Source organism: Cavia porcellus, unplaced genomic scaffold, assembly GCF_034190915.1.
Source record: "Cavia porcellus strain 051 isolate PalLab524CR breed Dunkin Hartley unplaced genomic scaffold, mCavPor4.1 scaffold_6, whole genome shotgun sequence".
In the NCBI taxonomy this organism is placed as follows: Eukaryota; Metazoa; Chordata; class Mammalia; order Rodentia; family Caviidae; genus Cavia; species Cavia porcellus.
This window is the reverse complement of record NW_026947489.1, coordinates 40,579,672-40,651,117: the sequence shown is the minus strand read 5'-3', so window position 1 is coordinate 40,651,117 and position 71,446 is coordinate 40,579,672. Positions and strand designations below refer to the sequence as shown.

At 44.7% G+C, this 71,446-nt stretch overlaps 2 protein-coding genes and 1 non-coding gene across 3 annotated transcripts; 1 reads left to right on the top strand and 2 right to left on the bottom strand.

Annotated features, from left to right (window-relative positions):
• Positions 1–9,401: 9,401 nt before the first annotated feature.
• Ube2q1 (ubiquitin conjugating enzyme E2 Q1) lies at positions 9,402–17,876 on the bottom strand. The gene is made up of 13 exons (XM_003475581.5): positions 17,435–17,876; positions 14,901–15,005; positions 14,468–14,572; positions 13,796–13,846; positions 12,330–12,470; positions 12,033–12,117; positions 11,697–11,757; positions 11,396–11,486; positions 11,229–11,287; positions 11,079–11,127; positions 10,740–10,835; positions 10,308–10,374; positions 9,402–9,888 (listed from the first exon to the last, which is right to left on the bottom strand). Exons 1-13 carry the CDS (start codon positions 17,759–17,761, stop codon positions 9,857–9,859), a joined length of 1,269 nt encoding a protein of 422 aa, XP_003475629.1. The 5' UTR covers positions 17,762–17,876; the 3' UTR covers positions 9,402–9,856.
• Positions 17,877–27,677: 9,801 nt separating this feature from the next.
• On the top strand, positions 27,678–37,444 carry LOC100730761 (neuronal acetylcholine receptor subunit beta-2). The gene is given in 6 exon segments (XM_013158973.3): positions 27,678–28,008; positions 29,487–29,632; positions 29,779–29,823; positions 30,218–30,245; positions 30,248–30,350; positions 31,021–37,444. Coding segments are annotated over 6 exon segments (1,437 nt in total). The 5' UTR covers positions 27,678–27,944; the 3' UTR covers positions 32,072–37,444.
• Positions 37,445–52,182: 14,738 nt separating this feature from the next.
• On the bottom strand, positions 52,183–52,289 carry LOC111758525 (U6 spliceosomal RNA). The gene has a single exon (XR_002792703.1). It is a non-coding gene; the product is annotated as a U6 spliceosomal RNA (small nuclear RNA).
• Between the last annotated feature and the right edge of the window lie 19,157 nt (positions 52,290–71,446).

Genomic DNA, 71,446 nt, shown 5'->3' with positions numbered 1-71,446 from the left:
TGTTTCTTTTTCCCCTCAGGCTTACTTGAACATTTTTTAGAAGTTGGTTTAATTTATCTTTTAGTGCTTTAAAGTGTATCTCTTTCTTTCTTTGGTTTTTGAGACAAGATTTTATTATGTAGTTCAGGCTGGCCTTGAACTCACTGTGTAGCCCAGGCTGGTCTTGAACTCTGGGAGATACTCTGCCTCCGCCTCCGAAGTGCAGAGACTACAGGTGCGTGCTGCCACGCCTGATTTAGAGCGTATCTCTTTTTATACCTTTTTCACTGGTTGCTGTTAGATGTTATAAATTCATAGTCTTGTTGGTTTTATCAGTCAGAAGTATGGAGGACCTTACTTCCCTTTCTAGCCCTTCACCCTTTTCTATTTTTAATATAATTGCAATTAAAACTAAGTGTTTACCTTATGTATGTTTAGAATCACATCGGGAAGTGTTAAGATTTTGGCTTCAACTGTCAGACTAAGAGAAGGAAAGCCTATTGTATTGCCCCTTTTTTCTTCTGTCTCGGGTTCCAAGCATACCAGTTCCGGTTTAGAGAGATTCTTTGACCCTTCTCTGCTGGGGACAGTCTGTTTCCTCCACTGGAGAATATCTTGCTTCCCCTTCACTGCTGTCTCCTTTCAGCCTCTGGGACCTCGAACAGCCGTGTGGCCCACTGGGCTTCTCAGAAGCCTCCACTGCGGTCCAAATTGTTTTCCTGCTGAGGAGAAAGGTGCTACTTCCCTCGGCTTCCCGAGTGCTGGGATTACAGGTGTGCATCACCATGCCTGGCAGGACTTTTTATTTTGATTTGTTTTTCAGTTTTAAATTTTTTGTTTTTACAAGATACGTATATGTGTATATGTGAAGTGTATGTGTATGTATATGAAAATAGTTAACATAGTTCTACTATGGATGTCTTTGGGTTCACTGAAGAGAAAGATTTGTGCTGTCTGGACAATGGAACACAAATGTCTTGTGCTCTGGGTGAATGATTTGGGGATGACAGTGTGCAATGGATGTACCATTGTTGCACCCTGATTGACATATTTTGAAAAGAACTTTTTCTGTTTTTAAAATTCTTTTTCTTGCTGGGCCTGGTGGTGCATGCCTGTAATCCCAGCACTTGGGAGGCTAAGGCAGGAGGCTCACTGTGAATATGAGGCCAGCCTGGGGTACACAGTGAATTCAAGTTCAGCCTGAACTATACAGCCAGAGCCTGTCTCAATAAAATAAAATTTAAAAATAAAATAAAAACCTCCTCTGTGTCTCCCTCTCTCTGGCTAAGACTTTAACTTCACTGAGAGTTAATTTTTCATTTAAGGGTGTTTGTAACTGCCTGTTGAGGTGTTTTATCATGGTTGCCATAAAAAGAATTAAGATGTGTTATACATATATATCAGCTCCTCATAATGAATGTAATCATTGTGTACTTCAAGCATATAGTCACAACATTTCTTAAAACTTTGGTTGTATGTATGATATCTGGGTCTTTTTTTTTTTTTTTTTTTGGCCCTGGCATCAAACTCAGGACCTCGTCTTGCCACGTCACCAAATTGTCCAGGTTGAGCTTGAACTAGCGACCCTCTTGCCTCAGACTCCAGACTGCTGGGATCAGACGCGTGTACCACTCCCTGGCTTCCTGGTTCTTGGTGTGAAGAATGAGTTTTAATAGGAACCTGGACATGTTCTGTGTTAGGAAACTCAGGACTTTGATCTTCGTTTAAGTCTCCTACCCCGGCTGGCTTTCTCTGACACTGCTTCAGAAGTGGGCACTTCCCTGTTATTGCCAGGTGACTGTAGACATCCAAGACCCTTGAGTTCTCTAGGTGGTAGGGGATCCTTGTTAGTGCCAGCTCTGGCTTGTGGCAATTACAGAAATATTTTAGTACTGCATGGGGGATAAAGCTTCAGAAAGATAATCCACTTTGAAGGGTAAAGAATTGGGTGGAATTACTGACTTCTTCAAGAATATAATGTTCAAAATGGGCATGGTGGTGCACACCTGTAATCCCAGCACTCTGGGAGGCTGAGCCAGGAAGATCAAAAGTTCGAGGTCAGGTAGGAAAATTCAATGATGTAGTTGGACCTCATCTCAGAAAAAAAGGGCTGGGGACATAGCTCAGTGCAAAGGCCCTAGGTTCAATCCCTAGTGCTAAATAAATACATAGCCGAGCAAGGTGGTACACAGCTGTAATCCCAGCACTTGGGAGGTGAAGACAGGAGGATCACGTTGAGTTCGAGGCCGACCTGGGCTACAGAGTGACTTTAAGCCCAGCCTGAACTACATAGCAAGACTGTGTCTCAAAAAAATACCCCAAAACAAAAAACAAAAATATTTTCACCTCAATCGAGTCAATGAAGAATTGACGTGTCCAGAAGAATTGAGTCTCAGAAAATGTATGCACTGTGTGTTTGTTCTCAGGAATCTAGGAAGGAATGTGTTCTGATGAAATGAAGCCATATGAGAGGAGATGGTAACCCAGCCATGGAGGGAGGGGCTCCCCAAATTAACTGCAGGAAGTACTTCAGCACTCAGGGCGAAGCCTGACCCTGTGAGACTCCAGGCGGGCTGGCGGCAGGAGGAGCCATGGAATATGGAGAGAGACGTGTTAGGAAAAGCCCTTACAGATTATGGGAAACAGCCGACAGTGCAGAGAAACCCAGGTGAATGGAAGGGGGAAAATCATTAATTCCTAAAGAAAAGGTTATATAGTAGTCAAGGTAACACATGACTGTCTCACCTGGTGAGAACACTGAGGAGTCTGAGCAGCGCAACCCGGTTTAACCAACACACTTTTTGAGATCACCTTTATTGAAGTAGTAAGTGTACTTGTTGAAGTGTGTTTACTGGAACTGATTTTAAACACCCAGTTAGATGAATTTGGACAAACATGTGCAGCAGTTACACTACTACAGATAGAAACACTTCGGCTGGATGGGAACTCTTTCTGATTTTGTCCATCTCTGATGGGCCTGGAACCCCAGCACTCTGGCAGGTAGGTTAGACTGAGTTAGAGCCCAGCCTGGGAAATCTAGCAGTGTAGCGAGACCCTGTCTCAAAATAAAAAGTAAAAAAGGGCTGGGGATGTGCCCCGGTGAAAAGCCGTGGGCTCCCCGGGGTGTCCCGCATCACTTCCTTCAGGTGTCTGTCCAGCTGCCCCTTCCTCAGGACCCTCCTGAGATACTGGTCACCAGACCCACCATCCTTCTTCCCACCCATGTGTCTTCATCACTCATCACCACTCAGGGTCATTCCTCTGTGTCCTCAGGGCCTGCAGTCCCCACAGCCTGAGCTTCAGGAATGCAGAATTTCGTTTGTGGAGTGACTAGGTGGGCGCTCCCTGAGAACAACACCTGTGCTGTTCATCTTTGTCATGTGGGGTACATGGGGAGAAGGCAGGGTTGTTACTTGGCTGCTCAAAGCACAAGAGGAAAGTAGGGAAGTTTCAAATGGTGAACGTGACATTCCCCAGTGGAGGTAGTCGTGAACAGATAGGAACTGTGTGTCTCCACTGAGTGTCATACAAGATCTTCCAGGTGGGAGCTGGGGACCTGATGGTCACCAACTTCTGGTGCCCTGGCATTCTGGCCCAGGGTTCAGGGACCTCATGGTTCTGGGGCAGGAGGAGCTCTGAGAATGCTTGACCAGCTGGTAGAAGTATCATAGAACAAACTGCAGGAATGATTAACATCTGGTGATTGATCTGGATACAAGGATTACTGTGTTGTCACCAACAACAGAATTTAAAATCAGTTTGACAGTGACTGGGAGACTGCCTCGATCTCCGATATACACATGGGGCTGCTCTTGTGTTGCAGACCATTCTGAGACTGAGGCTTGTGGCGTGTTATGGTTTGTGTCTGGATGACCCCTCAAACCTCATGTGGTCATGGAGGCAGCTTCTAGAGTTTGTGATTGATTCACGATCAACTGTTGGGATTATAGCTTGAGTGTTACACCCACTTAGGGTGGGCAGGCTACACAGTGTAAGGGACAGAAGGAGTCTTTGCTCAAGCTCCTCCCTTTTGCTCTTGTTGCTTTTGCTTCTCCCATTGCTGTGAATGGTTGCTCTTCTGCCCTGCCACCCTGCCTTGGAGCCAGAACTATGAGCTAAACCTTTCCTTCCTTAATTTTAGGTGTCAGGTATTTTGTCTCAGTGAGAGAAAAGTAACCAAGACATGGGATGAGCTGCCTGCTGTAGGATGCAGGCCTTCCCCTAAAACTTATTTAATAGTCAAGCTGGACTTGCTCTACCTATTTCTTAAATCATTAGAGAGTAATAATTAGGTCAAAATGGCTTAAAATGTGTTTCTATGTTAATAACTATTCTTGGTTTGAAACTGCAGCTGACTTTAGTCCTTGGTCAGTATTTAGAGTTATATTTTAGGGGAGTCTAACTAAAAAAGTGCCTTGTGTGCTTGGTGGGAGGGAGACAAGGTATTGCAGCAGCTGTGACCAGTTGCAGGGAAGCGGGGCCACAGAGGGGGCACATGGCAGGCTTCTGGCATCTCTGTGAGTACTGGCTTAACTGTGTCACTCTGCAGTCTCATTCCGGAGTGTGTGCCACTGGCCTGCCATTCTGCAGATGTGAACATGAAGCCACTCACCTAAAGCTGAGTAGCTGTTCAGTTCTGGAACCCAGATTAAAGACAGGCACATGCCAGCACCCACACCTTTAAATCCTCCACCATGCTTCTCCTTCCCACTCCCTCTCCTCTTTGTCTTCCTCTTCTTCACCTTCTTTTTCTTCTTTTCTTGCAGTGTTAGGGATTAAGCCCAGTGATTTTGCACTGAGCTACATCTCCAACCTATTTTATTTTATCTTGAGACGGTGTCTCACTAAGCACTAAACTGGGTTTGAACTTGTGATCCTCCTGCCTCAGCCTCCCAGAGGCTGGGATTATAGGTGTGCACCTCTGCCCAGTTTCCTATGTTTTTAAGCGCCTTCCTCATGCCATGTCCTGAACAGATATTTACTTGCTCACCTAAATTCTCACATTAAGGCAAGTGCCACTGACGGTACAGAAGGGGAAACTGAGGTTTAGAGAGGTAAGAATTTTCCCCAGGTCATTCTTGTTTCATTTATTTCCTTTCTTTCATCCCTTCACTTTGCAGATGTTTACTGAGAACTTAATATGTCCCAGGCACTTTCTAGGCCCTAGAGTTGCCTTAGCCATCAAGGTAATTATTAGAAGACAGATGTGACTCTTTTTCTTGGAATGCTCATGTTCCTGTGGGAAGACATATAAGAAAATGCCAGATAATGAGTGTCAAGACGGAGAATGAGGCTGGGGATTTAGCTCAGCGGCATAAGCACCTGCCTTGCAAGCAGGTAGTCGTGAGTTTAATCCCTGGTACCGATAAAAACGAAAAAGACAAAAAAAAAAAAAAAAAATAAAAAAAAAAAATGATGTGCCGGGGAGCAGGGACCATGTCTGGTGGCAGTACTGGGTTTGAACCCAGAGCCTTCACACTGCGCTGTGTCCTAGCTCTACCCCCTGGAGACGTCTGTTTCATGTGCTTTGAATTTTGTTTAAGATTTTATGAGAGAATGCTTCACTTACAAGAAAATTAGAATTTGAAAACCAGAGATAGAGACTAAGCATTGGGCTCAGGACCAAGGTGTGCTCTTCCTTTACACCTGGATATTCCCTGGGCCCCAGTTTCTATATCAGGGAAATGGAGAGGTCCCTTCTGAAAAATGGGTTAAGTGGAAGGAGGAAAGGGTGCTCTGAGGAGTCAGGAGCAGTGGAGGTGAGGGCATATGTACACGCGCGTGTGCACATACACCACACACACACACTCAGGGAGTTGGAGGGGAAAGAATCCTCCCTGGGAAGCTGGCAGCTCTGTTCCCAGTGGTCACTGCACCATCCAGAGGACACTACGATCACTGCATGCGGACAGCCTGGCTGCTCAGTCTAGGGAGACAGTCCACAGCTAGGAGTGCCAGGGTGCCCAACACAGCTGTGGCCTCTGGGGACGCTCATCTCCTGAGTGGACTTGGACAGTCTTCCTCCCTTTGTGAATGAGGAAAGGAAAGCTCAGAGGAGTAAACGGTCCTTCCACTTCACAGCATGAAGAAGGCATGGCTGGGGAGAACCTAGGTCTGACTTAACCAGCCCTGTCTCGCCTACAGACAGCCCTGGATTGGGGGCTTCAGCAGGAGGGCCAGAAATGGGGAAAGCCTCTGGGAGAGAAAAGGATTGCGGCTGGCTTCCTGCCCTGCCTTGATCCAGCATAGGACATGGCTCACTTACGGTGCGAAGCCCTCTGCTTTTCACCATCTCTCCAGGCAAAACCGAGTCAGATAAAGACAATTTTCTGTCTGCAGAATTTCCCATTAGAGCCAGGCATGGTGGTGCACACTTGTAATCCAGCACTCAAGAGGCTGAGGCAGAAAGATCACCCAGAGTTCAAGACCAGCCTGGGCTATGTAGTGAGTTTAAGGCCAGTTTGAACTGTGTAGGGAAGACCTGTCTCAAAATTTTTTTTAAAAAATTCCCATTAGAGAAATATAAAATGGATTCTCTAATTATTTTAACAATAACAGCCAGCCATGGTGATACATGCCTATAATCTGAGCACTCAAGAAGCTGAGGCAGAAGGATTGCCTTGAGTTCAAGGTCAGCCAGGCTACAAAGTGAGTTCAAGGCCAACTTGAACTGTGCAGTGAAACCTTGTCTCAAAGCACACACACACACACACACACACACACACACACACACACAAATGATGCCTCCTCCCTTAATAAGTTTGTCCCTCAATCCTCATCTTCTCAGTTTTTATCCTCTCTTCTTTTTCTGCTGGCCGGGAGTTTGCAGGAACCAGCAGACTTGTCAGGGAGCTGGCCTGCACTTATTTTCCCCGTGTCCCCACCTCTTTCCTCTTCTGCCCCAGCACTGGGCACTAAGGTTTCATTGCATTTCCTGTCAGGGTATTCACTGACTTGTCGAGAGGAAAGCTGAGGTCACTGTCCTGTGCCCATCCCCCGGGGTGCTTCCGGGTCCGGGACTGTGCAGACTTACCTGGCATACAGAGGGCACGGGTGCTGCTGACCAGTGGGGTGGGGCTTCTCCCGCGGAACCACCTCTTGCTCTTCCAGCTGCATACCCTGAACTTTGAAGGCTAAAGTAATGAGGTGCACCTGGCCATTGTCTCCTGTCTATGGGCTCTGCCCTCGTCTACTCCTTTGCTCACAAGACCTTGGAAGCCAGAGACCAGAGCAGCCTTGCTTGATTTGATTTCCATTTTGCCTTTACCTCCAGCTCACCTGTCAAAAATGAGTGAAGCCTTTGTCTTCAGCACCCTGATTTGAATAGATACATTTGAAGCAAACCTAGGAAGCTTCCTTTCCTTTGGATGAAAGCCTGAGGCAGCCAGGCTGTTTTTTCTGTATCTCTTTGCACCCCAGTGCAGAGACAGATGCTGCCCTGGCTGACCTTGGGGGATGAAGGAGTCAACTGCCTATTTTACAGGTGTCCCACATAGAATCAGGAAGAGAACCTCCAAGCAGTGAGGCTGTCAGCTGGGTAGAGAATGCTGGCGTAGCTCTTGGATGTTGGGTTCTCCCTCCCATCTCTGTCCTGCCTTCCAAAACTGGGTGGGGGCCACACAAATTGCCAAGGACCCAAATGCACTTGATGTAGGAGGTGAGAATGTAAACAAGCATCTCAATTCTCCTTACCTTCCTACTGGAAAGAAACTCGTGTATGATACTTTTGTTTGTTGAGGCAGGATCTTGCTATGTAGTTCAGGCTAGACTTGAACTCAGTGATCCTCCTGCCTCAGCCTCCTGAGTGCCAAGATTATAGGCATGAACCACTACACCCAATTCTTTTAAATATCTAATAACTTTATGAAAACCTTAAGTTTAATGTCAAAAGGGGCCAAGAGTAATGGAGGGTTTCTTAATTGATATAGCACACTTCACTGCAGCTGACATTTATATCAAATGAAACATGAATCTTCATTTTTTTTTTTTTATCAGTACCAGGGATCTAACTCACGACTGCCTGCTTGCAAGGCAGGCGCTTATTGCCACTGAGCTAAATCCCCAGCCCAAATCTTCATTTCTTAAATAAATTTATTACAGCGAAACTATTTAAATAACTTTATTTGTTTCATCCTTTGGTAGATGAGAAAAATACATTACAAAATACATTATACAGAGGACAGCTCACAGTACACATTACTAAAAACAACAATCTACATTCCAGCCAGGCAGGGCTGGTGCAAGTTCAGAAGGAAGCCACAGAGGCCCTGGAGACTGGATTTCAGCTCTGCGGAATGAATACCCCTGCATCCCCTCGCGCTGCAGCATCTATTAGCACCCCAGTCAGGTGAGAGCAGGCAATGGCAGCAGCAGTGTGGCACTGCAGAGCACCCGTCCACTGAAAGCAGCAAGATGTTTCTAACATTCCTCGGGAGAGGGGACGTGGATGGCCCGGGTTGAGGTGGGGCAGTGGGAATGACCAAGACTGCCATGTTCCAGGCTCACAGAGCTCCTGGGCCTCCTACGCGTAGGAGGCAGCTGTCCCAGGCCCGAGCTTCCTGCCTGATGTCTTCCCTTATCTGTGCCGACCTCTCTCTCATTCCAGGCTTTATCACAGCTGTAGACAGAGCTGTCCTAAGAACTACCTGGCCCCAAAACAAGCTTCCTCAGTAGGAGGCAGGCAGCTCCCACATTACAGTCACAGCAGGTGCCCGCATACAGTACCACTGGTTCCATCTTAGCACCTCAGCAGTTCCCCAAGCCCAGGGTAAGGACGTGAGTGTGGCTGACCACCTCTGTGAGAGCCAAGCACTGCCAAGAGGATACACCTTACAGCACTGGCTTCAAAGAACCCAGAATTCTCCAACCAAGGAACTTAGGTCAGAACTGCACTCATTTTCTCACAGAACCAACTGAAGTAAGACGAGGAAGGCCATCAGAGCTGACCGACCAGCACCATTCAGTGCTAGTCAGAACCATTTCCAGGAGGGACAGAAGCAGGGAGCTTGGCCAGGGAAGCAGGGGCTATGGCCACACAGCATGCAGCTGCAATTAGTGGGTCACACTTGTACTTGGCTGGCTTCAGCCCCACTCAACCATGTAAAAGGAATTCTACGAAGCAGCCTCTTGAACCTCCATATTTTTTCTTAGAAATCTGAAAGCAGTCTGAGACTAGAAGTAAAAAGTGGTCCCAAGAATCAAAACCATCATTTCAGCTGACTAGTCATGCGGCAGGCCAGGTTCTGTGCTCCAAGGCAAGTGTTGGCTGCTCCGGAGGCTTTCGGGAAGAGTTCCACGTTCTCTGGCCTTCGAGGAGTACTGAGCGTAGTGGACCTGGTACCTGCCCCTATCTCCTAAGCTGTTAGGGGATGGGATGGGATGGGACATGGGAATAAAAATAAAGATGAGTCAAGACCAGCATCTTCAAATTAACAAACTGTAATTGTTTCCCCAAAGATACATTTTTTTTCATACACATCCATCATACACTGTAACCAAAAAAAGCAGTGTACATGAAATAGGAGAAAATAAATTAAAAATCCATAGCATAGGTAAGGAGGCTCTAGTCTGGAGCACAGCTGAGTTTCCAGCAATATAAGGAGGCTTGAGAGTTTCTTTATAAGAATGCCGGCTAGCAAGGGTTCCAGCAAGGTGGTTGGTTGGTCTGTAGTCAGTCTTGAGTACTTGAAACAGTTTGTGTTTTATTATTTTTTTCCTTAGCGTTTAGAATAGCCATCATTGTCCTGCAATAGGCAGAGCTATCACGTCCAGGAAAAATGAGGGAGGGAACCACAGAGGCAGCGTGAGATCCAAATACAGCATTCAAAGGTAATTGGTCCAGTGGTGCCTGGGGGAGGAGGATGGGGCGACTCCAGGGTTAGCCATCTTCCTTTGGGGGTGTGTACCAGCCTACAGAGACACAGAAGAGTAAGGTACAGGCAAGGACCACCCTCCTGTCCCGATCCCCACAGACATCTCCAGGGCCACAAGCAAGATCCTAGGAGGCTGCCTGGCAAGATGTAGAGGTGTGGGGAAGCAGACTTCCCACCTGCAGGCTGAAAGGAAAGGGAGAATGGGGAGTCCAACCTGAGGTGATGGGAGAGGTGGACAGCCTTTTCAAGGCTGGTCAGGAAGCGGGCAGCACCACCACTGGTGCTTCTCTAGAGAGGAGCTGGGGTGTCAACCCCAGGTTGACTCTGGAGGGCTGGGCAGTGTGGGGTGAATGGGCAGTAAGATTCAGAGAGCAAAGGGGCTCTCTTTATTCGGCTAGAGTGAAACCCAGGACCTGCTATGAGTTTGGCTCCTCTGGGACCCAGCTCCAGCCTCACCATTTTTTTCGTGGATCTGCACCAAGGACTTGTAGGACTGCTGTGCTCTCGTCAGACTGTACTGAGACTGGGGAGGGAAGTCACCAGATGAGGTCACAGCCAGCTGTGGCTTGACTACCTGAGACCCAGGAATCCCACCCAATTCCCAGCTTAGTGCTCTGGTGCCCCTGAGTGCTTGCTTTGCCTGGGAGGTCCCCCTGACTAATCTAAAAGCATCCCCTTTGCAGACCTGGCCACCTGCTTGTCTGAAGATGCTCCCTGGGGCATGCAATGGTCTGCTCCTTTTCCACTGTGGCTGCCCTAGACCCTTTCCTCCAATGCTGCCAGCTCAGGAACTTTATCTTCTTAGTCCCCTAAAGGCAGCCTTGGACTACTTTAGTGGCCCAGACTATACTGGGCTCCAGTTCACTCCACTGGCCCCAGGATCCTTACTTTGTTGGCTCCAAACTGCACTCGTGCTTTCCCCTTCACCAGTGTGGCACTGATCTGCATGATCACAGACTCTATGGAGTAGGCACTGCTCCAGCCCTGAGGGGCGGGAGGAACAAGGAAAGAAAGTCAGGAGAGAGCTTCCGGAGAAACCTTTTCCTTGTCCTCCAGGCTGATGAGGGGCCTCTACAGAAGGGCCCTTGCCCTTATCCCAGAACAGCCCCCAGCTGCCTGGAAGAAGGAGAGGGCCGCACTATGCCCGGAGTCCAACAAGGTGGAGCTCAGCCAGCCCCACCCCAGCCAGGCTAGGCCAGTCCAGCCAGCCGTAGGAGACAGCCTCACCTGCTTGGTAAGAAGTTCCATGCAGATGGCACCTCCACCCAGAACATACCTGCACAGAAAGGTTAGTGAGCTGTGCCTGGTAGGAGCCCTGAGTTTCTTCTTCACCCTCTGCCTCAAGAACTACCCTGTTCCCCTGGCCCAGCCACTCACCCTCCGGAGAGGACTGGAGACACAACCCTGACGAACGGTGGGTCAAAGGGAAAGTTATCCTGAGAGGGAGAGAAAACAATCAGGGAAGGAGGCAATATCCACACAGGACATCAGGCAGGCAGGCACAGCCAGGTCAGGGAGGGAGGAGCAGGAGGGGAAAGTCTTACTTTAAAAGAGAAGTTAAGTAGGATGAAGTCTGCGCCTTCCTTCTCTTTGAGGATCTGGAGATCATTGTGCAAAGCGCTGTCCTGGTCAACTCTACAAAGTTAACAAGCCTGGGATCAGACTCCTCTTCATGGCTCAGGAGCCTAAGGGTACCTGCTCCCCAAACTGGCAGCAGATGCACACACCACTGCACACACTGGCTCCTGGGACCCTGCAACCAACAGGCTGCATGGGACTGCCCTGAGGATCTATCCAGAATCATTCCACTTATACTGCTGCTTAACCCCTTGAGTTTGCACTCACTTGAGGAGTTTGACATTCCAATCATATAGACTGTCATTCACGAGTTCAACTGCATAGTTTCCTGAAATGAGGAAAGCAAAATGTTAGGACAGTCCAGGTGGCAAGTGGTGCACATGCAGAAATCCGTCTCTCAATGGAAAAGAAAATGGTCAAAGGCTTGACATGTGCTTCAGACAAACACATATCCAAGCCAAGCCCACTGGCTTGAGGAATTCCATCCTTCGCCTGAAATGTTCCTAAGCATTTTTGTGTCCCACAATCCCTTGTTCTTGTCACTACTATATCACATCCTTGATGACAAACTCCTGTCCAGGCCCCTCACTAGGGCAAACTTACCACCTTTGAAACTCTGTGATCGGTATATATCCCTGAGCTCCTTCATCAGCCGGTCAGTGGCCTGCACCGAGCCAGACACTGCACCCTGCAAGGGAGATACAACATTTTTCAGTTGTGTGGTCTGGAAACAGAAATGCTAGACCACAGAATCAGTCTAGCAGCTCCCCCAGGATTTAGAGGGGTTAGACACACCAGAGCTGAGCAGCTCTCTAGCCTGGTATCTGATGGGCCTACCACTTCCCAGCCAGTGCCCGCCAGTCAACCCCTTTGCCCAGCCTCTTGCTGCAAGGCACGTACATTTAAGTAATCTTGCCTCTGGTTCTTTTTAATTTTCTCAAGGATGGCCAAGTTTTCTTTTCCGATGCCATCATCTTCAGATTTCTTGCCCTCGGCTGGCTCTTCCTCTTTCATTTCATAGTGATCTAGGTCTTCTGTGTCCTGCAGCAAGTGTGGGGTGGAAGTGGAACAGGAGGAAAGACACAGTACAGCTTGTGGGTAACGACTGTCACTTTCTTGGTCCATCTGGCCTGGAGCCACAAGGTCAGGTACTGTCTTATCAACGTGATACCCTCCCTGTTCCTGGAAAAGTTCCCATTTGCTCCACAATCCAAACAACAAAGTAAATTTGTTCTCTTTTTAGTTCTCAAACTATGGCAGCAGAGCTACAGGAAGGAACTCAGCCTTTTCTTCCCCAAGATGACCCCACTCTGTTTCTGAAATTCTCCTCTGGAAGCAGAAACTCTTCCCTAATTCCTAGCAGAATGACTCTGGTCTGACATTGTGACTTAAAACTCATGTTTCACCAGGTAAAACTATTGTACCCAGAAGTCCTCTGGGCCCAGGTCTAAAGGAAAAGGATCATAAATCATCTCTTTATAAACACTGGGCCTGAATCAGAGGTACCCAACACCAACATAAAAATGAGAAAGGAAATTTAGAAAAGGAAATGTTAGGTTGAGAACAGAATTAGGGTGGGTTTGGTTTTTTTTTTAAATCAGACGCTGGGAGTATAGCACACAAGGCTGTCCACTGCCTAGGAGGAGTGGGTGTCATGCATTATCAGCCTTGCACAGGTCTTAAAATTCTTACAAAGCTATAGAACCTGGGACACGAATTCAAACAAAGTGATCAGAGTGATCCTCACTCTGGCAGGACACACCAACCTATTACATCAGCAGCTATTACTGACTGAATGCTTATCACATTAGGGTCTATACTAGATGCTACACACACTAGTTCATTTTGTTCTTCAAACTGCTATATCATTATTCTGTTATCTCCACTTACTGCTGAGGAAGCTAAGATCTATCGGGGTCAGTTGTCATGCCCAAAGTCAGAACTCTTAGTGGAGCTAAGACTTAAATTCTATCTGGACGTGAAGCTCAAACTCTAAACCATTATGCTGTATTTTATAGAACATGTTTTCAACGTATTAGGTAACTCATTTAACATTCATAATGTATAACAATGAAGTATTTAAGGTAAGCAGGATGCAAACTCAGGTCAGTTAAAACTTTAAAGCTGTCTGAGATTAATTTGTCAAACTTTTATTTGGTTCAAGCAGATCTGTACCTATTTTCAGAGTTGGATGTGAGTTTCCTGTCTCCTCTACCACACTGGCTGCTACTATATGCCAGTAAATTGGTCTACATTCTTCTTGCATCTTTCCCTCCCTGGTTCTAGAGCACAGCTTGTTTAGAGCGGCTGTCAATGCCACTGACACCAAGAGCTTCCTGTCAATGGCCCCTCTGGCAGAAGCCTACCTCAGGCATCTCCTCATCTTCATCTTCTGAAGACACTTCCTCCTGTGTGCACTGTAAGGAAGGGAAGATTAGAGTTCCAAAGGCTGGCTGGAAGGCAAGCCTCTGACCTACTCCCCTGAGCCGCCAGGTCTGGAGGCTGGGCACTTGCTCATGATGCTGCCATCTCCCTGCCAACCAGACCTGAGTGGATGTAAGAGCCCAGGGAATGACTTACCTACCAGCCCATTAATCTCCTCCTGCCCTGTGCCAAAGACTAAGAGGATGAAAAACGGCTGTTCCTAACATCCATCTCATAAACCCCAGTTTAACTTTCCTAAGAACCCTTTTTACTTGGTCTTTTCTACACTGACACTGCACTCTTGGTTCTAAACAAGAGATCTGGGTCCCCAGTGGCTACCCACTGCTACTACTAAGACAATGGCAAAAATCTTCCCTCTCAACCTGAGGGATATGCCTGAAAGTGGGTTTTGACAGAGATGAAGCTGCTCGTGTTCCGTTCAGCTAGGTTTCCATCTGGAGAAGAAAGAAGCTGGGACATTCACACACGTGTGTCAGGAAGCAGGTGGGGGTGGGGGGAAGCAACTGGATATCTGTTTCAATAAACAAGTATTTACTGAGTGCTCTCCATAAGACAATTCTGTACAAAGGGTCCAATGCCCCTCAGCTGCTTACCTGCTCTGCTGGCAAGGGCTGATCCAGCATCTCCACATCCGGATGCTGAGGGAGATTGTAGAGTTTACACAGGTCAGAGATGATCCTCTTCAGATGCTGTAAGAGCTGCGGTGGCAACCAGAGATATCAAATTCTCCTTCCCCACTCCAATCTGGATGGGTGCATGGAGGAGCTCTTAGCTCCATTTCTAAATTGGTACCTAGTTCTCTAAACCAAATGGACTGTGTAGCTCTGGAAATGAGTCTCCTGGTGAACCCATCCTGGGGCCACTACAGGAATCTGCCTCTGGTTTCAGTAAACACTCCCCCAAGCAGCCTGCCCCAGAGGTCCAGCTTTCAGTACCACCCTCTTTCCAGAAACCTTTCCCTTTAACGGGGTGCATGTGACATGGTCTCATAGGAATGTGTGTGCTCCTATCCCATGGTCCCCTCACCAGAGTATTCCCCTTCTTTATGTCCACCAGTCTCTCCAAGACAGCAGCCAAGTTAGGGTCATCAGACTCCACCGACCAGATCGGGGGCACAGCAGGGTATGACTCCTGAAGGGAAAGAGTGGGGAGAGCAGTCAAAATGGACAATCTTGGGAAAGGGCACATTTTGCCGGCCCTCTGCTTGTCTATCCCTAAGCCCTACACACTTGTAAAAGCCCCGCTTAGCAGGTCAGTATCTAACCAAGCAGCTTTCCAACTAATCCTAGACAGGGAGAGACCCTGTCCCTGGGAGGACCTTTTCCAGGAAACAACCTGGAACTTTTCCTTCCCTCCAGAATAAAAACCAGGGAAAGTAGTATGCCAAACTGCTAGATGGACACCTCATCTAATGCATTCGAGGTGTAAAGTTTTTCCTACATCTACCTCAGAGTCCTCCAATCCCTCTGCTTTCCAAACTCCAGAATTGGGATGAAAAGATCACACTGATGTGGGAGGGTGGCCCACAAAGACTGTACGACACCAGAAAAAGAGGTACAAAAATGAAACTGTGTCTCCAGAAATGAAAGAAGAAAGGAAAGCTCTCCCCACACTGTTCTCAATAGAGCCCCTCAAAAAATCAGTTGTCCCCATCTCTCTCTTGGGAACCTGCCACCTTCTCAGTCCAGTGTGGGCTGTAGGGTTCCACATGGCAGGCTGGAAGAAGCCTACGCTGCTGACATTCCCAGCATTCCTGAGCCAGGATGCCAAAAAACTTGACCAGACTCCCCCTGCCAAGACCAAAGGGGCCAGTTCAGACCAAGTCTCCTTTATAGGGGTCACAAGGGAATCTAGCTGAGGACCCTGTAAACTAACTTTTTGCCTTAGACAAAGACAGTAGATGCCCTTTGGCAACACAAAGGGCAGCTAGATGGGACAAATCTTACCCTGGAGGAATCAGAAATTTGACTAAAGAATAAATTAGACCCTGAGATTTCCAAACTTGCTAAGGTTAGCATTATCCACTGCTCCTGACATCTTAGCTCTGTCACAGCTCTACCCCCCCCATGCTAGAGGAAAATATAAAAAATTCTTGGGTCTTCACCTGACTAAATCATTCCTAGTCTTTCTATGGTAACTTCTCTAGGGAGGAGAGGATAAAAAAAGAGAAATGGGACACATGAGTTTTGGTGGGGCACCATTCAATTAAATCGTGATCTCGTTTAACTGAGAAAAGGATAGAAACCACCATGTCAGTTGGATGTGGTGGCACACACCTATAATCCCTGCACTGAGGCAGGAGGCTGAGGCAGGAGGATTGCTGCAACTTGGAGACCAGCCTGAGCCACAAAGTGAGCTCAAGGCCAACTTGAACTGCACAGTGAAACTTTTTCAAAAAACAAAACAAAACAAAACCCCACCATTTCAACTAAATCCAGGCCCCCAAATGCCACCAAAGTCACAAGTCAGCCTTTCCCCAGACTATTCCCATTTGCTCCCATTTTAGTTTGCCTGTTTGGACAAAGAACTGTCTACTAGCTCTCTAGCTACTGTTCCAGCAGGAAGACCATCACAGCAAATAACACCAACCGGTGTACATGCTACACCTTGCAGTACCAGACATTCCCAATTGCCCAAACCCAATCCTTCTCAAGGGGCTGGGGGTTTAGCTCAGCGGCGTTAAGCCCTGCTTGGCAAACTCGAGGTCATTGAGTTCTAATTCCCAGCACCAAAAAAAAAAAAAAAAGCCAATACTTTCTGAAGATAGAATAAATCAGGACAGGACACATGCACAGTGCCTTCTTATCTGGTATACAGTACTTAGGGTGAGATATGAATTGTTACTGCTCAGAACAAATGTGGCAGCCTGTACCCACATTTACTACCTTTACTAGTAATGGCAACAACCTGGGCAGCTGAATAATCCATAAAGGGGGAGAGTAGTGGTAGATCTACCACTAGCTGAGGAAGAGTTTGAAGTTACACCAGAATAAAAGGAAACCTAAAAGAGGTCAGTGAACTGCAAACAACCACTTGGTAAAATTCAGAGTGCAAAGAGGGTCTGCACAAGGAATGCACGGGCAGAAAACCCACAGGTGGTAACACCCTAAGTCAAAGGAACTATTGAGAATGGTCATCACCAAAATATGCAGAGTTTCACGCTAGGTCCTTCCGGTTGGGGTCAATGCAAAGGGCTCCAATCATGTAATTAGAATGTAGTGAAGGAGCACTTTTGAGTAGCAAGATAAAATTGTGGGGAAGAAGCCCGAAGGCACCAACATTGTGAACCTTAAGACGTGGGTGAGTTCCTGGAAAGGGCAGTAGACAAGCCATATGTCGAGATGTCCCTCGCTACCTGGTGTCAACAGTAGACTCTGAAGGCATGGGAGAACCTCAAACTGCAAAAGCAACTGTAACCTGGAGAACGAACTATACCCCGGGAGGGGCTTCGGCCTCCCCTCCCAAGTCTTTCGACAGCAAAAAGCTGTATGGGGTGAGCTCCCAACTCCCCGACAAACACCCTCCCTACCACCACCACAGGCGCACGCGAAGGTCCTCACCGTGATGTTGCAATGGATGCGGACGGGATCCCCAGGCACTGACCCCCGAGGGGTGAGATGCGGTCCGGGCGCGGCCCCGGCCCCTGCCCCTCCGGCCCCAGCTAGCAGGAACTCGCAGCTGAGCTCGTCCAGGCAGGCGCTGGCAATGCGGAAGCGCTCGTGGCCGCGGTGGAAGATGGACTCGAGCAGCTTCAGCTCCCGCCTCAGACAGGGCCCCGGCCCCGGGCCCCCACCCGGGCCGCCCCCGGCCCCCGGTGCCGCCCCCTGGCCCCCCAGCTGCTGCCCCGGCCCCGGCTGCTGCTGCCCCTGCGGCTGCGGCTGCTGCATCCTCCGCTCCGCTCCGCTCCGGGGCCGGCGGGCCGGGAGCCTCCGGCCTCCGCTCCGGGCTCCGCCGCCGCCGCCGCCGCGGTCCTCACTTCCTGATCCCCCCTTCGCCAAGATGGCGCCGCCGCCACCTCCGGGACGGCCCCCCCCCACTCGCTGGCACCCCCCCCGCCGGAAGCCACGCGCCCCGCCTCCTCAGTGGCCCCGCCTCCGTTCTCTCACGTGACCTGCCTGCTCTGGCCCTTTGCACGTGGCCTCTCAGTCCTTCCCGCCCCCTTGTTCTCGCCTGGCTCCCTTCACACGTGACCCAGAGCTGCGGATTCGCCTCTATGAGCGTCTGCGTGCGTACTTATGTACGTCATACGAGCATGCGCACCTCCGACCCTCCGCAGAGCTCCCCTGTCACATGACCCGGCGCCTCGTGCTCCCAGGGGCTCTCCGCGCGGGACTCTGCTTCCTGCTCTTGGTCCTTGTTTCTCCGCCTCCGGACAGCTGAGAGTCTGCGGAGCTTCTGGTGGGCCTAGAAGAAACGAGTGCAGTTACAGCTATATGGGTTTCACCCTGCGCGTGGACCACGCTGTCTCTTGCACAGGGTGTGTGGCCTCTGCCCTCCGTTGGCATGCAGTCTCCAATGAAAGAGGGGCGTGTAGTCGGAAAGGAGCTAGGAACCCTGGTACAGAGGCTTAGATTCACTTCCTGGCTCCTGCTTCGCTTGCGACCTTGGGTTAACCACTTTCCCGCTGAGCCTGAGTGTACATGATTGTAAAAGTCTTTAAGGAAGATGGTACACATATGGCTTACTCGCAAGGATTTGATGCGAGGAAATTAAAAGTTTCGAGTTTAGGTGTCTGGTTAGTTGTGCCTAAGGGCTAGTCAGTAACAGACCTTTGGCGCTTTTCAGATCCTCATCACCTATCTTGGTCTGGATGAAGTTGGAGAGGGACTGTATGGATTTCCTGTACAGAATCAAAAAACCCATTAACTTGTCAGAAGCAGACAGACTCCGGCAGATTTAATTCCCCATACCAAGCCTGAAGAGTTAACATCGCAGCTATCGGGAGTGAGTAGCAGGACTTCTAGCCTGTCGCTAGGTGGCAGTATTACAAAGGACAAATTTAGCCAAGATTCCAGAAATCCAGAGCTGGTCTTTCCTGTTTCAAGGGCAGGTGTCAGCCCATGGTTGGGCCTGTTGAGTTCTGCAAAGTTAACTTGGAACTTGAGCTACTGGCCATATCATTCTCTTTCATCTGGACTCAAATTAGTAATCCCTTGTTGGAAGATGTGTACCTTGTTTCCTCACAGAATAACTCATCAATTCCATGGCATTTGCACGTCTTCATTGGCAAAGTTTGTTATTTAAAGAGATTGCATGCTCCTAGTCCTCTTGGGGACTGTTTTATCTTGCCTGGGTTGCCGGAACAGTTAACTATGTGTCCCCTTTGAAGGTCCAAGCCAGTAGCACAAAAGGCTATGGTAAGAATTCCCGTTGAACACTTCCTGAGCCAGGATATTCCCCAAGTATTTTTAAACTTCCAACAATGTTGCAAGATATATATGTGTATCCGTGTTTTACAAGTGAGGAAAAAGTGGTTGTTAGGGTTTATATAATGTCCCCTCAAAGACCTTGTGTGTTCAGAGGTAGGGCTTTAAAAGGATGACTGGCTCATGAGGGTGCTGTGTTCATCAATGGAGTATCCCATGGATGAGTTCACGACTCAATGTACTATTGGAGGTGGAGGAGTCACTGGTAACATGACCTGGAAGGGCTTATTTCTGTCCAAGTCCCTCCTCTCTCCTTCTGTGTCTGTCTCTGCCTTCTCCTCCTGGTGGTCACGAAGTGAACAGCTTTTCTCTCTCAGACTTCAATTGTGTCTTCCTACTTTGGAACCTGCTAACTACAGACTGAATCCTCTTAACAACCAAGAGCCAGAATAAATCTCTCCTTTTAAATTTTGGGTGTCAGATGTTGTATCTCCGGGATAAGGAAGTAGATAGATATTGGTACCAGGAGTAGTTGTCATGACTGTACTTGGCCATGTGTTTTAGAAGCTTTTGAAAATGACTTTTGGAGGAGTTTGGAAAGGTTTGAAGAGGGTGGCTAGAGAAGCTCTAAAATGTTGTGAGCTGAACTTGATGGGAGATTCTAGTCAGAGTTTAGAAGACCAAAATGCTCATAGAAGTGTGAATAGAAATGCAGATGATAAAGACCACATTTAGACTTAGTCCTTGGTGACAAGGACTCCATTGGCAACTGGGCTCAAGAACATGTGTGTTATACTCTGGCAGAAAATTTGTTTATATTTTGTTCATATCCTGAAATGTTGTGGAAAAAGATTAAGGGCTGAAGACTATTATGTTGGAGGAAAGTTCAAGACAGCCCAGGGTTAGGATTGTGCCTGAGAACTGCTAGTGGATTTTACCCATATCTACTGTGAGAAGAAAGACCAAGAAGCAGAGCTCCTCCTTGAAAGAGGAATGACCAAAAATATTGCTAGTGGCCAGAAGGCAAGCATTTGTAAAGTTGGGGCCTGTAGAGTTCTGCTGAGGAGAACATGGGTACTGAAAACATTAGCAGGACAATAATAAAGATGCCTTGAGGATATTAGCAAGACTCCACCCTTCAAAGGACCAAGGGTACAAACATTAAAGACTTTGCTTTATGAAAGAGAGTCCTGGGGCACTGTGCTAGAGGAGAGCATCTGGAGAATTGGTCCCCCAGGATTCAGTTCACAGTGATTCCCAGGAAATCACTGGGTTCTGCGGCCATGATCTAAGGGGAGTCTGCCTGCTGCTGTAGCTGGTGGCAGACCCTGGTGTCATCCATGTGACACTGGTCTTATGGGGATGCAGAGTGTCAGAGTTGTGCAGCCATGGGGGCTTCCACTCAGATTTTGGAAGAAGGCCTGAGAGGCTAGGCCTGTTCCTGAGAGGGCAGCATATGAAGCTGTGAGTAGAGAGGTGGAAGAACAGGGTAGACCCCAGGACACTGGGGTAGCCAGGAACATAGAATTCAAGACATGAAAAAGCCCAAGAGAGAGACATGTGGTCTGTGACCAGCAATGCCATAGGCATGGCACTGCCCAAGCAGTGTGGAGTTTACATCTTTACTGTGGGTGCTGGACCTGGAAATACAGATTCTAAAGTTTGCCCTTTGGCAGCTCTCAAGGGTAGACTAAATGCACATCCGTGTTTTGGGGACCTGGGGCAGAATGCTATGGTTTAGACTAAGAATGTTAGCTGAAGGCCTCACGTACTCATCGGTAGGTTTTTAGTGGGTGATTAAATCAGGATAGTAAGGGGAACATGCTGTTAGGAGGTGGGGTCTGGTCAGAGGAGGTGTGCCACTGGGAGTGGGGAAGTGTATATCTCCCTCCCAGTCTCCTCCACTCTCCCTCAGCTTCCTGGCCATTGTATGATATGAGCAGCTTCCTCTTGGGCACTTCACTGTACCATTTCCATGTTTAAACCTTTGAAATGGACTGAAACTTCCTAAACTGTGAGCCGAAACAAACTTCTCTTCCTAGTTGCAGGTATCAGGTATTTTGTCCCTGCACCAAGGAAAGTGACTAAGTCAATGCTCTAAGATACACAGGTAGTAAGCAGAGCTCCTGGATCTTCGCCCAGTGCCTTTCACCCCTCTCTGCCTCCTTCTTGTTTTCTCAAGAGCTTTTCACATATTACTCGACTGTTCCCCTTACCCAGAAATCCAGCAGATCCTGGAATTTATCTCTTATGGAGCATTTAACTGGAAGACAACAAGTTGAGCTTATCTCAGGATATTGCACAGATTCTCCAAGCATTCCATGTCTTCTCTTTATGGCCCATCTGGCATCTCAGCTCTAGCTGGGAGAGTCCTTTGACACCTAGAAACCTGTGTGCATTGTATCTGAAATAACTGGACATAAGTGGGGTGTCCACCTGAAATGTAAAGGGTAGAAATGGGAAAGAAGTGGTGCATATATTCATTTAATCAATTCTCTGGTGCTAAGGAAACAATGACTAAAACCTCGACTTTCTTGGAGCTTCTATTCTATTGGGGGTGAAATTAATGTGGTAAATCTGAAGTCTACAAAACCCAGTGACTCACTAAATATGGGAGAAAAGGGACAAATTTTACTGAGCACCTAATATGTGAGGCACGGGGGATGTAGCCTGAAATGAGTGGTCTCATCCTCACATTTTCTGTGTGCTCAACCCAGGAGAAAACCAAGACATGCTGTGTATAGTTGCATACTCCATCTGGCAAGTGCAGGTGTGGTGAATGCCCCAAAGGATGCATGATTAGGGACCTGAAGAGGTGTTCCCGAACAAGTGACTCACTGAGCTCTGAAGTGTGAGCATAACTGTTGGTGGGAAGAGAAAGCAGTGACATTCTGGGCAGGGGTGGCAAACACAAGGGTTTGAGATAGGACCATGGCAAGCTGAAGGAATGTAACAAGGCCATCTACAGTAAGGCAGAGAGTGAAGTCAGGTCAGGCAGGCAGGCAAGGGCTAGGTCTTGGCAGGTGTGATGGACTAGCTAATGGTCAACTGAACTGAGTCACCGTGGTGCTGGGTGTGGAAGGCCCACCTGAGGATTGTTGCCAACACAACAGTTAGGGAAGATGTTGTGCTGTTGAATCTCCTAGAGAAACCTGTTGTGCTGGTTTTCCTGTTATGAACTTGCTAGTCTCATTGTCACTGAGGATGGCTGCAGTTCTTTTGAGGGGAGCTCTGCTCCTTACCCTGCGCATTGCTTCCTGGCATCAGTGCAGATCCCTCAGCCTGCTGGCACAGACTTTCTAGCTTCCACCACTGACCTTTGGGCGTTCCTAGCTCAGATCCTTGATACAGACTTGCATGAGACATCGTCATGGGTTCTAGACCTCTGGCTGGACTCGTGTAGGATGTTGACTTGGGATCTAGATCTTCAGATGGAATTATGCAGGACATTGCTGTGGGATATAGGCCCTCGGCTGGATTCTTTGAGTCTCCTGTGTGGACAGATCTCCTGCACTCTTTTGCATTTGACTCTTGGAATATTGTAATCTTGTTTTCTTTCTTACATTTTGTAAGGGATCAAACTCACGACCTCACAATTACAAGAGCTTATGCCATTGAGCTAAATCCCTAGCCCTTCTTTGAATACTATAAAATAAACCTATACATTATTTATACTATATTAAAACTTTTCCTTTGTAAACCCTGACTACAACAGTAGGCATTCAAAGCCATTTGTATGAATTTGCACTTATTTTACAATCAAGGAAGATTAAAAACATTACCAATTTTTGGAAGCTTTGAAGCCTGAGAAACTATAACAGGAGCCTGACAGAGAATGAGACCTGTCAAAGGAGAGCAGAGTCTGTGGGAAATAGGAGTTGGGAGGGGAAACAGCACATGAAAGCAGGGAGAGATGTGCACCATCTGGTGGGCTTTGCCTTCTGAGCTCAGAACAGAGAGCAGCCAAGGGCACTCATGAGAGCTGATGCAGCCTCTGAATGAGACCAGCAAGGGCAGCACGAGTGCTGGGGAAGAGCATGGACTGGGGAGTCAGACCAAAGTAGACTTGGATTTGAGCTTAGCTGCTTTTTTAGATGTTTACTTTCTGAAAACTTAGAATCCTTATCTGTAAATAAGACACTCTACCTTGCAACGTGGTCATTGTGCCAGCTAAGATGAGATGAGATACATAAAGGAGTAACAGAGTGCTTGGTGCCCAGCCCATGGCACAGCAAGTGCTAAACCTACTATTAATCCGATTACTGTCACTACTCAGAAGTCAAGAAGCACTCGATGAGCATTAGTGGGACTTTCCATGTGTTAGGTGCCTGTCTAGGTGTGGATACAAAGCAATGGTTGACAGATGAGAGAAGCTGTCGTGACACTTTCATCATAGTGCAAGGAGTACACAAAAGTCAAATGTGCAGGGAGCCAGAAGAATATCCAAGACTTGAAGTCAGTGTGAGGAATTAAGGTAGGGCCACATGGAGAGAGTGACTTGGGTTACGTTAAGTCCAGTAGTCAGGGAAGGTCCTCCTAAGGAGGTGGCATTTGAGGGGAGCTCTATTAAATAAGCAGGACTGAGAGAAACAGAAGGTTTGTCTGAGGCAGGGTAGCAGTAATCTCAAAGGCTGAGATCCAGAATAAGGAGTTAAGGATACACTGGCTAAGAACATGGACTTTGAATCCCAGCTCCACCCGAGATTCATGCCATGACTCTGGGCAAGTTATCCATGGCCTGTGTGGGCCTTAGTTTTCACACCTATAAGGTAGAGATCATGGTAGTGCCTACTTTGGCAGGTCATGGATAGGATTTTATGAGAACCCATGTTAAGTGCATAAAACTGCATGACAATAAATGCTTTAAGAAAGAGAAGATTCGTGTAGCTTAAATCTAGTGAAAGTGGGGAGACAGGATATGAGACAAAGTCAGTAGAAAAGGTGGGGGCTAGATCATGGAGACCACAGAAGTTGTTTAGGTTTTATTCAAAGTGTGGTGGGAAACCACTGGAGGATTTTAATCAGGAAATAGCGTGATTGGATTTAACACTTTACAGATCATTCCAGCTGTTCAATGGAAAGTGGGCTGTAGGAATTTTCTTTTGCTCTAAAGGTCAGGTGTTATCTGAGTGAGCAGGTGCACTCACGTGGAGCAGAACGCACAGCTTTCTCTTTGACTTGGCCCCGAAGCACAGTGCTCTGACACTGGCTTGACAGATGTGTTCCTAGCACTTGCTCTCTGCCAGGAGCTGCAGTAGGTGCTGGGGACGTGCCGATAAAGGAGATACAGGCCTCATGGGAAGCTCCTGGCATAACTTGTGCCATACAGGAGGAGTTCTTTACCCAACAGCTGTGGCTCAGTTTAGCTTGAATTGTATTTTCTGTTTCTTCCCTCAAGAATGCATGGTAATAGATGAACTGGAGTGAAATATAATTGACTATAATGTGGTCTGACAGAAAAAATAAGGATAAGTCTGGATGACACAGTAAGACAGAAAAATTAATTATGAAAAAATATTTACGTGTAAGGAGATGTTTGAGAATTTGTAAATGAAAAGGAAGGTTACAAAATTATATCACTATATGCTCCTTTAAAAATAACAAGAGTGTATGTCTTAGTTGCATACCCAGCAGAAACATATGTATTTGTATGCCAAAAATGGTGGCACCTGCCTGTAATCGCAGCACTCAGGAGGCTGAGGCAGGAAGGTTGTTAGGAGTATGAAGCCAGCCTTAGCTACATAGTGAATTCAAGCCTGCCTGAGCTGCATAGTGAGACCCTGTCTCAACAAAGCAAGTCAAGCCAGATGAGGTGGTGCATGCCACTAATCTCAGTACTAGGGAGGCCAAGGCAGGAGGATTGCCATGAGTTTGAGGCTAGCATCAGCTATATAGTGAGCTCATTGCCTGCCTGGACTGCATAGAGAGACAATGTTTCAAAAAGAAGAAAAAAAAAAAAAAAAAAAAAAAAAGAAATGAAAGTGAGACAGAAACAGAGACAGAAGAGCCAGAGGCTGGTCAGAGGTAATGAGAGTGCTGAAGTAATCACTATTTTGCCTCAGCACTGCCCCCTTCTGCCCTGTGTGGTGCTGGCCTGTTCTTCCCTCCTGGGAGTCAGGAGGCATGAAGGACTCTGGGGACAGGACGGTGGGCGGGGTGCAGCTCTCCTTGGTCAGTGGGTGGCTGTGCTTGAGGACTTGTTCCTTAGCAGGCTGGAACAAAACGAGGTAAAAGCTGCAAGACCGGAGAAGGGTAGAGGTCGTGGTGAGCTGGTTGCTTCGACTGGCCTGAAGGAGCATGGGGGAGCAGTGACAGCTTTAAGCAAGCAACCCCCCTTCCTATTCTGTGTGTCAACCCAGAAAGAGGCCACAACTCCACCAAGAAACTTCCTTAGGAGAACACCTTTTGCCTCCTCCGTCACTGCACACCCAGAAGCGCCGTGTCCTCCCAGGACTGTGCAATGTCAAGCGTCCCTTGCTTACAGCTTTCTTCTCTTTGTAATGGCAATGTTCACCTCCATCCCCCCCATGCCCCCAGGCACTGTTAATTGTCCCTCCCCTGTGCCTCTCATCTACATTTCTCCCAGGGCAGCCACCACACTGTGAAGTAATTTGCAGCTACACTGTGATCTCCTCAAAGCTGGACTAAATCCTTTTGACCGGATTACGCCCTCTACCGTTCCTGACATACACTAGACACACAAATTGTTGGAGGTGCATCTTCTCACTGTGCCCCTCGCTCTGCTTGCAGAGGCTGTACACGTTCCTCCCTTTATTCTTAAGGCTTTTATTCTCTGCTCCTTTCATCGGCACCAAGATTTCCTTGCTAAGAGATCACTGCACCTTTAGACATGCATGCCCTTCAGCTGGTGGTGTAGTGCTATGCCCACTCTCATGTGCCCCATGAGGCGTGTGACAATTTTTCTTCTCTAAACCTCTTCTGGAACTTGTCCTGCTTCTTCCCATCATTTCCAAAACCTGGGCACATGTTAAATAAATTGCCACTAGTCGCGCTTTTAGAGGGTACTTTACACTATATTTTAGTGAAACAGTCTTGCCCTAGGCCGTACAGTGTAGCTGGTAAAGCAGTAGAAGGGGAACAAGATGCTCTATCTTGAGCTATATCTTCTCTGCCCCTAAGAATTTATCTGTAGCGTGAAATGAATACCAATGGGCTACCTGTGCATCACTAATGCCCCGTAGGCACCACCCCAAACCTAAGCTACATGTATGCTCCCACTCAACGTGTCCAAAGGAGAGAATGTCAGCCCCCTGAGACAATGCCAGACCCCGGAGGGTGAGGGGGTCTCTCCCCACATTCTTAAAATAAAAGTCATTTATATTTTATACTGCTTATCTTTTCATCCGCGCCAGAATTCTATCAATTACAAGTGTCTGACTTTATCCCAGATGAGATATAGTGTCTTTCAAGAATTAAAACCTGCCAAATGCTCCAAGAAGGGATTAGAGGGAAAATGATTGATAAAAGAGCCAAGGAGAACCTTGTGTTTAAAAGCCTCATAAATATAGGGGATGGCAAGGTTCAAATGTTCAAGGATCTTAAAGACATTACAGGGATGGAGAGAGGGCAGACTGGCCCAGATGAGATTGGAGGCGGGGCGAGAGGAACAAACATGGCCTTGCTCTGTGATAAGTTCACTTTGGTCAGGGATCTTTTGGTTGAAAGTGATAACAAATCTACCTTAAAAAAAAAAACCAGAGAGGCCTTTATTGGCTCAGCAGTTCAGGATTTTCAAGATCAAAGATGCCATTGAGCTTCCACATGTCTCTCATCTTTGCTGTCCTTTGTGCTGGCTTCTGTCTTTCTCTGTGAAAAGATCCCCTGATCTCCTGGAGCACAGAAGACAGAGTGAAGTGGAAGCAAATGCGGTGAGAGAGGATCCTCCATGCGGCTGCTCATCTTCCCGCGCTTCAAGGCCTTCAAGGTTACCTTCATGCAGGAGGAGTCTGCACTTCCTTGCCTCAGCCATTGTGGGTCGGGGGGGCCCTGGGCTCTTAGAGAGATTTTGGAGGAGGAGGTAGGGACAGGTGAGGGGGCTCTGTTCCAAGACTCCAAAGCTGTTTTCTTTAACAACCTGTCCCTCAATACCCCCCCCCCCCACTTTTCTTTCTCTAACGGCCTAAAAAGCAGTTTCTTAGGCTTCCCAGGAAGAGAGAAAAGAGCAGGATCCCCAGAAACTTGGTCTCTTGCCCTCTCATTGTGTCACTCTTGACCCGCACCATCCTTCCTGCCAGCCTCCTAGTCCTTTTCAGACCGTTTCATGTCCTGTGTCTCCCTCAACTTCTGGGCTTGGCAACTCCCCCACCTGGTGGACAGCCCTTGGGCGCCTCACGCCCGCCCCACCTGGGCAGGAGCAGTGGAAGACTAACCCACCCGGGACCCGCCCCCACCCTGCCCAGGGATCTGCCTGGCGCTTCCGCCTCCGGGGCGGAGACTCCTCCCCCTCCCGGCCCAATTGTAGTCCCTGGAAGCGCAACCAGAGAAGCCTCTGCTTGCTCCATCGGGGTAGCAAAGAAACTGGTTCCTCCCCTCGGTCAGTTTCTTGCGCCCTAGGAACCACCGTGTGGCAGCACAGGCGCACCAAGGCTTTGGACACCACCTGGCCTGGCAGCGAGACCTGGGCGCGACTTCAGCACCACGGACAGCGCGCGCCGGCCGCTCAGGCTGGTGCTATGCGGGCTGAATGTCCGGGAGCTGCAGCCCCATGGCGCTGCTTCTCAGCTTGGGCCTCCTCGGGCTGTTCCTAGGTAAGGACGGGCACTGGCCAGGTCCCGCTAGTCACGGTACCCTGGGCGATGGCCCAAGATGCTGTGCTCTGCTTTACCCAGCCAGGCCGGAAGGTGCAAGGGAGGGATTCCCTAGGGCTGGGGAAGCCTGCTGAGGGGTAGGCAGGAGACCCATGATGTGGCGGGGAGCACCCAGAGACTGAACTGAGAGAGGAGCCACCCTGAGAAGCGATGCTAGGGAGAAGTGGAATCCTGGCCAGTGGTGGTGAGGAGGGTGTGGGTAGATGAGGAAGCTTTCTGTGATGGCAGGGGGCTGGTTCTGACAAGAGCTGAGGTGCCACTGGATTTCTTGGTGACACATTATCTCAAGCAACATATCTGGTAGCGCATCCCTCCCTAAGGTCTCTATCATTTCCTTCCTTTGTTATTCTCTGGGAATAAGGCAGAAAGCGAAGAGAACAGACTTTTCGGTCCTCTTTGTCCCACAAGACAGGAAACTTGAAAGGGAAGCTGACAGGCTGAGGACAGAGAAGGAGCTCTCCAAAGGCCTGGGGAGGGGCATGTTTGTGCAGTTATGGAAGCGGACTGCTAGGTGTGAGGGAAGGAGATTTCCACACCTGCATGCCACTCACGGGCTGCACTCCTATGGGTATGGAGCTTGGGACTAACCCAACCACAGCTTCGGAAGCCACGATTTAGGCTGCCCAACCATTCTACCCAGGCCTGGGTCCCACAAGGGAAGGGGACGGTGTCAGGAGCACAGTCCCATGTGGAGGGAGACACACAGTGATATCTATACACATTAACAGATACTGGCTGAAGAGGTGTGTGGTGGGATGCAAACTGTTCTTCCTTGGCGGACTCTGGAAGAAGAGCAGGCCTCACTTGGAAGCCTGAGGAGTTTGACAATATGAAAACTTTGACTCCCTTCTAAGCATATCTGGCTCCCAGATGTGGTCCTGTACAATGTTTGGCTGACCCAGGTCAGTGCTTCATCCGCCCTTGAGTGGGTTCTCATCGGGAAGTCTCTCCATAAGGCTAGTCTCAACTTTTTTTAGAGAAAGAGAGAGAGAGAAAGAGAGAGAGAGAGAGAGAGAGAGAGAGAGAGAGAGAGAGAGAGAGAGAAAACCTCAATGTGTAGCTCAGGGTACCCTTGAACTCAGCATGTAGCGTAGGATGGCCTGGAACTCATGGCAATCCTTCTCCCTCAGTCTCCCAAGTGCTGGGATTATAAGCATGTGCCACCCCATTATAGGCATGTGCTACCATGTCTGGCCATGTCTGAACTTCTTAGTTATTGGTCACAGACAAAGACTTCTCCATGGGATCCTTAATTCAGGACCTCCAGGGGGAAACATGACCACTTCAAAACATCCTTAGAGACAGCAGTAGGAAGTGACAGTCTAGAATGCTGTACATAATGGAACACCTCACTTGCTGGGAAGGTGGCTTCTTTGTGAACCCTTCTGTTACTCACTTCCTGTCCCTGCCTTGCCTAGGAGTGTGGGGTACAGACACAGAGGAGCGACTAGTGGAGCATCTCCTGGATCCCGTCCACTGTAACAAACTTATTCGTCCAGCCACCAATGGCTCTGAGCTGGTGACAGTGCAGCTCATGGTGTCACTGGCACAGCTCATCAGTGTGGTGAGTGTGGGTCCCAAGCTATCTGCCAAGTGGCTAAAGTCAGCCTCACCAGAATGTTTACTTCTCTGTGGGTCCCATGAGGGTGGGATGTGGGTTGTGGTGGGGATGGCAGGGGACCCTTCAGAAGCTTCCCTCTTTCCCTGCAGCATGAGCGGGAGCAGATCATGACCACCAATGTTTGGCTGACCCAGGTCAGTGCTCTTCCCACCACGCCTGTGGCCTTCCCTTTCCTCCTCTTTATGTACTTTTTTTGTTTATGTAGTTTTCATCCTGTCAGTTTCTTCAATAGAAGGAGAAAACCTATATACCTTAGAGTCCTAAATAACTGAGCTTGGTTCAGTTATTCATTAGCTCTGTTATTTTAAACATACTCAATGTTCCTAGGTTCATTTTCTCACTTGTAAAATGTAGATCATAACACTTTGGCTCAATTGTACAAATTAAATGAAAAGAAATCATATGATCCATACTTTGTGGGCAAAGAACTCATTTTTGGGAAGGAGGCTATGTTTGAAGGCTTCTTCAAGTCATATGGGTTCCAGCTTGTCCCTAACCTCGAACTCTGTCCCCCCCCCCCTTTTCCAGGAGTGGGAAGATTATCGCCTCACTTGGAAGCTGAGAAGTTTGACAATATGAAGAAACTTTGACTTTCTTCTAAACATATCTGGCTCCGAGATGTGGTCCTGTACAATAAGAGTGGCCTTTGGGGTAATGGAAAGTTAGGGAGAAACAATGGGAACACTCAGGGGGGAAATGTCTTGCTGGCAGATAAATTACCTTTGCTATGAGCAGGAAGGGGCATTTGCAGGCAGACAGAAGACCCAGGTAAAGTTGATTTAGGCCATGACCCGCCAATTAGGACTGCCAGGAACTTGAAGCTGTGGTGAGGATGTAAGATCCACGGCCCTCAGGGCTAAATGACTAAAAAAAGACTTTCATGGAAATCTGGGCAGGATCAAAGGACTCAAAGTCCCAGTTTCTCTTCCAGGTTCTAGGTTGTCTCCACCTGATCCCACAGATAATGGGACCACATCCTACTCCCACCTGCCCTTGGCCCCCTCCATGGCTTGGAGCTCCTCACTCTGGTCTCAGTTCCTCGCACTTATGAAAAGTAACAGACTTACACACTATGAGACAAGTCAGAAGCAGGTCCCCTCCCTCCTTGCCCTCTCTTCTACCCTGGAGGGGCTGCACAGGTCTCCTGACTAGGGCCCCTCTCCCTTGCTGCTAGCTCCTGCTTCAGCCCTCCCCCTCTCGGATGCTTCTCTCCACCCTGGCGTCCTCCTCCTAGCTCGCCTGCCTTTTATCTCCTCCCACTTGGGCATGGGTGGATGGGTGTGAACCGGGAACCACTTAGGCCTCGGCTGACCTTACCCTTCCCTTGACAGTGCCGATGGTATGTACGAGGTGTCCTTCTACTCCAACGCGGTGGTCTCCTATGACGGCAGCATCTTCTGGCTGCCACCTGCCATCTACAAGAGCGCCTGCAAGATTGAAGTCAAGCACTTCCCATTTGACCAGCAGAACTGCACCATGAAGTTCCGCTCGTGGACCTACGACCGCACTGAGATCGACCTGGTGCTCAAGAGCGACGTGGCCAGCCTGGACGACTTCACGCCTAGCGGGGAGTGGGACATTGTGGCGCTGCCAGGCCGGCGCAACGAGAACCCTGACGATTCCACCTACGTGGACATCACCTACGACTTCATCATTCGCCGCAAGCCACTCTTCTACACCATCAACCTCATCATCCCCTGCGTGCTCATCACCTCGCTGGCCATCCTCGTCTTCTACCTGCCATCGGACTGTGGCGAGAAGATGACGCTGTGCATCTCCGTGCTCTTGGCGCTCACGGTCTTCCTGCTGCTCATCTCCAAGATTGTGCCTCCCACCTCGCTCGATGTGCCGCTCGTTGGCAAGTACCTCATGTTCACCATGGTGCTGGTCACCTTCTCCATCGTCACCAGCGTGTGCGTGCTCAACGTGCACCACCGCTCGCCCACCACGCACACCATGGCGCCCTGGGTCAAGGTCGTGTTCTTGGAGAAGCTGCCTGCGCTACTCTTCATGCAGCAGCCGCGCCACCGCTGTGCCCGCCAGCGCCTGCGCCTGCGGCGACAGCAGCGTGAACGTCAGGGCGCAGGGGCCCTGTTCTTCCGTGAGGCACCTGGGGCCGACTCCTGCACCTGCTTTGTCAACCGTGCATCTGTGCAGGGCTTGGCAGGGGCCTTTGGAGCGGAGCCTGCACCCGCGGGTGGCCTGGCGCACCCCGGGGACCCGTGTGGCTGTGGCCTTCGGGAGGCAGTGGATGGTGTGCGCTTCATCGCTAACCACATGCTGAGCGTTGGCGATGACCAGAGCGTGAGTCCCAGGGGGCAGCGGGTGGGCGGGATGGGTCTCCTTGTCAGGTGGGCTGAGCAGAGTCTGCAGAGAAGGTGAATCAGGCTTCCTGCGGTGTCTCTGGGGTGCTGGCCTGGGTTCTTCTGCTTCTGCGTTGCTTCTGGGAGGCTGCGTCACTTAAAGATGGTTCCACCTGACCTTGGGCCTCCTTGTATCCAGGGCAAAAGGCCTGAGCTGGGGCATCTTGGTGACGGGAAGGCGGCGTGGAACAGGAAGAGGCCCTGCTGGCTTTGCAGCTGACCCCTGACTGTCACCACCAAAGTCCTTCCCTGCGGCCATCACTGCACATTGTTACTGTGCAGCTTTTAGCACAGTCAGAGCCAAGTCTTTTATGAGCCCCATGGGGAGTAAAATCGAGGACAGAAAGCCTGCGTGTGTGGCTCTGTGTGTGTGCGTGAATCAGGGTTGAGAGGTTCTGTGAGCCTGTTCCAATCAATATCCTTTTTCTGCTCTTCTGGGGCCCAAGGTGAAATATTTATGGAGATGGGGGTGGATGGCTCCCTGAACACCTCCCTGCTCCCCTCTCTGCATGCTCTCAGAGTTTTGGCTTTTTCTGTAGCAGCTCTCCAGGAACGGATTTCCTAAGACTGAACTAGGAGTTGAGGGGAGATAGGATAGGATGACATCACTCCATTCTGGGTCACAGCTGGTCTGCTCTGCAGTCAGCCTCCACCTGGCTGGTTCTAGCCTAACTCTCAGCTGTTGCCATGGTGACTGACCAGGCTTCCTTTGGGACACTGCCATTTCTTTTTGGGGATGAGGAAGGGCTGGGGGGATATGAAATGTCTGCTCCCCTGGATGGCAGGAACCTGGGTTACAGCTAAGTTTGGATCAAGAAGCATCTCTAGTTGGGATGAAGGGAGATGGGGGTGCAGAGCCTCAAAGCCAGCTGAGGCCAAGTGGAGATGCTGGAGTGCAGGGCTGAGCTGCTGCTGCCTCCAAGCCTTCCCTTCCCCACCTGCTGCAGGGAACTCTGACTTCAGCATTTACTCAGCTGGGAGCTGGGCATCTGTGACCTACTTGAATGCCTTGCAGGCCACTTGACCTCAGCGTGCCCCAACTGTGTGCTTGATCTATGTTCCTATCACCTACTTTCCCCTAGCACTCAGCAGACAGCATCACCATTCACCCAGCGGTCACTCTGGAGTGACCCTTGACTTCTCTCTCTCCCTCCTGTCTCTCTGCACCGTGTGGGTCATGTGAGGTCCTGTCCTGTGAGCACCGCCTTCTCATTTCTTCACCTCCTCTGTGCTAAGGAGTGGTGCTAGGCTGTCACCAGCTCTTGCCTGGAGGAAGGAATCTCCTAGTCGGCCCCCTAACTTGGCTGTTGGCTCTGAGTAATCAAAGATCCTTGTCAACTTGAGCTTTCCCCGATGTTCAGGGCACCAGTTTACTGCTGTGCTGTCTAAAGCAAGACAAGCTATTTTTCACCTCAAGGTCTTGGCACGTAATGATCCCTTTGCTTGGAATGATTTTCATTTTTCCTTTAAAATGATTATTAGTGTCATGAGAGTAAGTTGGAAACACTGTGACTATTTATCTAGGGTGTCTCTGAATGGGAACATTTGCTAGGAGTTTTGGGACATGCCTGCCTTCCCAAAACTTGGGAGTCTGAGGCAGGAGGATTGTTGCAAGTTCGAGACCAGCCTGGGCTACAAAGTGAGCTCAAACCTGAACTGCATAGCAAGACCCTGTCTCAAAAAGATAAAAAAAGCAGGGAGGCATTTTCTGGCCTAACCCAGGTGGGAGTTGGGGGTGTAGTTCAGTGGTGGAGTGTGCTTGAGACCCTGAGTGCCCTCCCCAGCAGAAAACAAATTAAACCCCAGGATTAATGATCACATGCAGAAAATTGACCATCACTGTCTTTATCTACTACAAAGTGACATCCACTCTATTTCCATTCGTCCCAGTAATGTCCTTTTTTGTGTCACTGCCCGTCCCCACCGCACACCAAGACCTCAGACTGCGCGTATTCTCATGTCTCCTTCACTGCCTTCAGATTGGAATCACTACTCTCATGGCATAAACATTTTTAAGGGTACTATTTGGATTTGTCTGCATATTTTTCTTCACCTTATCCCTGAAACAGTGGGTTTCTCCTCACTCATCAGCTCTTAGTTTAACTGCCACTCCCTCCTGAGCCCTTCCCAGGCTACCCTGTGTACTGTATCCTCCCTCTATTTCTCCATCTCAGCCCTTGCTTTCCAACACTGTGTGTCATTTTAAGCATTCTTATATATTTTTGCCTCCACCTTCCTTGGGAATCTGTAAACTTCAGGCTGTGTTTGTCTTGCTAAGTTGTATCTCCAGTGCCTAGCACGGTGCCTAGGTGGACAGCAGGCACACAGTGGCCACATGCATGAGTGGTTTTCAGCTCCTGACCCAAGGAAAATGCATGGCTGATGACCCCACCCTGCCAGCTTGCAGGGTGAGAGCAGTTGTTCTGTAACCATCTTTAAAAACACAACATTCACAGCTTTCTGGCTCTGCTTCTGAGAGTCAGCACCACAGCTTGGGGTGGGGCAGCTTCCTGGCGCTGAGGCATGCACCCTGGATCTGCTGGCACCATGTCTGAAAGCAAACCAGACCCAGGCAGCACCCCGACACCTCCACGTCTGTTCTGAAGGGAGGGCTCTCCACAGAAGGGCAGCATCACTTCCCCCAGGAGACAGGACGACCTGGGAGCTCCGGCCTTGGCCAGTTTTTGGCCTCTCTGAATCCCAGGATTAGCAGCTGTGTCCTGTGTGTGCTCCATGCCAGTGCTTTCACTTCCTAACAACGGCCCTGTGAGGAAGGGGCCGGGTGACAGCAGGTGAATAGAGCTGAGCTTGAAACCCAAGACTGCTCAGAAGCGCAGGCTCTCGCGGTAGCCTCCCGAAAGGAGATCTGACAGAGGAAAGTGAGGTCCTTTTGGGGCCTCTCTGCATCATTCCCAAGGCAGAGAGACTCAGTCCAGACAGAAGTGTGCTGTGTCCCACACCCCACAGCCCAGTGCTGACCAACTCCCCTCAATGGCCCTGATCAGACCGAATGGGCAGCCACCCTTCAGTAGTTATGCTGGCAGGTCTAAGGGTCCATGTGATAGTCAGTGTGCTTAAGGGAGCATAGCTCTAGGAGTCAGGAGGACCCCTCACTCACATACCTCTGGTGCTGGTCTCCTCACACTGCCCCTTGCTTCCTGTCTGCACTCCAGGACTAGCATCATGGGACTAGCCCACCCTAGCTGGACTCATTAGGAACTTGAGATTCTCGTAAGAAAATTGTTTCCAAAGATACCTTGTCACTCTGTTGTATTTTTGGTGGAGGTTATGTGGTTGTGGGGCGGTGGGGCAGTGATTCTCATGGTTCAGTTGGCAAATGTGGTTTCTGGAGAAATTGGACCCACGAGGAGTCAAAGGCATTACACAAAAGCAAAGAAAAGGTGAGTGGTAATGGTCTGTTGTTAAATTATTATGGTTTGTTGCCTAACAAGCCTACTTATCAGATGGAAAAGAGGTGGACAAGTGGATGGGCTCAAGATAGACAGAACACAGGAGTGGGCCCTAGGGAGACTCCAGGAAGTCAAGGCTGCAGGCTGTTCGGAGAATCCTGGTTTCATCAGGCCTCCAATCCAGAAAATGGTATTATACCGTGGGGCTGAGGATACCGGTCAGTGCTGGAGTGCATGCTCAGCATATGCACAACTGTATGTTCCATGCCCAGCACTACAAAAAATAAAATGCAGCTCCTTGCGATGAGGAAGATGCAAGGTGAACAGCATCTGGAATGAGCCCGCCTTGCTCCTGCAGGGCAGGCCTTCTTCCTGCACCCAGAGCTGGGCGAGAGGACACCATCCACTTCCTCCAGGAGGTGCTGAATGTGTTTTCCGGAGCTGTGCCCTCAGCCCGGGCACTGCCCACTTCCTAAAGGCCTCAGGCCCCACATATCCCTCCAATTGAAATTAGGCACTGATTGAGGAAGAAGCATTCAAGGTTCCTAGGACGACATCCTGGGGACATTCTCCTCAGCCTTTAAATTAAAAATGCTCAGACCCAACACTGTATTTCAGGAGACTCTCCCTCTCTGCCAAGTTCTAGTTTCCGCTCATGCTCCCAAACATGTCACTGGCTCTCCTGGCCCCAGCTGTCCCATCGGTGTCAGAATGAGGACAGTTTCACCGTGACTTGGTTTCACTGTTGACAGCAATGTTAAAAGCTCAAGGATGGGTCGTCCAGAAATTCTCGAGTACACTACAATGTGGAATGAGCTGAAATTAAATATTTCAGTGCTACAAAGTAAGAAACCAAAGTGCTGTCTTCTAATACTGCTACTGAGTCTGCTGTGGTCCCAGCTGTGACTCTAAGCACACATCCTTGCAGGCAAAATAGCTGTGGAGACAGCAAAACAGCCTTCAGAGCAGGAATCTTGAGTCTCAGGGTCCTCTTCCTACTCTGAGCCTTGAAATCCTACATAGCAAGTCCCGGGAGACAAGCTTCTTAATGGTGTGCTCTGAGGAGGGCTGGGGAGTGGAGCGGAGGAAACACAGGATGGATCCCACCCCACCTGCAGCAGCTCACCTGCCCAGCAAGGTTCTTCACAGCAGCTTTTCTGCAGGTGGAGGGATGATCTTCTCCCCCAGTTCTGTCAGATGTGGCTGATGATGTTACCCCATGTCCTAGGACCACAGGTCCTCTGTCCCCATTTTTAGCCCCTCCCCAAGACTTAAAGTTCTCTAACAATTCAGATTTATCTTTGATTTTATTCATGAGGAATGTCTACTTTTAGAATCAAGGGGCATAAAAATCAGAATCATGAAACTGGACTGCAGCCATCATGGCACCAAGGCGATGCTTGGGCTCTTTCCCACTCTTTTCCTGGGGCCACTGGCAAGACCCCAAAGCCAACAAAGTCCCCTTGACTTGAGTAAAGGAAACAGCTTCAAGCACTGACAAGTGATTATTCACAGAATGCACAATAGCCACAGTTCAGACAAATCAACTACAAAATCATGAAAAAGAAACGGGAAGCGGACCTAGCTTATGAAAAACAAAGATTGGACAGAAAGAAAACACTGGATGGAAGCTCTGCCTGTCTGTCCTGCGGGGTATCTTGCTCTGTTCCCACAGCAGAGATAAAATATTCCATGTTTGTTAGATTAAGATCTCTGAGGCTGCCATCTTTCTTTTTTTTTTTTAATTTTTTTTTTTTAAATTTTATTTAAGGAGAAAAGAAAAAAAAGCAGAGAAAGGGTACAAGTTATACAGATTTGCAGAAAAAAAAATGAACAGTAGGAAATTACTAGTTAATGGATTACATATTGTCATCTTAGAAATAATTGTTCAAGTCACAAAATTAAAGCTTGTAAAGTGGACATTCCATCAATGATACTGCAAACAGTTCTGTTCAATGATCCAATAAAACTCTGTGATATCATTTTCTATCTTATACACTTAAATATACATGCAGTTATATAGTACAGAGCACTTTCTTTTCCTCTCTTTTGTACAATGACTATTACACATTTTGGGTTTCATTGCTCCCACGGTTCTTATTACTTTTTTGGAAGAGAGTAAAACCAAATGTGACATAACAGAACAGAATCGGTCAAGTCAAAAGGGTGGACATAATAGATAATGTGAAAACATAATACAAGGTGATCAACAATGGTTACCATAATGCCTCCCGCTATCTCTAATAGAATTGCCTATATTGTTAGTTACAATACAATTGAACAAAACTGTAAAGAATAAAACCGACAAAACCAAAACATTGGAGACATTGTAGGTCTTCAAAAATAGATAAAAGTCAATGAGAATGGGCGTTATAATGAATCTCATTATCTTCACAGCTGATGCCTAAATTTTCGAACCTGATACTATCCAGCAAAACAGAATGGGGGAACATCAGTTAAAAACCAGATGGTGAGAGTAATACAGGGCTTTAAATCGAGGTAATGGAAAGTCAAAGTGGGTTACTATAATATATCCTGCTATTTTTTTCCTTTAATTAAAAGGATAAAAATAAAAAAGTAAATAATGGAGTGGAGATTGAGATAAAAGAGGGCATAACAACGAAACAGCACAGATCAAAACATAACCATTTAAGCAGAATAGTGTTTCACCACCAGATAATCCTGACCTAAAAGTAGTTACCATATTATCTTTCCTTGAAATCCTTGAGTACAACTTCATATACTGTAGCATTAAGTATATCAAAACAATGTAAAACCATTCAAGAGAATGACAGCATTACAGAGTATTTAGAATTGACTAACAGAAAATGAACAATGGTTTCTGTATAATCTCCTTGTCTTTAAAAGGTTTTTGCTTATACTATCATACATAATAAAATCCAGTAAGATACAACCTATTTGGACCATTGGAGACAGAAGGACAAAAGCTAGATGAGACTTCAAAACAAGATGATACTAAATCAGTATTACCTATTAAGATGTCATTTTCTCCAAAATAGCTGTTCCTATCATCCAATCTTCTCTGCCTCATTTCTGTTGAGCTTTTATTCTGTCAGTAGCTGTCAGTTTGTCTTCTTCACTTTGTTCTCTGCTCCATTCGTTGTGGCCTCCATTATTTCTGGATTCTTTGTATTTTTCTTTTTTTAGAATATCCTGCAATACTCTCTGTAGAGTTGAATTGGTGGTTGCAAATTCCCCCAGTTCCTCTTTATCCTGGAAGCACCTTGTTTTTCCATCAATTTCGAGGGACAGTTGTGCAGGATATCTCAATCTTGGCTGGAGATTATTATCTTTCAAAGCTTGAATTATTTCCCCCCAAGCTCTTCGTGATTTGATGGTTTGTGCAGAGAAATCTGCTGTAATTCTGATGGGTGCTCCCTTGTAAGTGGTCTGCTTCTTGTCTCTGACAGCTTTTAATATTCTGTTCTTGTATTGAATTTCTGGAATTTTTATTATTATATGCCTGGGTGTTGCTCTGTTAGGGTTGTAGGTGGCTGGGGTCCTGTATGCCTCATACATCTGAGTATCTTTACCTTTTGCTAAATTAGGAAAATTCTCCTGGATTATTTCTGTGAGTAGCTTTTGTAGTTCATTTGTTTGTGTCCCTACTTCTTCTTTTATGTTCTTAATCCTTAAGTTATGGCTCCTCTTATCATCTTCTTGTCTTTGTATTATTGCTGTTTGTTTCTTTGTTATTTTTAAGAAGTTTTTCATTTCATTCTCCCATATTACAATTCTGCCCTCCAGTTCAGATAGTCTGTCCTTAGTTTCTTTCAAGCTGTTATGCCAGTCTTCGATAGACTTCTTAGTTTCTTGGTAGTCCCTTTGAACCTGCTTCACGTATTCTATGCTTTCCCTGTTTTCTCCATCAAACACTTCTCCCCTCTTTTTCTGTTCTTCCATTCCACCATCTGTTTTTTCTTGGGTGGTGCTTAGTATTTCTCTAACTATTTTGCATACTTCTAGCTTCAGGTCGTTGATAACTTCATTCCTGAATTGGTCTATGAGGCTCTCTATATGGCGCCTTATGTGTAATGGTGCGGTGTCTGTTATTGCCTGTTTCTCAGAATTGGGGGCCAAGGAGCCTTTCTTGTTGCTGCCTCTTCCCATATTCTCTGTTCCTTATATATGCAAGCTTATATGAGAGGCCTAGCTTCTCTCTCTGTCAGCCACAGCCTGATTGAATTGCGCCGGTTAGGTGTTTCCACTCACTGCTGCACACCAGGCAGCCTACGCGGGGGCCCGCCCCTCCCGGCCTCCGTCAGGCTCTGGGATCTGGGTTGGGCCAGCCTACGGGGTCCGCCGAGGCTGCCATCTTTCAAGAGACAGTGTGCTCTTTGGGAAATCAGAGGCAGCCAAGTCACAGCTCTTCCAGACAATACTGTCCCAGAGGACCAGAGGGACAACATCCTGAGCTATCAGTAGCCTCCAGCCTAAATAATCCAGGGGAGAAGTTTTCTTCCAATGACTGGGCCCGCAACACTGCTCCTCCCCAGAGGCAGCTGCCAGAACTCATTTAATGTGCCTTTAGTGAATATTTCAGCTGGTGATATGCACAATGCCAGGGAGCAAGCCTCTTCCATTCCAAAGACAGGCACAAATTCTCCACTAGCTCCTTGGGATGCTTTTGTGTTTTGCAAAGACAACCTCAGTGTATCTTAAAACTTGTGTTAGTCAATTTTTGGTCATAGGTACAGGGTGTTATGTAGTCATGATACAGATGCAAACAAGGATTTATCTACAGTTGCAGAGGTGGGCCAGACACAGAATGGGTGAACTAGACAGCAGTTAGAGGGCTGAGGTGGGGGACATGAAAATCTTGTGAGGGTCCAGGTGAAGATATCATCCAGAGCACAGTGGCAGCCTGATCCCAGAGGAAGCATGGGCTCCACAGTCCTGAGCATACCAGGCTGGTAGAGCCCCAGAGGTCAACCTTTCCCAGGGGCCTGAGGATCTGATCACAGAGTCAAGCAGGGTGGAGGTATAGACAAAGAATTCCTCAGGAATTCTTTTTGAGGACAACCTGCCCTTTCACCTAAAGTGCTGTCTCTCTAACAGGGAGGAGGACCTCAGGCCGGTGCCCTGTCCACCAGCTTCCAAAGCCACAGCTAAATGAAAATACTTGGGTGAATAAAGGGGGAAAAACATATTTGAATTTTAAATCAGTGCAACTAAAGCAAAGAATCAACATCTCTGGCATTCTTTTCAAAAGCTCTGAATTTACACATGGCTCAGTCAACTTCTCTTGGTATCAATGACACGAGAAATATACTGGATTGGACAGTGATCTGGCCCACAAAGTGATTTCTCTGCCTTTACTCTTGGTAAGTGCTGACCACCTGAGTAGAGATGATCTGCCCTCCTCAGACTTGTCCTGAATTTTCTCCTTGCAGCTGGCTGAGGTCTAAAGCCCTCCCTACTGCACAAGCAGGGCCTATTCCTAGGAATGCTTTAGATGGAAGGGCAGATGGGAGCCTGGCAGTGCTCTGAGGAATGTCTGTGCCACCCTGAAGGGGAAACCTCAGTGACTGCTTGGGCAACCTGCCGGGCCCACTCTGGCTGGCTCTTGGCTTCTCTGCTCCCTGGCAAAGGAAGGGACACACTTCCCCAGGAGCAGCTTCCCCCCGCTTGCTGAAGTGCAAGATCCCATCACTGTGCAGGATCTGCAGATGCCAATCAAATTTCCAATGGCTCTGGTAATTCGCTGACTGTAGTTTTCAATGCCTGTCCTTGTAAACGGTGCACCAAATTCTTCAAGCTCAGCTCTTTACCATTTTGGGTTGGGAGGGAGAAATCTGATGATCACAGGAAGGACTCTCAGAAAGGGAAGGACCTGGGCCTGTGGAATCCGTGAATGAAACCGTGAGTTCCCGACATGATTTGCAGAGAACTGACTGGAACTTAATGAAGTCCATGAGAGGTGAGTGTAGCAAACACAAAGGAAAAGGAAATGGAAAAAACAAAACAAAACTTAAGAAGAGGAAGTGGGCAGCAGGTGCTTGGAGGCTCTGCATGTTTGGGTGGAAAGATAAACCCTTTCTCCTTCCTCTAAGTCTCTGCTTCTGTACTTGGGAAAAGAGATGGAACTTGGACTAGGCTCTGCCTAAAAATCCCCAAGAAAGCAGAGTAAATGGGAATTAAAGCTTTAGTACCAGCACAACGACTCCATTAACACAAATATAAAAACAACACAAAACAGAACTGTAAAAGTCCTGACCAATGTGATGAGGAATCTGAGGAATGCTAAGACTTCCCTCTCTCACTAGTGCCAGGCTGGGCCCTCAGTCATTGGCCACTGGGCAGAGATAAAAGTTCTTTTCCTCCTGGAGTTTACTAATCCAGTTCCCATAGCCCATGTCCTTCAGACTTTTTTTGAAGTAGTTCTTGGTTATCTCATAGTCCGGGCAGCTTTCTTGGCCTCACCATAGGAGAGTTTCAGTAAATCCCTGCGGTAACAGAAGGAGCAGAGCTTCTTAAATTGAAGAAAAATGTTCTTCTTGGAGACCTCGGATCGTTCATTCCGGGGCCTGGGGACAAAAGCATCCAGGTCAGTAGAGTCAGGAGCCCATGTGGAAAAGCTGTGGGACAGTAAGTGGCCCCTCAGCTCTGCTGATGGGCAGCCAGTGAGCTCAGCCCATTTGTCTGTGCCCTCCCACCTTCTTACCCGTCCACGGTGTCCCTAGTACCATCCAGGATCTCTAGGTCATAGCCATCAGCCAACACCAGTTGACGCTCGTCTCCTTGGTCTTCCCGGACTGCCTTTTGGAATCATATACAGTGACTCGGCCCACCTGGAGATTCCAGGAAAATGGAAGAGAGAATCCTTTCAGGGATATAGTTTGGAAAGAGGGACACAGGGCTCACAGCAAAGAGCACATGAGGGGCCACAATCCTTCCCCCTTCATTTAGCATGTGTTTGGCCATGACCAAGTAGAAGATACACATATTGACTCTACATCAGTTCAGACTAATTGCAGACTAGAGGGGGAAAGAGGAGCTCTTGGTGCACAAACACAGCCTCGCCTGGTCTACAGCACACATTCTTTCTCTGCTGATAGGAGTGATTGAAAAGGAAAAACAACAACAACAACAACAACAAAAACGAAAGAGAAAATAGAATGGGGTCAGTGCACCTTGGGGTGGTTGACAATAAAGGGATATCATAGTTCATCTTCAAACACACTCCAGCCTCTTATCACATTACAGCAAATAGCACGGGTCAGATGCCCTTGGCTGAAAAGGTAACCTGGGTACAAAAAAAAAAAAAAAGAGTATATATCCGTTATTGCACCAGATCCTAACAGAGCCTAACAGAGGCTTGTGGGGAGTCCCAAGGCCCAAAACAGAGGTGTCAAGACAGAGAAGTAATTGTGGCTCCCCAGGATATAAGTGGGACCCTAAAACAAGATTCCAGGTAAAGCTCAGTCTGGGGAGAGCAAAGAAACAAAGATCCTGCCATTGTAAGTGGCTGATTTCTTCAGGGCACCTTGGGAATGACCATAGGCGTGCTTTCCTGGCTGTGCAAACTGGGCTCTCAGAACCATTAGTGACTGAGTCAAGCCCGCTTCGAAAAGGGGAGGCATCCTATCAACACCTGGTGACGAAGCATGCAGTCTGCTGGGATTTGGGCCAAGAAGGGCAGATGGGTTCCAGTGCCTTCACTGCAATCAATTTCAGAACATTTTATCACCCCCTAAAAATACCCTCTACCTACACTCCCCTTTTCTCCCCTTACCCAGTGTGACAGATTTGAAATACACAGGGTATAGGAAGTGGATCAACAGCGCCCCCTGCAAGCCCAGAACATTCCATTGCAGGATTGTCATTACAGGACAAGGTCCCGAGTCTCTCCCCAAGCAGAATGCCATCCCACGTAGGCATAATGTCACTGGACTCTACAGGATTGTGCCTTCCCCTGCAGGAGAGATGCCAGTCAGAGCCAGCAAGATCCAGGGCCAAACCACTCGTGGGCATCTACTGTATGCTGTGCAGTACGCCTGGTGCTGGGCAGCAGTGAGGAGTAAACTTCAGTGAGATCCTAGTCCTCCTTCAGTGTGCACAGGCTGAGGTCCAGAAAGGGACCAGAGACACGCTGACCAAGCAACCTGTCCCTCCGCAGGAATCCTAGCTGCTTAGTGCTTTGGAGCATTTGAGGGAACTATGTTGGGAGACACACAGGAAAATCTCCAGGGCAGGAGTGTCAGGTTAGCTATAGAATCAGAGACAAGGAATAGCTGGAGTGCCACTGACCCAGGGAACAGCAGCAGCAAAGGCCCTGCGGCTGAAAGGGCTGGGTGGCGCAGGGAGCTGATGAAAGAGCTGATGAACCTGGAGTGCCCGTGCACGAGAGGAAGGGTGGTGCGGGTGAGTGGAGGCTGAGGTCAGAGCAGGTCTGCTTTCTGGAAAGTGCAGGAAGAAACTGACAGGTCGTTTCTGTTCTTGTTTTAAAAATAGTAACGGCTTTATTGACATACATCTGAACACTGTAAAACTCACCTTTCTACAACCTAAAATTCAGTGATTTCTTTCTTTTTTTTAACTTTTTAGTTTTTATCAGTACCGGGGATCGAACACATGACCGCCTGCTTGCAAGGCAGGTGCTTATGCCACTAAGCTAAATCCCCAGCCCCAACTCTGATAGTCTTTACCGTAAAGAAGACCAGGAAGTAGTAATGAGACTGAAGAAGGAGCACCAAATGTGGACTTTCTTCTTAGGCAGAAATGAGAAGGGAATGAACTTCTTCCCAGCTGAATCACTCTTCCTTAATACACATTTTTACCCACATCCATTTCATCTCCCTCCTGATTAGCTCTCAAAGCCTTCACCTGGGGAGGTCATTATGTCAAGATGTGCTGCAGGCCAAGGACAAAGCTTTCCTAGAGAGTTTCTTTGTGATTCCTGGCAGGCTCTCAGTGGACATGGACAATGGGAGGATGGATCTGGGACCCAGGCCTCTGTTGACAGTGAGGCCTAACAGATGGGCAGGGGAGTGCTCCCCATAGCTCCTTGCTTTGGCTTTCTGCAAACACAGAGGAAGAGCATAAAGGAGCCAAATAGCTTGGAAATCTACCAGGTGAAGTTTCAAGAATCCTATTAGATTCTCATTTACTGGTGGGAATCCCAGCTTCGATTTTTAACCCAGATTTTAAGATTATGCAATTATAATTCTTCAGAGTTGTGCCATCCAAAATGGTAGCCGCTGATAGTCACATGAGACTGTTCTGTTCAAAGCAATTAAAACTAAACATAATTAATAATTCAATCCATCAAGCTAGCCACATTTTAAGTGCTCTCTAACCACATGTGGTGGGTGGTTAGCCTCTCTAGCAGAAGGAGTTAAAAGTGACAATAAGCATGAGTAATTGCTTTAAGAGGTTCAGCCAAGAGAAACAGAAATGAGAACAGAAACCTAGAAGGCAGATATGAAGTCCCTCACTGTTTTTAAAAGACGGTCATGTGCCTATTTATAGACTGATGGTGAGCAACCTATAGAGATGTGGCCAAAAATGATGTGCAGATTGGAGATGCTGCAAAAGCACATGCCTAGAGCAGACAGGAGGGAACGGTGCACAAGAGCCAGGAGCAGGAGGAAGGTGCTTCCCTCACACTTGCCGGCAGATACAGTTCAGAAGGTGGTCAGGATGTGGCTTGGTATTATAAGATAAGGTTATTTCTCATATGATTATTGCTGTGTTCTCAAGTGGGAGGTAAGTTTATCAATGTGGAGGGACTCAGGTATTGGTGGGAATCTGACAAAAATGTCCAAAATGGTTTACTCTGAGTAGGAAAGAAACTTTAGTAGAGACATTAGAAAAGGGAAGAGACGGAGAGGCAAATGCCCCTCCACATAGAGCCCCCCACTGCTCTCCACTACTTCCGTGGTAAAGCACCAGCTGACCCCAAAGCTGGCCCCATGCCCAGCCCATGGGCACCAGGCCCTCTGTTCACTCTGCTCTTCTCCCACTAGAAATATACAGGTATCTCTTGGCATCCATGGGCACAGGGTCCAGCTGCTCTATAAGTACCAAAATCAGAAGATGCACAAAGCCTTTATATAAAATAATGTATTATTTGCATGTGACCTATGCAATGCTGCTGCGTACTCTGAATCATCTCTAGTCTGCTCCTAGCACTTAATACAATGAAGTGCTATGTAAGTTCTTGTTATAATGGATGGCTTAGGGACTACTAACAAATAGAAGTGTTCGGCACAGATGCAATTAACAAATTTTTTCGATATGTGCTTGGTTGAATCCATAGACACAGGACTTGCAGATGTGGAGGCCAGCTGCTCTGTGTCCTTTCTACAGCCTTTCTTCTCTTGAGAATCCTTTTTTTAATTTAAAGAAAATGAAACAAAACAAAACAGTAAAAGAGTACAAGTAATACAGAATTTCAAAAAAAATGGACAGTACGAAATCACTAGTTAATAGATTACATATTATCATCTTAAAAATAGTCGATCACATTACAAAATTATGCATACGAAGTGGGCATTCAAACAGTGAGACTCCAAACAGTTGTGTTGAATGATCCAAGAAAAACTTAGTAATATGGTCATCTATCTTACACACCTAAACACACTTGCAGTTGTGTCCTTTAGAGCATTTTCTTTTCCTCTCTTTTTTACAATAACATTTACACATTTTGGGTTTTATTACTCCCACAGTTCTTATTACTTTTTTTCAGAAGAGAATAAAGCCAAATGTGACAAAACAAAGCAGTCAGTCAAAACAAAGGATGGACATAGTACATGATGTAAAAACAGAATACAAGGTGATCAACAATGGTTACCATAATGCCTCTTGCTACCTTAAAAAGAATTGCCTATATCATCATCAATCAGGTATAATAAAATTGAACAAAACAGTACAGAACAAAAGCAGTAAAACCAAAACATTGGAGACATTACTGAACTTCAAAAGAAGATAATAGTCAAACCAGAATGGGCATCATAGTGAATCGTATTGCCTTCAAAGTAGTTGCCTATACCCTCAAAATAGATAATATGAAACAGAACAGAATAGAGTAAAATCAATCAAAACAAGATAGTGAGAGCAATACAGGGCTTCACATCGAGTTAATAGGAAATAAAAAAGTTCCTATAATGTATCCTGCTAATTTTTAAAAATGTTTTCCCTTAATTAAAAAGATAATAAAAATAAATAAATTTTTAAAAAGGGGAGAGACTGAGATAAAAGAGGACATAACAACATAACAATACAGGTCAGAACAGAACAATTTAAGCAACATAGTGTTTCACCACAGGATAACCCCACTTAATAGTAGTTACTATAGCGTTTCTTTCCTTGAAATATTTGAGTATAACTTCATATACTATAGTATCAAACATATCAAGACAGTGTGAAAGCATTCAAGAGGATGAAAGTATTATAAGGTATTTAGAACTAGCTAACAGAAAATGAACAATGGTTTCTATATTACCTCTTTGCCTATAAAAATTTTTGTTTATACTGTCACATATAATAAAATCCAATAAGATAAAACATGATTAAAGCAATGGAGACAGAAGAACAACAGTTTGATGGGACTTCAAAACAAGTTGATATTAAATCTGCACTAGCTATTATGATGTTTTGTTTTCTTCAAAATAGCTGTTCATATCATCACAGACAATAATATCAAACAACCCAGAATAAAACGATCCTAATTAATGAGTGAAAACTTTTAAGTCTTCAAAGCCATATAATGGGGAATCATGATTACCACATACTTTTATGTATTTATATCATTTCTTACACTAGGGAAACTATTCAGTATTAATACATGTGAGTTTGATTTATTTCACTTATGAGTATGGTCTCAAGTTACGCCCATTTATTTATAACTATCTCAATGTGATCCTTCTTTATACTTGAGTATTACTCCATTGTATAAAAATATCACAACTTTTAAAAATTTTTTAAAAAAATTTTATTTAAAGAGAAAAAGAAAAAAACAGAAAAGGGGTACAAGTTATACAGAATTTCAAAAAAAAATGAACAGTAGGAAATCACTAATTAATAGATTACATATTGTCATCTTAGAAATAGTTGTTTAACTTACAAAATTAAAACATATTAAGTGGACACTCAAACAGTGAGACGGCACACAGTTCTGTTCAATGATCCAACAAAAACTCAATAATATGGTTATCTATTTTATACGCTTAAATATACATGCAGTTACATCCTTTAGAGCACTTTCTTTTCCTCTCTTTTTTACAATACAATTACTCCCACAGTTCTTATTACTTTTTTGAAAAGAATAAAACCAAATGTGACATAACAAAACAGAGTCAGTCAAATCAAAAGGATGGACATAGTACATAATGTAAAAACAGAATACAAAGTGATCAACAAAGGTTATCATAATGCTTTGTGCTATCTTAAAAAGAATTGCCTATATCATCTGTTATAATAAAATTGAACAAAACAGTGAAGAACAAAACCAATAAAACCAAAACATTGGAGACATTACAGGACTTCAAAAGAAGAGAATAGTCAAACCAGAATGGGCATCATAGTGAATCTTCACAGTTGTTGCCTATTCTCTGAAACTTAGTACTATCAAGTAAAACAGAATAGAGTAAAATCAGTCAAAACAAGATGGTGAGAGCAATAGAGGGTTTCAAATCAAGTTAATAGAAAATCAAAGTGGGTTACTATAATATATCCTGGTATTTTTTTCCTTAATTAAAAAGATAAAAATAAAAAAATAAATAATAAAAAAGGAGATTGAGATAAAAGAGGACATAACAACAAAACAGCACAGGTCAGAACATAACCATTTAAGCAAAATAGTGTTTCATCACAAGATATCCCGACATAAAAGTAGTTACCATAGTGTCTGTTTCCTTGAAATCTTTGAGTATAACTTCGTATACTGTAGCATCAAACATATCAAGACAATGTAAAACCATTCAAGAGAATGACAGTATTACAGGGTATTTAGAACCAACTATCAGAAAATGAATGATGGTTTCTGTATTATCTCCTTGCCTATAAAAGTTTTTGTTTATATTATCACATATAATAAAATCCAATAAGATACAACAGGTTAAGACCGATGGAGACAGAAGAACAAAAGCTTGATGAGACTTCAAAACAAGATGATATTAAATCAGTACTAGCTATTATGATGTCTTGTTTTCTCCAAAATAGCTGTTCCTACCATCCAACCTTCTCTGCCTCATTTCTGTTGAGCTCTTTTTCTGTCATTAGTTGTCAGTTTGTCTTCTTCATTTCACTTTCTGCTCCATTCATTGTGGCCTCTCTGCCACTGTTTCTGGAATCTTGGTATTTTTCTCTTTTAGAATGTTCTGCAGTATTGTCTGTAGAGTTGAATTGGTGGTTGCAGTTTCCCCTAGTTCCTCTTTATCCTGGAAGCACCTTGTTTCTCCATTAATTTCTAGGGACAGTTGTGCAGGATATATCAATCTTGGCTGGAGGTTATTGTCTTTCAAAGCTTGAATTATTTCACCCCATGCTCTTTGTGATTTGATGGTTTGTGCTGAGAAGTCTGCTGTAATTCTGATGGGTGTTCCCTTGTAAGTGATCTGTTTCTTGTCTCTGACAGCTTTTAATATTCTGTTCTTATATTGGATTTCTGAAATCTTGGTTATTATATGCCGGGGTGTAGTTCTGTTTGGGTTGTAGGTGACTGGGGTCCTGTATGCCGCATAGATCTGAGTATCTTTACCTTTTCCCACATTAGGGAAGTTCTCCTTGATTATTTCTGTGAATAGCCTATGGAGTTCATTGTTTTGTATCCCTGCTTCTTTCTTTACATTCTTAATTCCTAAATGATAGGTCCTCTTATCATCTTCTAGCCTTTGTATTGTTACTGCTTGTTTCCTTGTTATTTTAAAGAAGTTTTTCCTTTCACGCTCCCACATCACAAATCTGTCCTCCAGTTCAGATAATCTGTCCTTAGTTTCTTTCAAGTTGTTATGCCAGCTTTCAATAGAGTTTTTAGTTTCCTGGTAATCTCTTTGAACCTGCTTCATGTATTCTACATTTTCTCTATTTTCTCCATCAAACAATTCTCCCCTTTTTTTCTATCCTTCCATTCCACCATCTGTTTTTTCTTTGGAGGTGCTTAGCATTTCTTTAACTATTCTACTTATATCTTGCTTTACTTGGTTAAATACTTCACTTTTGAACTTGTCTATGAGGTCCCGGAGATATTGCTTTATATCTATTGGTGCTGTGCCTGATATTGCATGTTTTCTGTCCTCATTCTCCTTTGCATTTACCTTTCCTGGATCAGTGTTCTCAGGATTGGGGACTGAGGACCCGTTCTTGTTGCTCCCTTTTCCCATACTTTTTGTTCCTTCCATAGAAGTGTATATAGGAGGCCCAGTTTCTTTCTTTGTCAGTTACAGTTTGTTTGAATTGTACCAGCTAGGTGTTCCCACCCACTACAGTGTACTAGGGAGACACGGACCTGGGCAGCCTATGCTGGGCCCACCCCTCCAGGTCAGTCAACTTGCTGAAGGCTTCATTGCATTAGGGTGCACTGTGAGGCACTGGGACCTGGTTTGGGCTAGCCTACTGGGTCTTAGTCCGTGGTATCACCCAGGTCAAGCATTCCCCAACAATCCTGCTTGAGAGGGGAATATGTGACTGAAGACACTGCAGCTTCCTGTTCCGGCTAGTCTGCCTGGTCCCAGAATGTTCTCTGTTGGAGCCTCCTAGTCTATGGACGGGTCCCCCTTCCTCTCACTCACTGCTGGTTGATGCAGGGCTCCCCGCCAGCTCTGCTCTTAATTTGGTTCGCTGATTCCCACTCTCAGAGCTTTTGCATCTCTATCCCTCCTGTGCTGATTCAGATGCAGCAGCAGTGGCAAGAAATTCAAGCCGTGGTTTCCAGAAATGTGGGTTCCAGCTTCGGCACTGAGACTTTAGATGTTCCAGTCGTAGCACCAGGATTGCATTTCCAGTTGGTTTATTTCAGCTTAGTTCGTTCCTGGGCTGGCAGGGTATATCTCCCCCTGCTTAGGACTCCTCACACCACACCATTCTGGAATCTAAGCTGGTTATCTCAGAGAGCCTCTGTGGCTTCTGTTATCTATCCGCCATGTTCTCCCAGAAGCAAATACCATAACTATTTTATCCATTCCTCAGTTGATGGACACTCAGGTTGTTTCCAAGATCTGGTGATTACAAATTGTGCTGCTACAAACATGGGAGCACATATATCACTGTGGTATGATGTTTTCAGTTCTTCTGGGAATATGCCTAGAAGTGGAATAGCTGCAACAAATGGGACTTCAAATCCCAGATTTTTGAGAAATATCCAGACTGACTGCCACAATGGCTGTACCAGTTTACACTCTCACCAACAGTACAGGAGAGTTCCTTTTTCCCCACAGCCTCTCCAGCATTTGTTGTTGTTGGTTTTCTTGATCCTGGCCATTCTTTCAGGAGTGAGATGGAATCTCAGTGTGGTTTTAATTTGCATTTCTCTAATGAGTAATGATGATGAACATTTTTTCATGTATTTATTTGCCATTTGTATTTCTTCATCTGAGAAGTATGTATTCATCTCAGATGCCCATTTTTGGATTGGATCTTTGAATTTTGGGGGTCTGATTTTTTAAAATTCTTTATATGTTTTATACAGAAGTCCTTTGTCTGAGGGACAGTTCACTAAGATTTTTTTCCCAGTTTGTGGGTTTTCTTTCCACTATGCTGGAGATTTCTTTTGATCCCAGTTATTGATTTTGGGAAGTATTTCCCATGCGTTTTGAGTCCTGTTCATGAATTCTCTACCTACCCTTATGTCTTCAAGGTTTTTACCCAATTTGTCTTCCAATAGATGTAGTGTTTCTGTTTTAATATTCAGATCTTTGATCCACTTAGGTTTTAATTTAGTACATGGTGATAGGCATGGGTCTAGTTTTAGTTTTCAGCATATGAAGAGCCAGTTTTTCCAACACCATTTATTAAAGAGACTGTCGTCCTTCCAATGAACATGTTTGGCCCCTTTATCAAAGATAAGGTAGTTGAGTGTGTTTGTAGTTGTGATTGTATCTTCTAATCTATTCCATTGATCTTCGGCTCTGTTTTGATTCCAGTACCATGTTGCTTTTACTACCGTTGCTTTGTAGTATAACTTCAAGTCACGGATTGTGATGCCTCCTGCCTTGCCTTTGCTGCTTAGAACTGTCTTTGCTATTCTAGGTCTCTTCTCGCTCCAGATGAATTTTAAGATTGATTTCTCAAGATCTATGAGGTATGTTGATGGTATTTTTACTGGGATTGCATTGAATCTGTATAACAGTGTTGGGAGAATGGCCTTTTTCACAATATGTCTTTCCATTTTCTGAGATTGTCTTCAGTTTCTTTTTTCAGTGTATAATAATTTTCCCTGTATAGGTCTTTCACTTCTTTTATGAGAGTAATTCCTAAATATTTCATTTTTTTGGTTGCTAGTGTGAAGGGTGTGGCTTCTCTCATTTCTCTGTCAGTGATTTTATTGTTAGTGTATAGGAATGCTATTGATTTTTGAGTATTGATTTTGTATTCAGCCACATTGCTGAATTTATTTATTATATCTAGGAGTCTTTCAATGGAGTTTTGGGGGTCTTCTATGTAGAGTATCATGTCATCTGCAAACAATGATAATTTAACTTCTTCTTTTCCTATCTTTACCCCTTTTATTTTTCTCTCTTGTCTAATTGCTCTGGCTAGTAAAAATATGGAATGCTTCACAAATTTGTGTGTCATCCTTATGCAGGGGCCATGCTAATCTTATCTGTATCGTTCCAATTTTAGTATATGTGCTGCCGAAGCAAGCACTCTCTTGAGAATCCTTAAGGGCTCAATTCAGGGACCATATCCCTGGAAGCCCTTCTTGTTCTGCCTCTCACTGTGCAGTCAACCCCATCCCTTTGTAATCATGAGATCGTACACTTCTGTGGTGACTCTGTTATTAGCAGACAGAAGGTACTCTGCAAATATATGTGAACTGAATCCAGGAGAGATGCCAGCTAGGAGGCTTCCAGGATTGTCCAAATAAGAGAAGACAGTAGCTTAAGCAAGAGCATTAATATTGAGGTACGGAATCATCAGTGTTAGGCTGAGAGTGTAGCTCAGTGGTAGAGTGCTTGGCTAGGTGTGTGCAAGTCCTGGGGTGTGACCCTCAGGCCTACAAACACACACACACACACACACACACACACACACACACAGCAGAAAAAATTACAGGTATAACCATAGAATTTAAGGATGGCTTGGCTGAAGGAGGTGAAAGGCATGGAGTGGAGAAAAGGTGACCCTCAAGTTCTTGGTCTGAGCACTTGAACAATGATTTCATTGAGACAGAATCCACTGTGGGAGAAGACTTGAAGATGGCAAAAACCAAGGGTTCTGCTTTGTGCTTGTCATGCTCAAGACATCTGGCTAAGTAAAAGCGACAAGGAAGCATCTTGTAAGAGGTATTTCTAGTGTAGAGAAGGTTTGAGCTAGAGATACACTTAGCACTCTCCAGTAGTTTGATTATAAAAATCATGGAATCAGTAATGGTCACCAAGAGAAAGGAAAACACAGAGGACCCAGCATAATTCACATAAGGAAGTAACATAATTTACTGCATGTGGTAGCCAATAAACACCACTATGCATTAGCATTTCCCTTCTTACATAACTGTATAAGCAACCCTGACTCCCCAGGACACTGAGGCCAATGCCCTGTGTCCCCACAACATACTGCACATTGCTTCACATGGCAGATTCCTACCCTGTACGTGGGTACATGCCTGCTGCACATGTGGGCAAAAATTTTTGTATCTTCAATTTAGCTCCTAAGAAGCTCTTACATTCTAGAGAAGCTGAGGCAGGAGGCTCACAAGTTTGTGCACAGCCTGGGAAATTCAGTGAGCCCTGTCTCACACTAAAACATAAAAATGTCTGCACATGTAGCTCAGTGCAAAGCGCCTAGGTTCAATCCCAAGCACCTCTCCCTCTCCTCACCACCAAAGGAAGTTCTTCCATTCTGTGTGAATGGCTGACTTCAAGTCTCAGTAAAGATGTTATAGAAGATTTCAGAGAAGAGAAAGAAAAGGACTGAACATACCACATGGAGGAATCAGCTGAAAGCTAGAGGTGCAAGAAAAACCGAAAGAGGAACAGCTGAAGTGAGACTGTGATGCTTCCTCCCAGGTGGCTTCAACACAGGGCACAGACATTCTGCCCAAGGGGACGATGAGAGGCCTCTGTGGCCTCTTCTAACCTGAGAGTTTTAAATTGGGTGACTCTGATCAAAGGGCTAATGTTCTTATGATATTAAAAGTTCTACCTGCTACACCACTTAGGAGCATCAATCAAAACAAACAAACAAACATACGAGCAAATCACAAAACAACCAAGCAAAGGAAAACTGCATAAAGACAAAGAAAGAGTTCACAGAAAAGGAAACGCAAATAACATACAAACATGAGTGGTATCATTTACTACTGACAACAAATTTAAAATAACAAGGCCCTGTTTTAATGAGCTCTTCTCTTTAATGACATGTTCACCTTAAAAATTAGATACAACACAACACAAATTCAAATGGGATGAGGACCTTCCTTTGGTGTTGCCAGTAGTCTGGCTCTTTTTTCCACAAAGCACTGCCAGGCTCTAGCTCCTTAGGCACCTTCTAGACTAGAGTTTTCCACCCTGGGAAAAGATTTGTTATCATCAGGGCAACTGAGCTAGTTTTAGCTCCAATCAATCACTGCTCTTCTTACTTTTTAACTGAAAAACTATTAGTCTGGCTTTGTAATTATTAATTTGGTTTGTTGTGAATTTTCTGTTTAACCTCATTGGTGCAGGAATGTGTATTTGCAGCAACTTTTCAGTCAGTAATTTCCTGTAAGCAGACTGCTGTACACATACAGGCTACATCCATTTGGATCTTGTACGTCCCTATGCTAAAGCAGACACCTGCAGGCTTCTTCAGTATTGGCTCATACAAGAATATTGCAATCGAAATGTGCTGCTTATGCACTTATGCTGCTTGGACTGCTCGCAATATATTATTAGAAAAAGTAATAAATCATTATTTTTTAGATTTCTGGCATTATTTTAAAAGAGAACATGCACATTAGTAGACTCATGTTTTCATCCAGGCTTGTAGGAAATGGGTAATAAGCAATGCATGCAGTTGGCATGCACAGACTTACAGGTCTTTTCTGTGGCTGTTTCTCTTCAGTTCTTTTCTTTTCTTTCTATTCTACCGAGACAGCTACTATTCTGGCAATAGTCACTTTCAGAATTCACAGGTTTTCCCACAGTAACTTCACTTGCTCTACTGACTTGCAAGGCTTCCAGATGGCCCAGCAGTGAGGTGTCTGGCTGGCTGAGTAGCACTGTGTGGCTGTGTTTATGCTCATGTCCATTCTCCTGATGTTTGGTAACCAGAACTGGCTTTTTCTTTTTCTTTTGCACTGAGAATTGAACTCTGAACTTTCTACTGGCCAGGCAGGCACTGGGCCACTGAGCTACATCTCTGGCCCCTTAGAACAGGGCAAGACAATCATTTCCTCTGAAATGTTCTCAGAATGGAATCTGGTCCATTCAGTTTTAAGTCCCTTAACGCGTTCACAGTCAATATTTGGAAATGGAAGAAAGAGCCTCCCTGCTCAGGAGCCTGCTACCAAAACAAAATCCCCCAGAGGGATCACCTCAGCAGGGGCCAGAACTTTTACAAAAAATATCTCATAGGGCTTTATCCAAAAACTTACAGGTAATGGGGGTTGGAGGAAGGCAGCTGCATGGGGAGAGAATAATAAATATCTTCCCTGCTTGCTTCCCAATTGGAATTGAAAGAGATGCTAATGACCACAAGTATTTTATTTATATGCCTTTTGAAATTCAACTGATAAAGAATTCTTAAAGTGTGGTTAATAATGGAGTCCAAAGTCCATTTATTGTAGGACTCTTTTTTTATTTTTTATTTTTTGTAACAGGGATCAAACTGAAGACCATGCACTTGCGAGGCAGGTGCTTATGCCATTGAGCTAAATCCCCTGCCCTACTGTAGGACTGTTATGAAATGTTTTGGATACATGTCAGTTGACACCTTATGATATCAAACATCTGGCACAAACATGACTCAATTTTGTTATTTTGATGTAGAGGTAAAAACTCTTGTTTCAGAGCAGGCTCATAAAAACAGGACAGGTCCCAATCCACATCCAGCAACAAATGAGGAAATGCTTTCTGGGACAGGAATATATGCACCACTTGAGGAACAGATTCCATGTCCTGAAGAGCTACTTCCAAAATTGGCAGAATTATTAAAACAACAAAACAAAACAAAACAAAACATGGGCAACTATTATAGAGGATGGGGCTCCAGTGATATCCTTTTTACATATTCTGCAAGGACCCCAGGAACTCTTTACTCAATTTATGGCAAAATTACAAGAAACCATTGCCAGACAGGTATCCAACACAAAAGCTGCAAACATTTTAACTTTAAAATTAGCATATGAAAATGCTATTCAGGATTGTAAACAGGCTTTAAATCCTGTAAAGTCAACTAGTGATTTAGTGACGTATATTCAAGCATGTCAGGACATTGGAACTGAGTCCTATAAAACAACTATGATGGCTCAGGTTATGGATGATCTTACAAATGCAAAAAGGAATAATATGAAATGCTTTAATTGTGGAAAAATGGGACATTCTAGAAAAAATTGCAGAGTTCTTGTTAGATCTAATAGGACAGACTTTGCAGCTGCAGCATGTCAAGAGAAAAGTGCCTCTGGTGAGGAGGACTCAGGTCCTGCGCCTGGACTGTCCAAGATGCCAAAAAGGGAGGCATTGGGCCAAATATTGTCATTCTAAATTCCATAAGGATGGTATGCCGTTGCCAAAAAATGAGATGAGGGCCTTTCCTCAGGCTGGCAGAACAATAGAGGAGGCATGGCCTGTGAGTCAAAATGCCAGTCAGCTTTACCCAGTGTGAACTGGCCAGCAAATCCAAGAACAGCATCCAAGGTGGCTCCCTGAAAGATGTTAACTCAGAAAGGGAAGGATTCAAAGTGCAGGGTTACATCTTTCTGCAGCTTATAGAGTCACTCTCATTGGAGAAGACAAGCTTACTCCAATTCCCACAGGAATTTGGGGTTCCCCACCTGAAGGAACAGTCATTCTTATACTGGGAAAGGCTGATCTAAATTTAAAAGGAATCACTTTTGTGTCTAGTGTGATTGATGGTGATTGTAGAGATGAGATGCAAGTTCTTGCTTGTGCTATCTGGGTTTTTGAACAGGGAGACTATGTGGCACAGTTGATTTTGTTGTCTGTAGAGAAGCCTTCTTTTGTTAGCTATAGACAGCTCAGGAGGGAGCAAGACCCTCAGAGCAAAACTACAGAATGAGAAATTTGTTTTACACAGGAAGTGACTAAAAACAGGCCTATGTGTCTTATAAGGATTAATGGAAAATACTTTGAAGGTCTAATAGACACTGGTGCACGGACGTGTCTGTAATTGCATTAGAACAATGGCCTGCCACGTGGCCAACACGGAGAACTCCTAAGTCCGTTATTGGACTGGGAACCCCTCAGCATGTGTTACAAAATGCTTCACCTTTGCCTTGTGAGGGACCAGACCAACAAAAAGATTTCTTTTTACCTTGTGTCTCACCTATTCCAGTTAACTTGTGTGTGGGAGACAACTTCAGTGAATCCCTTTGAATCCAAAATAATTACTGTGACTTTGATTATTTGGAGACTCATTTCCTTGTACTGATCTGTAAAAAGCTGGCTAGGGTATTTCCTTCTCTCTTCAATTGACTCTAAGCATTGCAAATAAGGCTAGCCCATGTGCTATTATGCAATCTCTGTAGCCAACAGACAGTACTGTTTCCTCGCATAGTGTTCTCACTACTGTACAGATATGGACAGGATATGAGCACACAAGATGATAGAACAAATAGCTCAAGATGTTAGAGCAAATAGCTCCGGGAATGTCAACTGCATATGAGTCTCAAGATAAGAGGTTATGACTCCCCAGAGCACAAGAGTTTGCATATCAGAAACCAAAGCAATAGTCGCCAAAACAATTCCACTACTACCTTAATTGGATTAGGTAAATTAATCCTTCTGCATACTTTATCTCTGCAACTTACAAAGATGCCAAGCTGGCACCTGGCCAGCCAGCTCAAGTTACTCATGTAATTCCCACCATCCTCACTGTCACTTGTCCCTGAGCCACTCTCCTTCTTCATAAGATAATAAATTCTGGGAGAGGCCTAGGATCAAGGCCTCTGTCCGCATGTCCTTACTGGGAATGGACTTAGGAACCCTTGGAATACTCCTGTCTTTGTTATTCAAAAAAAAGTCAGGCAATGGAGGTTGTTACAGGATCTAAGAGCTGTAAATGCTTGCTTACTTCCTATGGGGGAGCTGCAGCAGGGACTGCCAAATTCAACTGCAGTTCCCAGAGACTGGCCTCTTATCATAATTGATTTAAAAGATTGCTTTTTTAACATTCCTGTTTTTCCAACAGATAGATCAAGCTTTGCCTTTTCCATGCTTAATTCAAACTTTAAAAACTTTAAACAGCTAATAATATGGAAGTGAGTTTATGCTTGTGTCTTAACAGGTGAAAGATCCATGAGAAATATGCATCCTTGATGGAAGACACAACCAATGCTGAGGACAGCCTTATGTGATGACTCTACCAACCTGGGCCCAGGGAGACCTGCCAATCAGCCAGAAAATTGACCTCCAGCTCCCCCAAGAGACTAGGAGAGAAGACAAGTGATCCAGCGAAGTGACATCCAAGCAACAATCTGTGAGGCTAGAGATATGGTCACCAGAAGGGGAAATCCATCAACCTCTGAAAATCTTTTGGTTGCCTTAATGACTCTGCTTGGCACTATCTGTATATATGACACCTGTCTCAGGAGTGGAGTAATGGACTTATGTCTCTGATCCACCACTACTTAGACCTATTACTTGCGCAGATTCTCCACTTGAGATTTATCATGAACTAGACTTGACTTCCTAAATTGTGTCATTACAAGTCCACTCATTTCTGCATAACTCCTGAAGCCCTAAAATCATACCACTTGTCTCATTTTATTTAAGCCTTTGCCATACACTCATTTGGGAGATTGGGGATCTAGGTCAGGACTCGATACCCATTTAGCCCTATTTATAGAACAGTGAAACAAGCAAATACAGAACAGGAAAACAGAGCCCAAGGATGTAAAAATGATCCAAAGGCCCAGATCAGCCTCTTAGCTCAGGACGGTAGTCTGTGCTACCTCAAATGAGTGTGTGGATGGTGCCCTTTGCTCACCTATATACCTCTTTGCCCAGACCCCTACCAGAGTCACAGAGCCTGTCCACAGCAGCTCCTCACCAACACTGGCAGTGTTTCAGTTCATGCACATTCATTGTGCACATCTGTATGCATACGATCAAAAAAGAATTTACAGTAAAGGACATGTTGTCCTGAGTTCTCCTCAAGATCCTCCCCCTTGCTTGAGACACACCTTTCCCATTGTCCTTACCACTTTCTGCAGCAGCTCTGGAGTCTTAATTCCTGAGGGTCTCTAGTTGGGCTGTCCTGGCTGCCTTGATATCCTAAATCAATTGAAAACATTTCCCTTTCATGGTCATTTTGACTTTGGGATGAGCCAGAAGTCACACAGTGCTATATCAGGTGAATAAGGTAGATGAAGAAACAATCATGTTTTCAGGTGCTGCCTTTCTGATGGATGACAATTGGCAGCAATGTTCATTGTAGTTTTGGTCACACTTTGTAAAGACATGAAAGAGGATTTCAGAACTGCTTTGGAAGGGGCCAAGAACTTTGGGATGGGAATGTTTGAAGCTCTGAGGGGGATTCATGGAATTATGTCTTACTGTAATTTTTATTTAAACACTTAATTTGTTTTGATCATACCTCCTATATTTAAGATAGGAAAGAGAGATTAGTGGAATTGTTGGTTTAATAGTTGTTAGTTTTGTCTAGTTTATTTTATGAGAAACTTTGTTTATTTGCTCCTACTTTAACTACTTTTCTCTAAAAATTTAATTCCATCCAAAGAGAACAACACTTGTAAGAAAGTAACATGTGAGCAGTTGAGGGGCATATCTGTTTTATATGCATGTGTAATCTAAATGTCAAAATTGATTTAGGTATAAAAAAGTAAGTTAAAAAGTTGGAAAGTTTTATTACATTTGTATCCTTAAATATTGATTTGTCAATAAGAAAGTTATAGGCAAATATAGATAATTTCATTGTCAGATTCATATGGCTATCAGAAAAGATGGCTTCCAAAATAAACTGGGATATTACAAAAGTACAATTGAGATAAATTTGGTGTCTTCCTCCTTTTTTATTATCAAATAAACATTTGAGAACAAAAAAAAGTGCTACAGGTCTGTATGGAAAGATGAACTGTTAAATGAAATAAGATAAAGTGTAAGACAATATGTACTACTTGTGTTAACACTTTACCCTAGAGAGAAGATAGGAAGGAGGTAGGTTATTTGCAAGATTTTGTTCCTCAGGGTGAGGATTTAGCTCAGTGACTCAAGTGCTTTCCTGTTAAATGCAAGGTCATGAGTTTGATCCCCAGTACCAAAAAAAAGATTTAGCTCTTCAACCATTGTGTGAAGGCCTCCCAAATTCAACCATTGTGTGAAGGCCTCTCTATAAAAGGTAAGGCAAAGGAGTAAGGAAAGAGAGCAGCAAGAAAGAGCACTCACAAGACAAAGGTCACAGGAGTGATAGCACATTCATTTTGCTACATTCTGTCTTGAAACGAGGCACTAGGTCCTGCCCACGATGGTGGCAGAAGCTAATACCACAGAGGAGACCATGCAGAGCAAGGTCTGAAGCTTGCCAAGGCCACTGGGGTGGCCTGCAAGGCTCCTTGGAGGAGGAGGAACTTCAGAGATACCCCTTGATAGCTTGAAAATCGGGCAGAATGCAAGAAAAGATGAAGGACACACAAAAACAAAGAAGACATAGATAAATTAGGGACTGAATGCCAGTCTAAGGCACTGTTCATGTATTCTCTGCAGTGGCCTGCCAACCTTATGCAAAAATCTGCACAAATTCCTTTCTCTTCTGGTTTCCATATTAATGACTTACTGAGGCCTCAAGGTAATTGTGACCATGAGGAACGGGATTATATCATAACCCATAATGGATGTTACCACTCTGGTAACATGGAACACAAGTTATTAAAACATAACAAGCAAAGTAAGTAATATTCACATGGAAAATTAAATGTTAATTATATGTTTTTTCTAACCTCAGCATATTGCTTTGATTTCAAGAGTCATTTGTCACATAAGAAGCCTAAAAGATTTGAAAAGATTTTACCATGAGTTATATTGACTCTAGTACTATTAAATATTTAATACACATATATATTTAGAACCAGTGCTAAGACATCATCACATAGTGGAACAAACAATAAATTTTGAAGCCAGAAGCAGTTTTTGTTGTCATTGTTTTATTTTTTATTTTGTTGTTGCTGGCCTGGCAGTTGAACCCAGGGATGCTCTACCATTAAGCTACCACCTTAATCCTTTTTACTTTTTGAGACTGGTTCTTGCTAAATTGCCCAAGCTGGCCTCAAAGTTGTGATCTTTCTTCCGCAACTTCCCAAATAATTGGTTTAGAAAGAGAATTTTAATATCATTTAAATCTACTTTTTGACTATTTCAAGAAGTTGCAATCACTAGCACTCAGGAGGGTGAGGATCACTGTGAGTTTGAGGCCAGCCTGGGCTCCATAGTGAGTTCAAGGCCAGACTATACTACAGAGCAAGACCCTCTCTCAGGGAAATAAAGAAAAGTAGCCTGGATTGAGGAACAAATGGGATTTCCACTCCGGTAACATAGAACACAAGTTATTGAAGCATAACAAGCAAAGTACAGCAGCACATGCTTGTGCCCCGAGTACTCAGGAGGCAGGAGAATCACAAGTTTGAGGCCAGCCTGGGCAACTATTGAGATCTTGTCTCAAAATAAAATAATAAAATTAAATGTAATAGAAAAGGCTGGGGATATAGGTCAGTGGCAGGATGCTTCACTGGGAGGTACAAGATGCTGTATTCAGGCCCCAGTACTGCAGACAGACAGACAGACACACACACACACACAATAAGACAAAAATAACTATCAAAATAACTTTCTTGGGTCTGGGGATTTAGCTCAGCTGCATAAGCAGCAAGCAGGCGGTCGTGAGTTCGATCCCCGGTACCGGAAAAAAGAAAGAAAAAAAGAAAGAAAAAAAAATAACTTTCTTTAAAAGCTGAGTAAAATCTTTAAATTTTTTATATTAATAGCTGAGGTGGCAAAAAAGTAAGGGAATTCCTTATCAAAAGTATGAATTCAGAGGACAAATGAGGACAAATTTTTTTGGTACTGGGAAGACAATGCGCATTTAACCCAGGGACCTTCCTCTGTGTACTGGCCAGTCTGGGTTGCCTGCAATTTTTGTTTCAGCTACCTTGAGCCAGGAGGAAGCTTATGCTCTTGAAAGCAGGAAAGCAGGTTGTCAATCTGTGTGTGCAACCTGGACCCCTGAACAGCTATCCTCTCAGTGATGGGATGAAGTAGAGGGAGAAGGACATGGCTTTGAAGATTAGATAAAAATTGGCCCCCCAAAATTGCTAAGCCTTCACAAAATATTGGATCCAAAGTTCATGCCACTTGCGTGGTCTGAAGAACTCCAAGCCAAGAAGGTAAAAAGTGGTCTCAAATTTGGAGTATGCTGAGTTCAAAACAAATGCTTTCTAAAGGAATGTACTTTCAACATGGTCTTGAAGATTATCCATGGGTACACTTCCAACATATATAAGATCACAATAAAAAATAACAGGATGCCCAAGGAAAAAGGCAGCAGAAAAGACAAGAGCAAAATTTGATTCCCAAAGACTTTAGCTTTCAAATAACCATATAAAGAAAAGCAAATATATGATACATTTTTTACAAACTAAAAACATGAGAAAGAAATAAAAGAAAGAAAGAAATGAATTTGTAAAAAAAGAAATGTTCAGGGGGCTGGGGATTTAGCTCAGCGGCATAAGCGCCTGCCTTGCAAGCAGGCAGTCGTGAGTTCGATCCCTGGTACCGATGAAAAGGAAAAAGACAAAAAAAAAAAAAAAAAAAAAAAAAAGAAATGTTCTGAACAGATGTGGGAGGTGGGGCGATGTTTGATACAGAGTCTCGCTGTGTAGTCCAGGCTGGTCTGGAACTTATGAAAATGAGAGAAATCCCTTTCATCGCTCTGTCCTCCTCCTACCTCAGCCTCCTGAGTGCTGGGAATACAGGTGTGCACCACCATGCCAGGCTGAACAGAAATTCTATGAATAAAATGTACACTTGTTAAAATTAAAATTTTAAAAGCCTAAAAAGATTGGAAATTAATAACTTTAAGTGCATATAATTAGAAAAGTAGGATAGAAATAGCGTGCCAAATGTCCAGTGGGAGAAATCAGAAAAATAAGAATAAACATGAGGAAAATAATAAGAAAATAATAACTATAAAAGAGAAAGTAATGAAACTGAATGGTGGCGCATGCCTGTAATCCCAGCCTCTGCCGTTGAAGCGGGAGACTTGTGAGTTCACACTCAGCCTGAGCAATTTAGTGATCAGACAGACCCTGATTCAAACTAAAAGGGGCTGGGGATGTAGCTCAGTGCAAAGGCTCTGAGTTTAATCCCAGGACCAGGGGAGGGACACAAGACGCTTTCTTCCCTCTCAGACACAATACCCAACACCGACAATTTAAGGAAGAAGTTTATTTGGGCTCACATTTTAGGCCCTAGTCCAAAGGCTCCAAAAGAAACAGTATGGCAAAAAAGAGGGGTTGGAGGAAAAGTCACTCACATTGTGCAGTGAAGGAGCAAAGAGAGAAGGAAGGGGGTGGGGCGCCCTTTTAGGTCTGCTCGGAGCCGGACCCCCAACTCCTGACAGCCTGAGGCTTTGCTGCTCCCATAGCCCTGTCACCTTGGAAAGCCCCATATCTGAGCGTATGGGGGACACCCCGATTTTAGTATATGCCTGCTAGAGTGAGCACACTCACTGGGGGACACTCCAGACTCCAGCCACAACGGAGAAACAGCTCCATGTGAGAAAGGGTCGGGGTCATAAATTCTCTCCAAGTGACTCCTAGACTTAGGGTCATTCTAATTAAAAGCCTAAAGCATTCTTTTCATAATTTTGAAGGCCAATTCTAAAATATATATGAAAGCACAAAATATATATGAAAAGTAAGAAGACTCAGGGTACTATTTTAAAAAGAATAAAGTAAGCAATTGCATTGTTGGGCGTTTATCCTAGAGACACAAAAACTCATATCCACACAAACCTGTGTGTAGATGTTCTCCGCAGCTGTGTCCGTAACATCCCAGTCGGGATTTGTCCCCAGCTGTCCCTGCAGCACATCCGCGCTCGGAGCAGGACTCCGCTTCAAATGCATGCAACAGCCTGCGTGGATCTCCAGGGCGTGCTGCTGAGGTTAAGAAAAAGACGATCTCCAAAGGCTTCAGACAGAATTATCTATAGAGCATTCTACAAACTGCAGAGATGGGGTCCACACTGGGGGTCTCCAGGGTTCAGGCTGAAGGAAGCGAGGGCGAGCATGACTGTGAAGGGCCACACAAGGTGGCTGAGCTTCCGTGGAGCGCTTTGTCGGTGCACGCACGTGATAAATGTGATGAAGTACGAGACATACACATTGAAGATGCCTACGGGGCCCCCATGAGATGAACCCTAGAAGACCCTGTTATGTCAAGATGTCCTCCCAAAGCCTCATGCAGTCATGAGGGGCAGGACTTTTTAGAGGCGGCTAAATTTAGAGTTTGTGATTGATTCGTAGCGCAATGCTGGGATTAAGATGAGTGATTGCTGGATCACTCCACTGACTGGACTGACACCACCCTAAATCTCAGAAGTCTGGATAATAGGGGCAGAAAGAGGCTTGTTTTGTCTTCTTTCTGTTCTTGTGCATTTGCTGTCTTCTACCATTATGAATGGATGCCCCTCTGTGAACTGAAACCTCTACAAACTGTGAGCTAAATAAACCTTTCCTCCCTTAACTTTGGGTGTTGAATATTTTGTCCCAACAACAAGGGAAAATTAACTAACACAGATCATACTGGGAAATATAAACTTTCAAAAGACAAAGACAATCTCTTTTCTCCCTGCCAGTATTGGGTATTGAAGCCAAGACCTTCACATTGAGCTTTGTCTCCACACACACTTCCATTTAGATTTATATTGTATTTTGAGGCAAGGACTCACTAATTTGTCTGGGCTGGGCTTGAATTTAAATTCCTCCTGCCTCAGCCTCTCCACCATGCCCAGAAATAGAGGTTCTTGGAAGCAGAGAAATAACTTGTCTGAAAGAAGGGATCTGAACTAAGATTATCAGCAGATTTTGATAGGAAAGAGGGAGAGGGATGGAGAGAGGCAGGTGCAGTGAGCTAATACATTGAAAGTGTTAAAAGAAAAAAAAAAACTGTCAACCAAGGATCCCACAGCCAATGAAACCATCTCTCAAAGATGCAGAAGAAATCAAGATATTCCCAGAAAAGCAAAAGCTGGGAGCATTTGTTTCTCTGCAGGGTAATGTACACTGGAGTCCTGCAGGTGAAAGGAGAGGACCCTCGACAGTAACTTGCAGGTAGGTGCCTGAGCAAATAAAGACCCCATAAAGATTAATACACGGGCAGTTACCAGTCAGGATTACTGTACAAAGTGCTCTTCCACTGTGTTTTCCATAGGACTTAAGAGACTAATGTATTTTATTTATTCATTTTTATTTTAAGAGAAAAAAAACCAGTAAAAACCATGGTACAAAGTTTCAAAATAAGATTGTAGGAGAGCAACAATGGTTAGTTCATTGGATATTGTTAGACTGTTGCATTTTTTAAAAATTACTGGTCTAAAAGCAAGTGTTACAACTGTGGTTTGTCACTCCCTATATTGTTTTATACATGATTTTAAAGACTGACACATTTATTTTTTTTAAATTTTAGTTTGAAAGTAGTAAAAATGCAACAGCTCAAGATAGAAAAAAGCCAATTGAGACAATGCAGTGAAATCGGTACAGGATTTCACAGTAGGATACTGGGATAGTAGTAAAAGATACTATGGTATATCTCTTTAACTTCACAGTAGTTGTCCAGTCAATTAGGTATAGCAAAATCAAACCAAAAATAGAACATTATAAAACAAATTGAGAATACTGAATAGAGCAAAAGAAACATAACAAAACAAAACAGTGAAAACAACCTTTGCCTTCAAACAGAAGATAGAAAGAAATCCCCCACATGGGCTATACTGCATATGTTAGTCCTCCCAAGAGATGCTGAGGCATCTATCTCCAGTAGCTATGGGAGAGGAGAAAAGGGTGCTTGATTTTCAGCCCATGTGGCAGTAGGCTCACAGCTCACAGGTAATGGTTCTCCTCCAGACCTACACTGCAGGCGCTTACCAAGAGGGCAGGTGAATAAGCTGCCTGAGTCCCACGATGGCCGGATCTCGGGAGTCAGACTAACATATTTAAAACAATCATAAGTTTATGATTTGGAGCACATAATGTATTAAGGTGTCATCCTGTGGCACTAACGACCAAAAGTGTCCAGATAAACCAGTAAAGAAGAAGAGGGTTGGTATGTTATTGAAATTAAGTGGATATAAATCAAATTAGAGTATTACAATTTTAAGTATCAAATATAGTGCTCATTGTAACCACAGAAAACTGGTATAGAATATATACAAAAGGAAATGAAAAAAGAATTTAAATTTTCATTATGAAAAAATTAATTAAAATGCAAAAGAAGGCAGTAATACAGGAAATGAATGAAAAAGCTACAAAGCATAGAGGAAACGAGATACAAAATAACAGAAGTAAATGTCTCCATATAAATGTAAGCAGATTAAGCTCCCCAACCAAAAAAACAAGAGATTGGCATATGTCTATATGACTAGGACTGGAAGATTGAAATGTGAGGACATTTGAGCCCACAAGTTTAAGCCCAGCTTGGGCAGTTTATCAAACTTAGCAAGATCTTGTAAAAGGATAAATAAAAAATAAAAGGCCTGGGGATGTGGCTCAGTGTGAAGGCCCTAGGTTTGATCCCCAGCACTGGAAAAATAAAAGATTGGGAAAACAGATAAAACCCATGATCCAAATGCAGACGTGCTTGGCTTAGTGATGTGCTACATCCTGAGGTCATCATTAGGCAATTTAATCACTGCAGGAACATTGCAGAATGCATTTGCACAAACCAAGGTGAGACAGGTCAGTCACCAGAATCCGTCTTTTGATGGACTCATGTAAACATGTGGTGGTACACATGTGATGTATGAAGCTAACATCATATAACATACCACTTTACAATAAGCTTTGTCATATTTAAGAGAAAAAGATCACACTCTAACATGACTATACTATTATAGATACATAAGCAAAAAAACAGCTGTTTACTGTCATTATCAAGTGTATGCAATGTGTGTAATTGGATGTATGATATTTTTATGCAGCTGTGTGGTAGATTTGTTTAAACCGGGGTTGCCACAAACCGTGGGTGAGAAATCACACAACAGAACTATGAAGGCACAGTATCACAGGGTGGTAGGATTTTTCGGTTCCATTTATAGTCTTATAAGGTCACCATCATATACGCAACCAAAATGTCATTATGCAGTGCATAATGTGTATGCTGTGTACAAAAGCATGCTGTGTAAGAAGTCTTTCGATCCAAAGACTGAGTTAATCTTAAAAATTCATAGAAATTCAAGGGGTCCAAAGTACCCAAAACAATCTTCAAAAATAAAAGCAAAGTTGGAGGATTCACACTTTCAATTTTCAAATTTTACAACAAATATATAGTAATCAAACATGGTGCTTGCAAAAACATAGGTAGCTGACTAAGATTGAGTCTCTAGAAACAAACCTTTACATTTATAATTGATATTTGACAAAATGTTAAGAAAATTCAATGAAGAAAAATAATCTTTTCAATAAATACTTCTGGGGCAGTTGGATATCACTGTGCAAAAAAGGAAAGTTGGATTCCTCCTTTATGCCATCCAGGAAAACTAACTCAAAATGGAATAGGCCTAAATATAAGAACTAAATCTGTAAAACTCTTGGAAGATGTTGTAAGACCAAAAGGTCACTGGCTGGGCAATAGTTTCTTAGATATGACACCAAAAAAGAAAATTGACAAAAGAAAGAAAATTTTTTGATAAATCAGGTTTCATTGAAATGTAAATCTTGCAGGTCTGGGGATGTAACTCAGTGGTAAAATAGTTGCCTTGTATGTGGGGCATTGGGTTCAATCCCAGTACAAGAAAAATTAAAGTTAAGAAAAGAAATATTTTGAACTTGGAAGAACACAATTAAGAAAGTAAATGACAACTCACAATTGGAAAAACATTACAAATCATTTATCTGATAAAAGGTTTGTATACATAATATTGAAACTCTCTTATAATTTAATAAGAAGACAACCCAATTAAAACAATATGCAAAATATTTTAAGACATTTCTCCAAAGAAGATATACAATGTTCAGCATCAATAACCATTAAGGAAATGCAGATCAAAACCATGAGAGTTACCACTTGCCTGATATCAGCCATCTTGAGTCACATCGCCATGACTGCTCCCGAGTGACCCCAAATTGTGTGCCCCCAACTCCTGGAATAGTTTTACAGTATGTTATAAATTTTAAAAAAATTAGACTGATATACAGAGCTCTGTGACCAGATCCTGGAGATGCGAGCACCAGGAACGTGCCTGATATCTGATGTTAGCTTGGGGTAAAGTAGTTACCTTCTGGCTTAGATGGAAGTTGCTTTTGTCCTGACCACATCTTAAGTCTCCTCCTTCTAACCAAATCACAGAGATCTACTACTTTTGCTTATACCCTCAACCATGCTTGTGTCAGCAAATCCCCAATAAATCTAAATTTTTGCAATCCTCTTTCTTTGGTTTTATAGCATCTTACAGCCAATGTTTAGATACCAGTACAGATTTTCTGGAGCAGATGGCTACACCAAAAAGATAGATGATAACAGATTTTGGTAAGAATGTGGAGAAATCAGTACCCTTATAATTGGTAATAGGAATGTAAAATGTTACCAACACCTTGGGAAATACTTTGGTAGTTCTCCAAAATGTTAAGTATAAGATTACCATGTAACTCAGAAATTCTACTCCTAGCTTTCTACCTCAAGAGGAAAGAAAACATGGCCACTCAAAGAAAAGAAAGCATTTACATGCAAAACCTGCATACAAATGATCATAGCAGCAGTATTTTAATAATAAAAATATAGAAACAAACTATATGTCTATGAACAAATGAATATTCACCAAGTGGGATATGGTTATGACAATTAAGTATTCATACATACTACAACATAGTTGAACCTCAAATATACTCTAATAGTTCAAAGAAACCATTATAAAAGACCTCATGTGATTCTACGTGTTTGAAACATGCAGAACAGGCTAATCTATAGAGGTAGAAACTATTATTAGTGGTTTCCTATGACCTAGGGAATGTTGGTTTTGTAGCAATGGGGAATGACCATGACATTTGAGGTTGATGGAAGTGTTCTGAAATTAGATTATGGGTGATAGTTGTACAATTGTGTAAGTACATTAAAAATCATTGAATTGTATACTTTAAATTGGTGAATTTCGTGAGATATAAAATGTATCTCCATAAGGCTGTTTTTTAAAAGAAAACTTCTTTCCTTGACTTCCTTTCTTTTTTATTTTTCTTCATTATACATTCATTATACACATCTTTTCCCATCTTTAACCAAAGTGTAATGGTCTCCAGGGCAGGTATTTTCACTATTTTTTCACAGCTGTTCCCCAGCATATACAACTGAAATTAACATATAAGGTAAACATTGTATGTGTTCTGCTGCATGAATGGAGTGAACAAGACAAAGATATAACTATTTTTTTGAATGATAGCAAAGTTTTATTTAAGGTAGGAAAAGAAACAGGCTGTACAGAGTGAGTTTGGGCCAAATAAAAGTAGGAAAAGCACTATACCCTGCAGCATGAGAGAGGCCGCCATACAAGAGAGAACACGATGTCCCTGCTCTCACCCAGAGTACCTTGGCAGGCAGGTGAGAGCCCAGGTGACTCCTCCCCCTTACCTGAAGGACCTTGACAGGACTTCAAGAGCACTGGTGGGGGCTCCTCCCACCCAAAGAAACCGAAGTGGCCTACAAGATGCTCAGTGACATCGTAGAGCTGGGGCACACACCATAGACAGGTGGGTCAGCGGCCTGGAAAAGTCTGAAGCTGCAGTAACAATATGAGCTAAGAGTTAGGTCACATCAATACTTCCTGGCTAGTTATCCCAGAAAGAATCTAGGACTCAACCAGCTGACCCACAAGAGGCATTCAGGTGACTGGCCAGTCCTCTACTCTCTGGGACCCAGCAACAGGGTAAATGTCCACTATACAGTTGGTTCCTGACTAAGACACACATAATGGACAAATGAAACTAGTGGGATTGAAAAGACTGAAATATGAACTAAGAGGTAAAAATGACAAGATGAAAAAGCAAAATGAAATTTCAGATCCTCAGCCTGTCCAGAATAGATACAGGAGACATCAACATAGAAGACACTGGAAGATACACACCTGAAATCTCTGAAATGATAGCCAGTGAAGGAAAGAAACAAATGAATGAGGCTATAAAGGAATTCAGATCAGAAGTAACCTCTCAGATAAAAAAGAAATGACAACCTTAATGAAGGAATTGCTCAACATAGCTAGAGAAGACATAGATTTAAAAAATACAGCAGCATAGGAAAATGATGGAAACCTTGAATGAACAATATGAGAAAGAAACAGAATGCATGAAACAGATTCAAAGAGATATCCAGGAAATTAAAAATTCCATTGAAAGCTGACAAAGCCACTTGAATGAAACTGAAGATAGACTTTCAGACCTTGAGGACAGTATCACAGCTAGGAAAGACCTCTTAAAAATAACAAGGGACCATGAAATAACAATTCAACAACTCCAAAATGCTGCAAAGAAAAAATATAAGACCGATAGGTGTTGCTGGGTGTGGTGGTGCAAGCCTGTTATTCCAGCACTCAGAAGGCTGAGGCAAGAGGATCACTGTGAATTCAAAACCAGCGTGGGCTACAAAGTGAGTTCAATGCCAGTCTAAACTGCATAGTGAGACCCTGTCTTACACACACACACACATCTTACACACACACACACGCGTACACGCGCACACAACAGACAAGTATCAATAAAAAAGCAAGAGTAAGCACAAATGACATAGAAAACTATTTGCAGAAGTAATAGTGTAATAGCAGAAAACTTTCTGAGTATTGGAACAGAATCTGATATACAGATACATGAGGCATACAGAACCTCAAACAGCCATAATCAAAATAAATCTACATCCAGACATACAATAATCAAGATCCTAGAAATTCAGCACAAAAACAGAATACTAAAAGCTGTTAGAAGAAAAAAAAGGATCAGCTATAAAGGAAAGCCCATTAGAATCTTGGCTGAATTCTCAACACAAACCCTCAAGTGAAGAAGAGCTTACAGTGAAGTATTTCAAATCTTGAAAGAAAACAACTTGCAGTCCAGACTGATGTACCCTGCAAATCTTTCTTTCAAAATGAATGGAGAAATAAGATAGTTCAGTGACAAAGAACAACTGAAGAAATTCGTGCCCACCAAACCAACACTAGAAAGAGTACTGAAAGATACTGTAGATACAAATAAAAATGATCACAATCTCCAGAACAACAGAAAGAAACCACCAGGAAGGGTAAGCAGTTAAACAAAGGAGAAAAGCAGGGAACCAACAACAGGAAAATAACGTGCCAAAGATAAGTCAATACCTATGAGTTATAACCATTGATGTAAATGGTCTCAAGTCACCAATCAAAAATAACAGATTGAGTGAATG

What these genes read in the sequence shown, in the direction of transcription:
- Ube2q1 (XM_003475581.5), bottom strand. Translation starts at nt 17,761, where the DNA reads ATGCAGCAGCCGCAGCCGCAGGGGCAGCAGCAGCCGGGGCCGGGGCAG. An exon ending in AGAGGCAAGATTACTTAAAT is followed by an intron (nt 12,118 to 12,329) that starts GTACGTGCCTTG and finishes TCTCCCTTGCAG; the next exon opens with GGTGCAGTGTCTGGCTCGGT. An exon ending in ATCACAGAGTTTCAAAGGTG is followed by an intron (nt 11,758 to 12,032) that starts GTAAGTTTGCCC and finishes TCCTCATTTCAG; the next exon opens with GAAACTATGCAGTTGAACTC.